At 37.2% G+C, this 72089-nt stretch overlaps 3 protein-coding genes across 3 annotated transcripts; 2 read left to right on the top strand and 1 right to left on the bottom strand.

Annotated features, from left to right (window-relative positions):
* The first annotated feature begins 44850 nt into the window (after nucleotides 1-44850).
* On the top strand, nucleotides 44851-50219 carry LOC141598515 (uncharacterized). Its single transcript, XM_074418194.1, has 13 exons — nucleotides 44851-44999; nucleotides 45136-45217; nucleotides 45620-45734; nucleotides 45860-45932; nucleotides 46304-46615; nucleotides 46771-46835; nucleotides 47044-47118; nucleotides 47205-47582; nucleotides 47782-48300; nucleotides 48543-48827; nucleotides 48916-49104; nucleotides 49429-49514; nucleotides 49690-50219. Exons 2-13 carry the CDS (start codon nucleotides 45156-45158, stop codon nucleotides 49892-49894), a joined length of 2364 nt encoding a protein of 787 aa, XP_074274295.1. The 5' UTR covers nucleotides 44851-44999; nucleotides 45136-45155; the 3' UTR covers nucleotides 49895-50219.
* A 145-nt stretch (nucleotides 50220-50364) lies between these two features.
* Nucleotides 50365-52518, bottom strand: LOC141598514 (3-hydroxy-3-methylglutaryl-coenzyme A reductase 1-like). Its single transcript, XM_074418193.1, has 4 exons — nucleotides 51671-52518; nucleotides 51228-51409; nucleotides 50794-51140; nucleotides 50365-50707 (listed from the first exon to the last, which is right to left on the bottom strand). Exons 1-4 carry the CDS (start codon nucleotides 52498-52500, stop codon nucleotides 50465-50467), a joined length of 1602 nt encoding a protein of 533 aa, XP_074274294.1. The 5' UTR covers nucleotides 52501-52518; the 3' UTR covers nucleotides 50365-50464.
* Nucleotides 52519-57062: 4544 nt separating this feature from the next.
* LOC141602250 (uncharacterized) lies at nucleotides 57063-71088 on the top strand. Its single transcript, XM_074422555.1, has 12 exons — nucleotides 57063-57243; nucleotides 57729-57813; nucleotides 58064-58490; nucleotides 58577-58663; nucleotides 61426-61574; nucleotides 66142-66329; nucleotides 66441-66888; nucleotides 66979-67343; nucleotides 68014-68791; nucleotides 69169-69242; nucleotides 69402-70162; nucleotides 70273-71088. The coding sequence occupies exons 1-12, from the start codon at nucleotides 57063-57065 to the stop codon at nucleotides 71086-71088; spliced, it is 4359 nt and encodes a 1452-aa protein (XP_074278656.1).
* The last annotated feature ends 1001 nt before the right edge of the window (nucleotides 71089-72089 follow it).

Below are 72089 nucleotides of genomic sequence, written 5' to 3'. Positions count from 1 at the left end.
GGCTCGCCAGCCATGGTGCGGTCGGTTAATTGACTGTTAGAATAGCCGCGTCAGATGGGCTTGTTTTGAAAGTAGCGGACTCATGATGCCGCCGTGGAAATAGTGAATTTAAATTTTCACTATCACTGTTTTTGAAATAAGTTGGTTCCGCGAGGAAGCCCCCTGTTGACATTTGAAGGAATAGTGAATTTGGAATCTTCACTATTCGTTTTTGAATTTGAAGTGGCGGTTTTAATCGCCGTTTGTTTGAATTTTTGAAGGAAATAGCAAATTTAAAATTTTGCTATTACGTTTGAAGTGACGGTTTATGTGCCGCCGTTGACATGTGAAGGAAATAGTGAATTTGGAATCTTCACTATTACGTTTGAAGTGACGGTTTATGTGCCGCCGTTGACATGTATGGTGAAAATAGTGGAATTTAATTTCCAACTATTATTTTGAAAATGACGGTTTTAATTGCCGTCGTTTGAAATTTGAAGAAATAGCGAATTTTGAATTTTCACTATTATTTTGAAAATTGAAAATTGAAGAAATAGTGAATTTTGAATTTTCACTATTATTTTTGACGGTTTTAATTGTCGTCGTTTGAAATTTGAAGAAATATTGAATTTTGAATTATCACTATTATTTTGAAAATTGAAGAAATAGTGAATTTTGAATTTTCACTATTATTTTTGACGGTTTTAATTGTCGTCGTTTGAAATTTGAAGAAATAGTGAATTTTGAATTTTCACCATTATTTTTGAAATTTGAAGGGAAAATGGCGGTTTTGATCGCCGTTTGTTTGAAATTTTTGAAAGAAAATGCTGAATTTTGATTTCACTATTTGTTTTTGTATTTGAAAAATGGCGGTCCTTAATATCATCATTGAAAACTTGAAGCTTATTACGGGAAATTGGGCCAAAGCCCAAATTTCGCTGAAAGAGCAAGGGGAGGCCTGATTTAGGCGCGAGCTACCTGGCGAACTAAGGGAGCTTTCCTATTTTTCTGTAAAAGACGCGAGGATGGTCCGCATACCATTCCCTCCATTTCGTCTTCAACCTTCAACATAATCACAAAAATCCGCCATTGTTGGACCTTTCCTTGCTTCCATTCGTGTTATCAACAATAATGTCATCTCAAGGTATGTATTTCCTCTTGAATCCATCTGAATTTGTTGGTTCTTTAGCTGAATTGAATTAGGGCGAAAATTTTACCCTAGAAAATCGATTTGGGCGTTTTTGATTGAGCCCATTTCAAGTGAAATTGATGATTGCATTAGGTTAGAAACCTGTTTAGGAGTATAGGGGTGCTTTTAGTTTGCATTTTTGGTCCCCGTTCCTGCTCCCTATGTTCGAAAAACGTGAGTGAGGCGAAGAAACCGTCTCATTTCACGATGCCAAGTTTATTTGCTTGGATAGTGGGTCCCACTAGGTTGCATTGTAGTCCGGAAAGACCGTATTTGCCATTATGGACCTTCGTTGGATATTGTGGGCAAAATTGGAACTTTTGCCTTTCGTGACTGTCTTATGTCTAACAAAATAAGCGTCTGTTTGAGCTTGAATTGAGTCAGTTTGCCTTGAAATGGACCTTATTGGTAGTTTAGGTCGCCTTGAGGCGTGTAAAATCACGTTGCCTCGTCGTAGTCGTATTTTGAATTTTTGACCGGTTTGTGCTCAAATTGGCGTATAAATTGCCTTTTTGAGCCGTAGAAAAATTCCCCATTGCATTGGGAATGTATTTTGGTTTGTTGGCGGACCTTCTGTGGGTCTTGGGATGCCTTTTTTTTTATTGTGGTTGTTTTGACTCGTCTTTTACTTGAAAAGAGGGGCGAGTCGTTTTTTTTGTGCGTTTTTTTTGTCTGGCTGGGTTTGGGCGGGATTGCCCTTGTTTTGCTTTGCAGGGTGTTGTTGTTTTTGGATTTGTCCATTTTACGCCGTCATAATGCCGAAATTTCGGCTGACGTTCGTTGTTTTCTTTTGATTGTAGGATGTCATTTGGGACCTATGGGGTCCGTCGTGGAGGCCTTGGAGGAGGAAGATGATCCTGGAGGGAAAGAGACGACTGTTTTTCGTTACAGGCTTGGTTGTGTTTCTACCTGGCGGCCTTTGACCGGCCAATGATCGGGTATTGATCGTTGGTCGTTGTCTGCAGAGGTCCGGATGTCCAATGAGTGGGGTTCAGTACGAGTGTATTATCCCAGGTTGCCACTTTCGATCGCTGTCGAATTCTGCTGATTGGGGGTCAACATCGGGGTAACGCGCTAAGTTACGATCCTCGGTTTTCGCGTCGTCCAAAATCTGCAAGGCACCATTTTTCTTTTTTTGTTACGGAGGAGGAACGCGGTGTTGCCGTCATGGTAACCACCTCTGCTTCCGCTGTTTCTCCTTTTTTTCCCCGTGTTGCTCCTTTTCTTTTCTGATTGGAAGGATAGGTAGTGCTTAGTTCGATAGGTGGCGGATAGCCCCAGTTAGTTGTCTAAGGCCAGTGTCTGTATGAAAAATGTCTGTACTGGATCTTGTTTGTATGGTCAGTCGTTTGCATCAAACGTGTGTCGATGTATTTTGCGTGAGGCGGTTTGTATATATGTGTTTTTGGATTGTGGTTCATTTTGTGATTTTGGCTTTTTTGTGTTATGTTTCGGAGGACCACTGTCGGCTGTCAATTCCCCTTTTGTTTCGCACTAGTTCCTGCATCGTTAGTGTAGAAAAACAGGCAACAGGCAGCACATATGCATAAACGTAAACACGTAAAAGCATTTGATCGAAGGCAAAATTAACCAAGATGACTTGAGGTTAAAAATTGAATTTTGGAATTTGAAGTGAATTTTGAAAATTTTTGCGACAAGTCGTCACGTTTGGATTTGAAAATTGAGCAATTAACTCGTGTCTTGAATTAAATTGCGTTGAAATTGTTGAAATTGATTTGTGACTCGAAAAAATTCAAATTCAAACCGTCGGGGATGAATTTTAGAAAAGATTTTTACGAGTGTATTTGATTTGATGAGGTCAAGACTCGAATTTGTGAGTGCTTGAATTTTGAGAAAAACTGACGTCGTGTTATCAATTTTCGTTTTTTATTTTTGCTGGGAAATTGCGAAAAAGCGAAAAAATTGCGGAATTTTGATTGATGTGGAAACGATCCGTCGTGGATCGGGGCGACTAGTCCTTCCCCCCTTAAAAAAAAGAAGAAAAATCCGTATGTTCAAAACTGCGTCATGGAAACCGTGTCGGATTTCGTAAAACGCGAAAACAAGGAAATGTGAGTGTGAGGAAACAAAAAATGTCCTGGATCATCCCGAAAAGGCGCGAGCATCCTGGCGGGAGGTTTGAGGTGTCAGGAGAAAACACATATTGAAAGAGACAAGTCAAAAACGGGAATCCTGGGGAAGGCCCAAAGAGGCGCGAGCAGCCTGGCGATGGGAGCCAGCTCTCTCCTTTTTCTGAAAAACGCGCTGATCATTTTTGTATAAATAGTGATGTTTGCGCTTCATTGTTTCATCATCCGAAACACAAAAACATCTCTACAAAACTTCTTCTTCTTCTTCCACAAAAATATTTCATGGATGCTTTTGAGAATGCGTTGCGACAATGGTGCCGGGATTTGTCGCCTCCCAAAAAATATCAACTCATTTGTATGGGAGTTGGTCAATTGTTGGTGCTCCGTCAAGTCAAGGTGCAACCCTCATTTCTCGAAGCATCTTCTCGGTTTTGGGATTCGAAACACCATGTTTTCGTTTTCCCGAAAGGTGAAATTTGTCCTATTGCCGAAGAAGTTGGAGCCATTGGTGGGTGGTCGGGTTGTGTTCCGGTGCTTCCTCCGACTCGGTTGTGCTACAAGGAGAAATTCCGTTCCATGTTGGGCTTGTCGACAAGTCAAGTCAACTTCCTTCTTGCTCCACATGGTGTGGATATGTTGGCTCTTATCAACATCTTTTCAAACCGATTAGATGCCAGTGTTTCGGAGGTGGCTAGGAGAAGGGCTCTTGCCTTTTGCCTTGTCCATGTGTACCTCTTTGTTGATGTTTTGAAGAAGGAGGGGCCAAAATGCTATGGTAGCATGACCCTTATACATGTGGTTGAGCAAATGGAGCATGGTAGAGATCCATCATGTTGGTGCTTGGCAAGATCATCCAAGCTTTGGACAAGGAAGGCTCTTGCGGAGAAGATCCTTCATTTGGGTCTCCAAGGATCCTTCAAGTGTGGCTATTGGAGAGGCTAAGGTATGTAGAGCCTCCGGTTTATTCTTCTTCTTATTCCTTCCGTCACCTTACCATGAGGAAGAAGTTGTACTCGGATAGTTTTGCTTCTACCGAGGCTTATTGGGCCGCAAGATTGGCGGAGAAGGGTGGTCCTCACATCCGTTGGGTGGTGCCATGGTGGCACTTGAGGTTCTTCACGGAGTTGCCCGCTTCGAGTGCTAGTCATCGTTCTTTGATGGTGGTGGGTTTGAAGGGTGCTTCCTACATTTATCCCGAAAGGCTTATGAGGCAAATGGGGCGTCAACAAAAGGTGCCCGCTCAAGATACCCTTGTTCAAGAGAATGTTTTCCGGAACTCCGAGCTTGTGGAGGTCTTCGAAAGATGATGGGCCACTCGGCCGCTTTGGGAGGTACCAAACCCCGTTGCCACGACATGGGTGACTCCCGCTTATGTCAAGTGGTCACGTGCTCCGTCCTTGGAAGAGAGGTCCAAATTCCGTAAGGACGAGGTTGTCGACTTGAAGTATCGAGAGGTTGGCAAGGCCAACCGTGCCTTCTTTGAGAAGTATGTTGATGGAGTTAGCCCGGATGTGATGAGGCCACCGAAGAGAAGAAGCTCGGGTCCCAAGAATATGGTGGGCCGTGCATTGGCTCGTTTTGGGTCGAACATGGGGTCTTGTGCTAGACCGGAGGCCGTTGCCGTTTTAGATCCGTTGAGGATCCGTTCCGAGGAGGAAATCCATGCTAGGCGGGCCAACAAGAAGGACAAGGGGATGATGTACCCCGAGGGAAAAGGCAAGGGTAGAATGGAAGAGTGAAGACCTCCATTACCCACTTTATTATTATGTTGTATTATTGTCGTAAGTTTTTATTATGTTGTACTAGCTAGTTATTGTGTGTTTTGTGCTAGTTTTATTATGTGAGGTGTTTTAGTTGACACCTTAGCTTTGACAAGTTGTAGACTCGTCGAGTTTTATTTGTTGTTGAAATTGTAATCCTTCCCATTATTAATTAAATAAGAGGATTGCTCGTGTCGAAAATTGTGAACGCTTGTTTCTTCCATCCATTTTGTAAAGGCAATTCGATTTGAATCGTCCTAAACATTTGCACATGGGAAAGTGGGATTTTTGTAGAAAGGGAGAAAGGCTTATTTTCGTATTTTTTGTGGGAAAGGGAATGGTTTCCCCTTTTCTTTTTTTTTGATTGGGGATTTTTTTTGTATGTCGGTGTTTTTTTGTCGTATGGGGATGGTTGTTTTTTATTGTGGGGATGGTTGTATCCTTCTTGTGTAAGAAAGGACTGCCTACGTATTCACCTGAAGAGGTGAAATCAAACCATGATCGTAGTTCGAAATGTTTTGTAAATTTGATTGGGTTTTGTGGTTGTATCCCTCATGTATAAGAGGGACTGCCTACGTATCCACCTGAAGAGGTGAAATCAAACCATGCTTGTAGTTCAGGATTTTTTTTGTTTTAGTGCAAATGGATGTTGCCTTTGACAGATCAAAGAACCTTTGAAACGGGCAAGGTGCCGCAACTTAGACTCGATAAAACATGCAATATCAAATCAGAACACGTTGATGAACTTGACTTGAAAAGGGTTGAGGTGGTTGCTAGTTGTAGAACTAGGCTTGGGTCGCTGGTTGCTATGGTTCAAGGGTAGTAATTCTTGAGTTGGTCTAGGTTGGTCGGGTTTGTAAAATCCTCCCGGTCTAGGTCACTCAGTCTCACTGCGCCCCCCGAAAGTACTTTCTTGACCAGGTATGGCCCGGCCCAATTAGGTTTGAATTTTCCCCTCGGATCGATGGGTAATGGTGCTCGAACCGACTTGAGGACCAAGTCGCCTTCCTTGATGTTCCGGGGTTTGACCCTCTTGTTGAATGCCTGTTGTATACGTCGTTGGTATAGCTGGACGTTGTGCAAGGCGTTGAGTCGCCGCTCGTCTAGAAGAGTGAGTTGCTCGTACCTTCGACAGGTCCATTCCGCCTCAGGGACTTGACTCTCCAGTAGGATGCGTAGAGAAGGGACCTCTAACTCTACCGGTTGAACCGCCTCCATACCATATGCTAGGTAGAAGGGTGTGGCGCCTGTCGGTGTTCGAATGGAGGTTCGGTATCCCCAGAGTGCGAATGGGAGTTTGCTCGGCCAATCACGGTAGTTGTCTTGCATTTTCTTGATAATGGTGACAAGAGTTTTGTTCGTTGCCTCCACCGCTCCGTTAGTTTGGGGACGGTAGGAGGATGATCGATGTCGTTTGATTTTGTATTTGTCCAGCAAGGCTTGAGTTTCCACCCGGAAGTGAGAGCCTTGATCGCTGATGATTTCATGGGGTGCCCCATACCGGCAGATGAAGTTGTTTTGGATGAACTTGGCCACTTGTTTGGTGGTCAAGACTGCATATGACTGCGCTTCTACCCATTTAGTGAAATAGTCGATGGCGACAAGGACGAAACAATGCCCCTTGGTGCCTACCGGGTTAAATTTCCCGATGATGTCGATGCCTCAGGTTGAGAAAGGCCAGGGTGATGTCATGGTGTATAAAAGGGATGGTGGTATGTGTTGTATGTTGGCGAAGATTTGGCAATTGTGGCAATGTTTGACGTAGTTACGGCAATCAGCTTCCATGGTGGTCCAGTAGTAACCTAGCCGCATGATTTTTCGAGTAAGCATCATTGCGCTCATGTGAGGGCCACATTCTCCGTCGTGAACCTCTCCCATGACTTTTTTGGCTTTGTGATGGTCAATGCAAAGGAGGAGAATTCCTTGGGGTGTTCTTTTGTATAGTTGATTTTGGTTTATCACGAATTGTGATGCAAGTAAACGAATGGCTCTTTGTCCTCTTGGGTCAGAGTTGGGACGGAATTCGTTTTTGGTTTTGTAGTTAAGGATGGCTTGGTACCAAGGTTCATCATGGCTTTCCTCGTCGTTGTTGATGGCACAAATGTGAGCTGGCTCGCTCCTTCTCTCGACACATAGGGGCATCGATGTCATGTCGTCAGGTATGTTGACGAGTGCGGCAAGTTTCGCTAGGGCATCAGCAAATTGATTTTCCTCTCGTGGCAAGTGGAAGTAGTCGACTTGGTCGAAGAACTCGGCCTCTTGATTGATCTTTGCTCGGTAGGGAGCTAAGCTGTCACTTCGGATTTTCCATGATCCGGACACCTGATTGATGATGAGTGAGGAATCGCCGTGGACCCTCAGTCTATTGATGCCAAGTGTGATGGTTTCTTGTAGGCCGATGAGACATGCTTCATATTCAGCGGCGTTGTTGGTGACGGCAAAGTCTAGTTTGACCGAGATCGGTACATGTTCTCCCTCTGGTGATATTAGGAGGATTCCTACCCCGAAGCCTCTAAGATTAGATGCACCGTCGAAGTATAGGTCCCATGCGTCGGAATCAGCACAAAGGATGTCCTCGTCAGGAAGTGACCATGTGCAGTCGTTGGATCCTCGTTCACGGGATTCTCTGCTAGGAAATCAGCAACTGCTCTTCCCTTGATAACCTTAAGGGTTACAAACTTGAGATCGAACTCGGACAGCATGAGTGTCCACCTAGACAGCCTTCCGTTTAGTACGGGTTTTTCAAAGATATATTTGACCGGGTCCATCTTGGAGTAGATGTGGAACGTGTAGCTGAGCATGTAATGCCGCAGCTTCTTTGTTGACCATACTAGGGCAAGGCATGTATTCTCCAGTTGGGTGTACCTTGTCTCGTACTCAATGAACTTTTTGGTGATGTAGTAGATGGCTCGTTCTTCGCCGTCGACTGTTTGTGCTAGCATTGCTCCCATGGATGTGCCTGTAACAGTCAGGTATAGGGAAAAAGGAATCCCCGGTTGAGGTGGCATGAGGACAGGAGGTTTGGATAGGATTTCCTTTATCCTGTCGAAGGCCTTTTGACAGTCGTCGTCCCAATCGGTGTGATCGAAGGCACGCAATTTCTTGAATATCGGTTCACAAATCATGGTGAGCTTGGCAATGAAACGGCTGATGTATTGAACCTGTCCGAGAAATCCCCGAATCTCCTTCTCGTTCCTAGGCCGAGGCATTTGCTGAAGGGCTTTAATTTTGGTTGGATCAATCTCAATTCCTCTTTTGCTGACGACATGTCCCAAGCGTTTTTCGGAGGTGACCCCGAATGCACACTTCTGAGGATTTAGTCTCATGTTATATTTCCGCAGATGAGCGAAGAATTTCCAAAGGGCGTTGATGTGGCTGTCCTGTTCTCTTGACTTGACGATCATGTCATCGACATATACCTCTACCTCCTTGTGCATCATATCATGTAGGAGAGTGGTAGCGGTTCTTTGATAGGTTGCTCCGGCGTTGATGAGGCCGAAGGGCATAACCGTGTAGCAATATGTACCCCACTGTGTAGTGAATACGGTCTTGTGCATATCTTCCTCAGCCATCTTGATTTGGTTGTACCCAGCATACCCGTCCATGAATGATAGGAGAGCATGTTCGGCAGTATTGTCCACCAGAATGTCAACATGTGGCAAAGGGAAGTCGTCCTTTGGACTCGCCTTGTTCAGATCCCTGAAGTCGACGCAAACCCGAATTCTTCCGTCTTTCTTCGGTAAAGGCACAATGTTGGCCACCCAATCAGAGTATTCAGACACTTTGATGAACCCAGCCTTGAACTGTTTATCTACTTCTTCCTTGATTTTCAGGGCCCATTTAGGACGCATCCGACGTAGCTTCTGTTTCACGAGTTTAGCTCCGGGCTTAATGGGTATCCGGTGCTCTGCAATTTCCCTGTCAATCCCAGGCATATCTCTGTAGGACCAGGCGAACACATCCTTGTATTCGTGGAGGAGGTCAATGAACTGTTGTCTTTCCGAGGGGTCCAGGGTTATCCTTATCCTAAGTTCTTGAGGTGTGTTGTCGGTTCCTACGTTAATAGGCTCGGTCTCCTCAATGATGGGGGTTCTGGTTTCCCGTTTGTCAAGTTCTTTGGCTAAGTGAGATGGGTAGTCACTCAAGTCAAATTCCTCATAGTCATTCAGAATTGCATTGTAGTTAAATTGAGACGAGTCATAAGCAAACTTAGCGTTCATTAAGTTAACACGAGCGAAATGTGGGAAATAAGTCTGTATACTTCCCTTAAACTAGAAGGATTATAACGATTTAATGCAGATGATCAATGGTCATAAAATAAAATACATAAACAAAAGTAAAGGATTCAGAAATAACCTTTGGTCCTAGCAAATATGGCCTAAGAACAATATCAAAATTGATATTCGCCTATTAGTTGCACCCAAGACGATCTGAGATATGCCCTTTGATTATACTAGAAATCAATTTAAAATTTTCTGTAAAATTTTATTGTCTTTGTGTTCTTGTGATGAGAAAGAGGAGGCAAGGTCAAGAAAAAGCATTAGGGTAGAAATAATTCTCCCCTTTTCTCTTATATAGACCGAATTACCAATTCAATTAGGAAATATATTATTCTCCTAATTTTCGGCCACTAATGACCGAAATAATGAATAAAAATTTCATTATTTTTGGTCTTTTCAAAAATATATAAAGTGTGTTAAATTGTCATCTAGTGAGGATCGAACCCATGACCTCTTGGTATGTGTACCCTCACTATTACCACTATGACACATTCAACTTGTTGATATTAAATACAACTGATTATATTTAACTACGAATTAACAGATTAATTCGTCCAAACTAACCTTATATATATTTAATTAAATACAACTTATTATATTTATTTTACGAATTGACAGTTAATTCGTCTCAACTTAATATTATTTAATATTCATTAAATAATTATCTCATCAACACATTGACTAACTTTTTAGTCATTTTGGGCATCAATGTGATTATATTTCTATAACCACATTTCTCAAATACGTCCTATAGGTGTGACCTTTAGGGACCAGTTGATCACCGCCATCTGTATGATAATAACGTCAAACTTTCTAGCAAGCCAACCGTTATTAGGTAAACGTTAATCAACTAATTAAATATACGAAATATACCCTTGTGAACCTGTAAGAGATTTACAAATGTTATCACACTAATTTGTGGAGGACACCAGCTCCAACAAACTCCCACTTGTCCTCACAAGTGTATGTGCGATAACCGATTCTCATGTCCTTTAAAATTTCTCCCACTCAATGTAAAACAATTTGCAAATCCGAATTCACAAAGGTCGTATTTTACAAGTGATCGATATCAAGAGTGGTTTTCCCGACTAGAGAGTAACTTAACTGATAAACGAATCAACATTCGAGCATGGCCATGCATTTCGATTCAACTCCTCGAGTGGCCCTGAGAAATAACTATACATGATAAGGGATGGATATTTTTCTCAACTCGAATCCTGCAGACGTAAGCACGTATGAAATGACCCGAAAAAATCTACTTGGCCCCGATTCACGGTGAGACCGTGAGAAAGAAACCAAAGTCACCCAAAGACTGCCTTAATCTCAAGAGACAGTTGATGGTCAAAAGAATCGACTCTAGGTACACAATGGATGTCCTATCCACGACCTGGCACCGAATGTTATAAAACATTTAGGACTCCATTACGTTGTCACAAAAAGTTGTCCTACGAGGCATCGTCATAATCTCGTATCTGTGATCGATTAGTCAACCGTTTAACTTATGGCTCGTTGAACCCACCATCAATCGACTGCACAATATAATAGCCGGAGTTATCAGCTCACATTGGCGATTACGGACCAAAGCAAATATAATGTAATTCAGTTCACTTTGTGGCGTTCAATGTTGTCAGTACAATCCACATGAAAAACAAAATATTATATATATAAAACGATGAATTTATAAATAATATATGAAAAAGATAATGTATCAAATCCATAATCAAGTACTACAACTTAGGAACATGTTTAATTCCCATGGAATTAACATGCCCTACATGCTTATCATAATTCAACGGTTTAGTAGTAGAATCTGCTACAACACACTAAGAGTGAAGACGAACCGGACTGAGATCCGTTTGGAAGCTAGCATCTGCGTAACCGGTCGCGCATAGCTTAATATCTCCTCCATAAGTCAATACCCAATCCTTAGTCCTCCGTAGGTACCTGGATTCTTTTGGTACCGACTCGTCATACTCAATGCATGTGCTACGTCTGGACGTGTGCATATCATGGCATACATGATTGATCCTATAGCTGATGCATAAGGAACACGATTCATGCGTTCAACCCCTTTAGGCGTCGTGGGTGATTGAGACTTGCTCAACCGCATCCCACACATCATTGGAAGGTTCCCCTTCTTGGAGTTGGTCATCTTTGAACCAATCAAGAATCTTATCCAAATAAGACTCTCGACTAAGTGATAACGTCCGTCGTGATCTATCTCGGTAGATACGGATGCCCAAAATTCTTTGTGCCTCACCCGGATCTTTCATCTGGAAATGGTTCTTCAACCATTCTTTAATCGAAAATAGGAGAGGAATGTCATTCCCAATCAAGAGTATGTCATCGACATACAATATCAAGAATACAATCTTGCTCCCACTCGACTTGATATATAAGCATGTTTCCTCGACCGATCGAGTAAAACCATACTCTTTTATCACCTGGTCGAAACGATGATTCCAACTCCGAGAAGCTTGCGTAAGTCCATAAATGGAACGCTTAAACTTGCATACTTTCTTAGGATGCTCAGGATCTATGAAACCTTCGGGTTGCACCATGTACAACTCTTCCTCCAAATAACCGTTTAAGAAGGCGGTTTTCACATCCATTTGCCAAATCTCATAATCATGAAATGCGGCAATCGCTAAGATTATCCGAATGGAACGTAGCATGACTACAGGTGCAAAAATCTCATCATAATGCAATCCTTGCACTTGAGTGAAACCTTTTGCCACAAGTCGTGCCTTATAGATATCTCAGTTGCGCGTCTGAACGCTTTATTTTGTAAAGCCATTTGCCTTTAGAGGTTTTTACCTTATTAGGTAAATCAACTAGATCCCATACGTTATTCTCATACATGGAGTCCATCTCGGATTGCATGGCTTCGAGCCATAGCTTTGAGTCGGAACAGGCCATAGCACCTTTATAGGTTGCGGGTTCATTACTTTCTAGAAGTAAAACATCATTCTCCTCGACCATACCAATGTATCTGTCCGGAGGATGAGAGTCTCTACCCGACCTCCTAGGTTCCTCAGGAATATTAACTGTATCATCAGTAGGAGGTACAGATTCCTCCATTTGTTCCTCGGTTGTTGGTTCTGGAATCTCCGACAGCTCGAAGGTTCTATTACTCGACTTGTTCTCGAGAAATTCTTTCTCTAAGAACGTCGCACTAGCCGCAACAAATACTCGATGTTCGGTAGGCGAATAGAAGTAATGACCAAATGTTCCTTTCGGATAACCTATAAAATATGTCTTGACCGATCGCGGGCCGAGCTTATCCTCGTGTCTCCACTTGACATAAGCCTCGCAGCCCCAAACCCGAATAAAGGACAAGTTAGGTACCGTTCCCTTCCACATTTCATATGGAGTCTTGTCGACGACTTTAGACGGACTTCGGTTAAGTATAAGAGCAAATGACAAAGAGCATAACCCCATAATGAATCAAGCACTACGGTGTGACTCATCATGGATCGAACCATATCAAGTAAGGTTCGATTTCTCCGTTCGGACACACCATTTAATTGAGGTGTTCCAGGAGGAGTTAACTGTAGAGCGATTCCACAGTCTTTCAGGTGTTGATCAAACTCATTTGAAAGATATTCGCCACCACGATCTGAACGGAGTGCTTTAATCTTTCTACCCAATTGGTTCTGTACCTTATTCTGGTATTCCTTGAATTTCTCAAAGGACTCACTTTTATGCTTCATTAAGTAGACATATCCGTATCTACTCAAATCGTCCGTGAAAGTGATAAAATATCTATAGCCATCTCTAGCGGTAATTGACATAGGTCCACATACGTCTGTATGTATGAGTCCTAATAGGTCACTAGCGTGCATTCCAACACCTTTGAGGGAAATTCGAGTCATCTTGCCAATGAGACATGATTCACACGTGCCATATGCCGAAAATCCGAATGAGGGAATAGTCCCATTATCGACGAGTTTCTTTACCCGTTTCTCATTTATGTGTCCCATTCGACAATGCCATAGATAGGTTTGATCTTTGTCACCAACCTTTAATTTCTTATTATTCATGTGTAATACTTCCGTGGTTTGATCTAAGATATAAATTCCATTCATGGAAACTGCTTTGCCATAAATCATTTCATTAAAAGAGAAAATACAACTATTATCCTTTATTGAAAATGTAAAACCGTCTTTAGCAAGTACGGAAACAGAAATAATGTTCTTAGATAAACTGGGTACATAGTAACAGTTATTTAATGATAACTCAAAACCACTAGGGAGTTGGATTACATATGTTCCCTTCGAGACTGCAGCAACTCGTGCTCTATTCTCGACTCGCAGGTCCACATCACCCTTTTCGAGAGGTATGATGTTCTTTAGGCCCTGCAAATGATTACACAGATGAGAACCACAACCAGTATCAAGTACCCAAGTTCCGAAACTTGCATGGTTAATCTCAATCATATGAATATAAGATGACATACCAACAGGAACGATGCGGCCTGCTTTGATGTCCTCACGGTAGACGGGACAGTTCCTCCTCCAATGTCCAGTCTTGTGACAATGCTGGCACTCTATGTCACCGCCCTTGCTCTTTGTCTTGCCCTGTGAGCCACTAGTCTCACCGAGCGCACTCTTACCGTTTTCTGGCTTCTTAAACTTTGGCTTACCTACAGCTAGGTCGCCATGAGCCTTGCCCTTACCTTTACTCTTGTTGTGAATCGTGAGAACATCCTGCTTCATGCTCCCACTCAATTTCATATCCTTCTCGGTCTGTACGAGAAGGGAGTGTAGCTCATGAGGACTCTTTTTCAAGTCATTCATGTAGTAGTTCGCCCTGAAAAGGGCAAAACCATCGTGAAGAGAATGAAGCATTCGGTCAATGACAATGCTCTCACCGATTCTACAATTCGGTGACTCAGCTTTCTCGACATTCTCAATCATGTGAAGAATGTGTGGGCTAACCGGTTGGCCCTTCTCGAGTTTCGCATCAAAGAAGCGACAGGTATGCTCATATGTGATGATTCTCGGTGCCTTTGAGAACTTATTAGTGAGCGTGGTGAAAATCTTGTTTGCACCTTGGGCAATGAAGCGTCTCTGCAAATTGGTTTCCATTGCAAAGATGAGTACGTTCTTTATCGCACCCGCTTCCATAACGAAATCACTATAAGCGAGTGACTCGTTGCCTCCGCATTTGGGCCTGGTTTGACCCGTATTAGCTCGATTAAATACCCGAGCTTACCGTCGAATGACAATGACATTCCGTAGTGCCGCCTCCCGATCATAAAGTTGGACCCATCATTCTTCAGTCGCGTGGACTGATTCATTTGGTCCATGAATACTTTTAGCGAGGATGAACGATCTAGTGTGGCACTAGGCATTGGGATTGCGTTATTTCCAGCCATTTGTTGTAACAGTATTATTGATAATTAGCGTGTTCTACACTGCGAAAGAAGAATAAAATAATAAGCATGCATCGTTTTTATTTTAAGTCTAATGAACTAATGTCATAACGCGAAGACTCAAAAACATTTATACAATTGACCTCCCTCAAGAATTATATAAATGACCCCAAGACTCAATTCTCTCAAATTGATAAGCTAACTTGTTAGCTAATTCTACCGTTAGAATTCCTGGTCGATAAATTTCTGTAAATTCTATCTTTAGTCCATCATAATCACGAGAAACTCTTCGGACTATGATGTTGAGGTAAACTAAGTCAACACAACTACTTACCCAACGTAGAAGGGGTCATATTAGGCCTACCGACGAAGAAGGGACTCATAGATGTTTGCCCTTATAAAGACTAATCTCAATTTCCGATTTTTAGAGGAAGATCCCATCACTATTTTTAATTCATTTTAAGTGAACTATAATCTAGCGTGCGAGAATGATTTAACTAAAGTGATGGCTTATAGACTGTGACATCTGCATGTCCATGAAAACTAACAAACAACTATATGAGTCAATTTTCATGCATTTTAGTAGTAGGTGGTTTGGTTTTAGGCGGAATATGATGCAATTACTAGCATGTGAGTGAAAAGCAATAAAATGAAAAACGTAAAAAAAACAGTAAAAGTCCTAGTGTGGCCTATCCTATCAAAATGAACAATAAATACAAGTTTGGAATCCATCCTTGGACCCGAGAAGCTTGTCTTGATGTTCCATCTTGATCCATGTAGCGGAGTGAGCTTGAATCTTCATCTTTAGTCTTCTTTGAAATTACAATAATTAAAATTACATAATTGACCTATTAATTACATTCTAATTTCAAAACCCAAAACTAAAATAAAGGAGATTCGAGATCTCATAATTACATAAAAATTATGTTTCCTTCATTACGAAAACATAATTGACTAAGGCCACACTAAGTATTACAAATTACAACCGATTGCAAAATTAAATACGTAAATAAAATTCATTCATTCGATTCATTCAACATAATTAAAAGCATCAACTAAAATAAATTAAACATACATAATACAATAAATTAATTATGTTGATTAATTTATCCAAACCACCTATTTAAATTAAATTAAGTGACAATTCCGCAATTTAATCACATTAATTCATACATAATCCATATTAAACTTGTAATATGAATTCTATCCGTCAAAATTTTAAACTGCTTTAAAATAACTCGGTATCATTAAATTGTGAACCGATTCACAATAACTAATTGGCCAAAATAAAAAAAAATAAAAAACAAAATCCAATGCTTTAAATATGTCTCGGCCAAAAAAAACAAAAAAAAAAATTTTTTTAATTGTCACGGCTGAAATAAAAAAAACCCCTTTCCTATTTTAATATGGTAAATAGAAAAAAAAAAAACAAGGAAAAACTTTCCATAAAAATTTTTTTCTCCATCTTTTTCGGCAAAAGGCAAAAAAAAAACTTTCCTTATTGTTTTTTTTTTCTCGGTTTACCAAAAACAAAAAAAAAAATAACAAATTTTTTTTTTTTTTTTCGGTAAACCCTAAAAACGGCCCCTCCTTTTTTTCTTTCCTTTTGCGGCAAAATGCCCTAAAACTAGATTTGATGACTAAATTGTTTACCTTTGCTATTAGAACATGATTAGCATATGAAATAATGAACATGATCAATTTATATGCCAAAAACTATATAGCAAAAACAATCTTTTTATCATAAACATGATGATTCCATTCAATTTTAACTTAATCTGCATTAAATTAAAACAACCAATTCTTCATATGATAATTTTAACTGATTATAAACTATAATATGAAAAATAGAATGGAAAAAATATCATCAAACTAGAAAGAAAAAACGGCACAAAAACGGCACACACAAAAAAATTCCGAATCATAAAATTCGAAACCCTAATTTTTCGAAAAACAGGTTAAAGTTTACATACATTTTTTATGAAAATCATCAAGATTAAAATCGTAGCCTAGTGCTCTGATACCACTTGTGGGAAATAAGTCTGTATACTTCCCTAAACTAGAAGGATTATAACGATTTAATGCAGATGATCAATAGTCATAAAATAAAATACATAAACAAAAGTAAAGGATTCAGAAATAACCTTTGGTCCTAGCAAATATGGCCTAAGAACAATATCAAAATTGATATTCGCCTATTAGTTGCACCCAAGACGATCTGAGATATGCCCTTTGATTATGCTAGAAATCAATTTAAAATTTTCTGTAAAATTTTATTGTCTTTGTGTTCTTGTGATGAGAAAGAGGAGGCAAGGTCAAGAAAAAGCATTAGGGTAGAAATAATTCTCCCCATTTCTCTTATATAGACCGAATTACCAATTCAATTAGGAAATATATTATTCTCCTAATTTTCGGCCAATAATGACCGAAATAATGAATAAAAATTTCCTTATTTTTGGTCTTTCCAAAAAATATATAAAGTGTGTTAAATTGTCATCTAGTGAGGATCGAACCCATGACCTCTTGGTATGTGTACCCTCACTATTACACTATGACACATTCAACTTGTTGATATTAAATACAACTGATTATATTTAACTACGAATTAACAGATTAATTCGTCCAAACTAACCTTATATATATTTAATTAAATATAACTTATTATATTTATTTTACGAATTGACAGTTAATTCGTCTCAACTTAATATTACTTAATTTTCATTAAATAATTATCTCATCAACACATTGACTAACTTTTTAGTCATTTTGGGCATCAATGTGATTATATTTCTATAACCACATTTCTCAAATACGTCCTATAGGTGTGACCTTTAGGGACCAGTTGATCACCGCCATTTGTATGATAATAACGTCAAACTTTATAGCAAGCCAACCGTTATTAGGTAAACGTTAATCAACTGATTAAATATACGAAATATACCCTTGTGAACCTGTAAGAGATTTACAAATGTTATCACACTAATTTGTGGAGGACACCAGCTCCAACACGAAAAGCTTGGAGAGGACAGACATCTCGTGGTCAGTCAGAGGTGACACAGCAAAGGAGGTGGCCCCTGGAACAGGTTCTAGGTTGTCACCTTTCATGGGAGTGGGGATGACCCTAGTAGACTCAGCCTCTGAATCAGCCACGACTTTGTGATAAAATAGTGGGAAGGGGACCTTGACTGGGACATCAGGAGTGTTAGGAGCTATGATAGACTCTGACTCCGACTCAGACTCAGATTCAGATTCTTCTACACTTCCCTCCTTGAACATTGGGCCTTCTTCAGTTGTGATCTTGAGAATGCGACCTTGGCGATCGGTCCACTTGACGGTCTTCCCCCCAGCCTTGTATAGCTTTCTCCGGGTCAGTGTCGGAGATCAAGGCGGTTGGGTCAAATTGATTGTCCTTCAGGGCGATGTTGATAATGTCCTCATAGTCGAGGTGCTTGATGTTATCTTCCCCAAAGAGGAGAGTGACCGCTTGTCCATCGAGGCATGACGACGGCTTAGATTCGGTTGAAGCAGCTTCGGTGTTGTCGGGGATGAAGTAGCAATCCTGAAAGACTTCCACACCCGGGTACCTGGCCTTAGCCACAGAGTCATAGATCGGCTCCGGAAAGCCATGGTAGAGCTTTGACTCTCCCTCTAGGACAAAGTATCCGTTGAGGGTCAGATGATAGGGACAAAGGATAACCCCGTGCTTCTTGCGTTTTCGAACTAGGAGGTTCATTTCCTGGATATCTTCATCGATAGGTTCATAGCCCAGCCCGAAGGGAATGTTGGGGACCTTAGCCTGTTTCAAGGGAGGTAAGGTGCTCTTCAGTGGATTTAGGGGTAAACCCGGGAAGTAACCCTGGCGCATCATGATACGGTTGACTATGAGGTTGGCAAATGGGTCACAATCACAGGGTGTTGGTTCATCAGTTATGGCGTTCACAGCTTGGAATCCCCACATTTCATTATCATCCTCCTCAATGGCTTGGGAGGCTACTCTCTTTCTCATGACAACTTTGATCGGGGAAGCAGGAATTGTGATTGTTTTCCCGTTGAAGGGGACCCTGATTTTCTGGTGGAGAGTTGAGGTAACTGCCTTGACGGCGTGAATCCAGGGACGTCCCATGAGCATATTGAAGGAGGCGTCGATGTCGACCACCTGAAAACTGGTTTGCCTCTCCAGTAGTCCGGTTGCGATGGTCAGAGTGATGAGCCCCGCGATCTTGCGACGAGTGCCGTCGTAGGCACGTACTCCTTGATTTGTCGGGACCAAATCAGCTTTCTTAATACCCAGTTTGTGAGCAGTCTTGAGGGGAATGACATTCACCATGGATTCATCATCTACAAGGACCATGGGTACATTCTTCTTGAGACAGTGTACGGTAATGTACATGGCAAGGTTATGGTTGGCTCCGAAGGGAGGGATATCTTCGTCAGAGAAGACGACTGGGTTGTTCAAGTCAGGGGCGTCCCTCGTTATATTATCTATATTTTATTTATTAGATAGGCATTAGGATTTTATGTTGTGGTTGAAATATTTAATTACATTGTGAAAATAAATTATTGTATTACAATAGACTCTACAAGGTGGCCCGTGTATCGCACGTGCATTAAATCTAGTCTAGTCTATCTATCTATCTATATTAATAAAGGAAACTTTTTTCGAGCGATTACAGAGAGTCCAAATTTTCCGAAACACTTTCGACCAATAATACATAGTCCACTATTATGAATTACCTAAAATGCATTATAATAATCACCGCCACTTTTCCTTCTAATTAGAGATTGAATAGGATTCTTCGTGATAAAGACTTTTAAAGACGAGATTGAATAGGATTCTTCATGATGAGTTCTAAGGACTTGCAAAGATCTAAGTTTAACTCCTTATATAAAGGACATTCAAGCCTCCTGAGTAATTATAGTTTCTCAATATTTGTTGCTAATAATTAGCAGCAACAATAACGTTGCTTTCTTTTGAATATGCATTGATTATATAAAGCAATTACTACTATTTGTAGAGCTTGAATAACGTTGCCATGAATAGCTTAAACATTACTACTATTTTGTCACACCAAAACTTAACTTCCTTTTTAATGTAGCTATGGATTTATTAAATATTGGAGTATTTGTTTGTTAATTAGTAAGATTATTTGTTTGCAATTTTATTTTTTGCAACTAATCATGACTTTCTGTTTTTTTATCCCTTGATGACCAGGTCGCCATTGGAAGAGATATAAATTGATCGTAGCGGAATTTTATTGTCCGGTATTACTCATATGTTTTCATTCAATAATAAGGTAATAATAGGGTTCTCAACTATTTACATATACTATAGGCATATTAGATATTTCTTCCGTCTCATTTATTTATTTATCGTTTTATATTTTTGTAAGGAGTGTTTTAATCAAAGGTAAACGAATGACGGAGATGGGAAGAGAATATACTAAATTACTGATATACCTTGAGATTAAATCATGTTTCCATCATGACAATTTTAGATTTAATTTTTCTTTAATTGTATGAGATATGCAAAGTTGAACAAAAGTTCACTTTCAAAAGTTACTTAAGCCGCCTATACTATGTATGATACTTTTTTCATTTCCCAACTATACAGCCAAAAGATATTAACTTTTGCAACACATACAGTACCCTTGTCCTTCGTTCTTCATTCATCATTATGTGGATGATGCAGACATGCTATCTATCTTGGTGATATGTGCATAACTGTGAGCGGTTGTATAGTGAAATATTGGCAGGTCTGGCACCACTGTGAAGTTTATATAACATAAAAGGCCATCTTAATTCTCAATGAACAAAAGTAGTAGCGTATTTGGGTGAAATATAAGATATTGTAGTATTTGATTATGAGTAAAAGGTGGTTAAACTTGGAAAAGCATGTTTGCGATAAACTTAAGGCATACCTTGATTGATAAAGTTGTTGTGTCATAATATCATGGAATGACTTTAGATTAGACTCGTCAGAATTTAAACTAATATGTGGCTTACAAAGTAATGAGTGTAAATGATTGACTTCGATTAAAATTAGATAATCACTTAGGTTCATGATCAATATAACAAAAGGGCCGCAAAAAAAAAATATAATGGAGTAGGAAAAATATTCGCTCAATACTTAATTAGTGAAGGAACATCTCTCGCTCCCAAGTTTTTTTTATTAGTAGATGGAGCATCTTTGATTTAATTGATTGTAATGAAACACTCATGACTCATCCAAATTTTAGGATTTTTTTGTTTGTTAGAGGTGTATTAATAACAAGGTCGAGTTTGTAGGATTGGATTTAAAATACCTGCTAATTAGGTTTCATTAATGGAGTTAACTAACAAAAATACATCCACATATTCCAAAAAAAAGAAATCCATACATCAATCGAGGAACTTTGTAACTCTTATCAAATTGTGTTTTTGAGCTAGGCAATTAAGAGATCAGATAAGATCATTCGTAATAATTCAAATAATATTATCAAATATTCTATTAATCGTCCCTTACATTGAGAGTTTAAATTTTTTTTTATCTTACTTTCGAGTGATGTGACAGAGTCCTCGCGAGAGAACATCACCCAGTTGAGAAATATGTGGGTCAGTTATGTTGTTTCATTAGCGGAGTCTCAATAGTTTGCTCATACTTTATGTACGTGTATATATAGAGCGTTGTATATTGGCTTCTTTTGTTTTTTTGAGGAAGTTGTGTATTGGCTTTTGATTAGCCTGTTTCTACTGTATTTACACTGGGTTTAATTGATCATGAGGTGTAATATTTTGATGTAGGATAAAATTTTGGAGTGCACAGCTGCTGGACTGCTATTTTCAGCAGCTGCTGAAAAAATAGCATTTCAATAGTTGCTAGAAACGCTGCTGAAAAAATAGCATTTCAGCAGCTGCTAGAACAAGCTAAAACAATTTTTTTTTAAAAAAAATAATAATTAAAAACGATAACGGTTAAAAACAACCCGTTGTAAATAATTATTTGACAACGGTTTTATTTAGATAAATAACAGTTATCATATTTTCCCTCTCATTCAAACCGCAAAAAATAAAAGATAAGGAATGATAACCCTTGTCGAATTCAAAACTTTTACAATGGTTTATTTAAACAGAACCGTTGTCAAAGTTTCATCAATAAAAACAGATAAGGTTACATACCATTGTCAATAGATAAATAACAACGGTTTTGCATGCAATAAAGCCGTTGCTAAATTTTGACATTCAATTAAATAAGATAACGAAATGAACGTTATCATATATAATATTTAACAACGGTTTTGGTACCAGTAAACCGTTGTCAATAGTAAACTACGACAACGAATTTGAAACCGTTATTAAGATTTAATAACGGTTTCTCAAAATTATACCCGTTGCCATAAACATATTTAACAACAGTTTTATAACTGTTCTTGAGTTGTGATAACGGTATTATAGATCCGTTATTGATGTTATATAACGGTCCCGTGTTTGTACAACCATGGTATATATTTAACAACTGTCATTGCAATAACGGGCCCGTGTTTCTATTTAAAAACGGTAATTGCATTATCTAACCATTATTGAAGGACTTATTTGGTGTAGTGTTCCTTTATAGCTCTTCAAATAACCGGGTATTACAAAAGTATAAAGCAGAAAAAAAAATATGTCACATGATTTATAAGCAAAATAACTAAACAAGTATATTCAACAGATAATTTTTTTTTGATACTAAATCCCGTTAGTTTTTTATTTCCTTGTTCAGTATTTCACCAGGGTTTGTCTTCCTTAGTTTTTTAGATAATATTTGTTTTGTATTAGGGTATTAGTATTAATGTTCTATAAGTCTTATTTTCTTAGTTGGTCTAGATATTTTATCTTGGGTGAAATAAAATTTATAAAAACCCAAGTTTTATTCTAGGTTAATTAAGAGAGAGAATTTGTGAGCACAATAAAAACTAAAAAGGGTCAATTTAATTTGCGAGGTTCCCTCTGAAAAAGAAAACATAGTTTGTTATGGGCTCTTACTATTGGGGTTCTACTTTTTTGAGGATCGGAGGAGTTTGTTCGGGTCTTTGTTGGCCTCAAGATCATTTCTCCTTCATCTTGTTGGTGAGTTTTTAGCGGGTTGAACTCAATTTTGACAGCCTCTTTTGTCCCTTTGAGAGTCCTACTTTGTTGGTAGAATTGGGTATACTTTTGACTCTTATTGAGCGCGTGTAAACCTGTGGACACGCCATGCACGCCGGCTTGGCTTTGATTTTCAAATATAACGACTTGAGGTAAGGGTTGAAAGATCATAGATCCATATTAGACTCTCTAATAAAAATTAAATTATCTCATAATTTATCATTTTAGTGATCTATGTAATATACATGCAAATATAAAAGCATACAAATGAAAGTTAAGGAAAAACAATTTCCTTACATAGATTTTTATGGTAATATGGGCACAAACTAGATCACCTATCTAGTTTGTTCTTGAGCCAAAAAGAAATGGATGATCCTCCTTGAAAAACCTTCAAAAAGAAAGTCTCCTTCAAGTTGCACCCAAGAACAAATCACCCAAAATAAGCTTACAAGTATTAACTAGATACTTGTAAAATTAACCCTTGATAATATTTGTAATATTACTAACACTCTTAGTAATAATATTTTTGATTACTAACTTCTTAGTAAATGATGTATAATAATTTTAGAGAGATACACCAAGTTTTGTTCACATGCAAAAGTCAAGTAATGAAGTATAGGAAAAAATGAACAAAAGATGGAGTGTAAGTAGTGGAAGTGGCGGGTGGAGTAGGTAGAGTGAAGGATTCATTTTCCTTCTTTTATTGTCCAATGCATTATGACACATATAATGATCACATGACAATTATGGAAGAAAAATAAGCAAAGTATAATGATCATAATCATCCACTACACTCCATTTACACGGTCCAATGTCCCATTTACGGGTCCATTTTGGTTCTTATATTTGTCGCACAAATACGTGTAAATTTTATTCAAACATCGTTTCATGTTTAAATGCTTCCAATTAATTTCGTCCAAATCACTCCGTAAATATACGTGTACCGCTACACATATTATTTACGTACTAATATTAATCACATTAATCAATTAGTACAATTTTAGTGAATTAACAATTAATTAACTAAAACCCGTCTCCCATAATTTATCATTTAATTATCGCATAATTAAATAATAACTGTCGTGCCTCGAGTTCGCAACTCGAAATCTTTCTAAAATAATCGGCTAACCTCTTAGTCTATAAATCAAGGGACTAAATAAATTGTATCTCATACAATTAATTAGTTATCAATTGGGGTTCGTTCCTATAGGTGTGACCGAAAGGGGTCAGTTGATCACCGTCGTCTCACGACAATAACGTCAAACTTTAGTCAGCCAACCGTTATCGATTTACGTTAATCAACTGACGAGGATCAAATAATTAAATATCTGATGATATTCCCTTAATGAGATTTATTATGTAAACGCACTATTGTGGAGGACACTAACTCCAACAATCTCCCACTTGTCCGACACAAGGTGTGCGCTATCAATTCTCTTGTCCATTATAATCTCCCACTCAATGCAAAGTGTCTTTCAAGTCGCACTTGCACATGAACATATCGCGAGTGGTTTTCTCGATCGGGAGTGTGACTACCTGACCGGAAAAATCTCTCAGAGATTACTTCCGAGCGAGGCCACGCATTTGTAGTCATTAACTCCTCGAGTGGCCTTGAGATATAGCTACCTAACGTGGGTGGACAATTACTGTATGCCCTATCTATCTTTGCCCAATAAAGCTCATCATGACTCAGAAGATGTCCTTTTGGCCTCCTTTCACGGCACGACCTAGGACAAAAATCAAAGTCACTCAGAAACTGCATTGACTTGGATAATAGTCTCCAGTCAAAAGAATCGACTCATAGGAACGTCTTAAAGATCCCTGCCACGACCAAGCGTCTATAATAGAACTAAAGGACTCTTTAAATGGTCATTGTCCGGCAAAGTGTCACACACTCTGTCTATGTAATCGACTAGTCATCACGTATGACCTTATGGTGTTGAACAACCATCAATCGACTTACAATCTAGTCACTCCGAGACGTCACCTCATTAAGTGACTATGGAAAAAATACAATGTTCATCTTGTTCACTTGAATAGTGTTCAACATTGTCTCCACAACTTATTCAGATAAACAAGGTATTCATGTTTTCAGTCAAACTGAATAATTGAGTTCTTAAGATGCTCAAACAATGAATGCGATCATCACTTATGTAAATATCAATACTCTATCCAATATTTACATAACGATCTTCAGCAATTAAGGTATACTCCTCAATCACATTGAGATGACATAACCATCATGTCTACCTTATGCCAACGGCTTTGGTTAGAGGATTAGCAACAGTTGCATCACTCTAATTTCCATTGCTATTTTCCTTTGTTCTATGTAATCTTTTCATCACATAGAGCCTTTCCAAGTACATGTCTAAACAACTCTTTAGACTCTGGTTCATAAGCTAGTCAAACACTCCCACTGTTTTCACAGTCTCTCGGGAGACGATATTCGGCTAACAGAACTACTCTAGTTCCATTAAATTCCGGTTATCAACTATCTCTTTCACAACATCGGATGTTGTAATGTACTTAGCTTTCGTTCATGATTTGTACGTATAACACTTATACATACACATCCTTCATATGACATCTTTTATGTATGACTCCTCATACATATCTGCTTATGCATGTACAACTTCTTATACATATATGTATAACTTCTTATACATATATGTATAACTTCTTATACATATTATTCTTTATGCACATAGCACTCTTACATGCTAACCATTCCTTAACGAGGCCCATAACATCTTGAAAGCATAGGAATATTTCCGTGTAATCCTTTTACACGAAATTCATAGATTCCTCCAAACTACTAGAGTAAATTCTCAGTGCTTCTCAAGTACTCGAGAATGCTCTTGATAATCATCTAGTGACACTCACTAGGAAATGATTGGTAATGACTTCTCATATTCTCAATATGATAAGCCCTGACGAGAGCAGCTTTTTGCATATTTAATAGATCCTGCAGCAGAAGCAAAAGAGATCATATTAATTGTTTAACAACTTGAACAAGACAAGAATATTATTACATAAGTCTCTTGACTAAAATGCTAATATCCATGAAGATCTATCTCAATAGATCCGGATATTTAAGATGTGTCATGCTACTTTCAAGTATTCACCCAAGAATATTTCTAGTCACTAATATGTCAAACACATATTTAGACTAAGAAACATCATCATAGCTACATTTCTAGTCACTAATATGTCAAGCACATATTTAGACTAAGAAACTCTCTTTAACTCCCACTAAACTCCATGTATCATCATGGTACCTTGACAACTCGAGTAATACCATAATGATTAATGACATGATTTAACCCAAGGTTTCAACTCTTTGACGTATATAGATCACAAAAGGGATCTTTCAAGCATGCTAGGCTTCTTAACATTGACAAGATCAACAAAACTTCTCCCAATGAGAAAGTTTCGTTATTCTTTGCCGAATCTCATCCTCATGAGAGGCTATATTGCTAAGAATATACGAATTGATAAAGGCATTTGAGTTGTCACAAACTCTCTATAACCAACCCAAATTTTAAACATCTTATGTAACCTTTACGAGAAGATCAAGGTAACCTACCAAAGTATTCACCTTAAATCAAGTTTCGAAAACATCTCGTGTTTCCTTCCTTATCACATCTTGTGTAAGTAGACCAATTCGAATTGCATGGTGACACGCCATCACATAGAGTTCATGCTATAGAAAAGCCTTTGATGAGGGTTTAGAATTCGTCACTTTTGAGAAGTAACGCAATATTATCACAAAATTATCTCCTTATAACCACTGAGCCACAATAAAGAACGTCTTCTTGCATTGTACTCACCACTGAGCCTCAATAAAGAACGTCTTCTTGCATTGTACTCAGTTTGTGGGTTTTGGACTTCCATAAGTTCAAAATTTCTCCCACTTTGTCTTCTAGAAAATGAAAATCTTTCTGGAAAGACAGCATAATGAGCCACAAACTCTTTGTTCTCATTTTGGAGGAGTAAAAACCATGTGGTTTAATTTTGGATAACCCTCACAAATACATAAATTGGTTCTGAACATAAACATTTATGGTCCCAAATGTATAAAAATGACAAGTTAGGGACTCTCCCTATCCATATCTCATATGGAGTCATTTAGGCTATTATAGTCGGGTTTTAAACTTTTAATGAGAAAATATCTTACAAAATTGCGAAAAACCTCAAATCATATCTCATAAAGTTCGGTTTATATTCTTGATTACACCATATTCTATGGTGTCCCAAGGAAAAGGTTTATGTGAACTGGTTCACAATCTTCTTAGTGATCATCAAGGTCATTACTTGATATTACCCATTTGACCTTCAAAGTCATTACTTTGAAATTTCCGATCAACATTTTGATCTTGTCGTGCTTTTGGTTTACTACTTCATTTTGAAAATATTCCACGTTTCAAAAATCACTTTTATGTCTTATTAAATAGATACAAAGTATCCCTATCTACTTAACATTACGGTAAAAGTAACGAAGTATATATAACCTATTATTGGCCTTACACATCCGTATGTATATGGTCAATCACCTCACTATTGTATTTCTTTTCTGCAAAAGAAAAACATAATACATGCACACATACCATAAGATTCTCAATCAAATGGTTATACGATGTGCTAGTCGTTTATACGTTAAACGAATTTACTTGAGGTTTGATCATTTGGGTTCACCGGATTAGAGACTTTAAAATCTACAAGATAGTTTAATATTTAGTTTTCGTGAAGAATGTAAAATTTCTCTAACTTGTATGGTCTAAACCAACCACCAAGTTATCATAGGATAGGTACAACATTTTGTTTTAAATCACATGAGTGATGCCTTCTATGTTTAAACATAGATGATTACATTCTCTTAAAATCAAATTTAAGTACATTTGTCCTTATCGAAATCGTTGCTACTCTAGCATCATTTCGATACAAAAATGTCTTATGCTAGGTCTTATGTTTTGTCAATTCATGTAAACTTCTTTACAAAGAAATGACCCATACTTGGTATCTCATACCAAGATAGTGGAACTAGCCTATCCTTTTAATAGATGTCTCCTTCAACTTTGTTCTATCGCATACATTTAGGGTAGCTTCTTCTTAACTCCCACTCACTTTCACATTTCTCTTTGCTTCAACAAGCAAAATGAATCTTATGAAGGCCTCTCTTCACATTATTCGTGATATTTTATACATTAGTAAGAGTGAGTTACTATAAAGTGAGTGTAACATGTGGCAAAATCTCAATTTCTTGCGAAATTAGACTACCTCACCGTTCAATTGTCATCATATGCCTAAACTCTTTAGCGCATAAACAATCGATTTGGCTTTTCTCGAATTGAGCCATTTGACGGTATCATATTGGAGTATTATTTGTGTTTTTGAAAACTCTTTTCGCAAACTTTTGAATTACTCTTGAGTAATTAAAACCAATATGTCATCATCATGACGGAGGTGTCACTTTCGAAATCAAGACTCTCTTGATAAAATGTGACTCCCTTTCAAACTCATAATAATAGTTCGCTATATTAAACCCCTTTTTAATATGTATGGACGTTAAGTTGTAAAATAATCGCAATAATTGTTGCAAACTTATGTAGGTGAATTAGTAAATCATGTTACCAATCATTGCTACCGAATTTTTTGAAAGAAACTGCTTTCTATGTAAGAACGAAACAAGTATAATAATAAATAGAGGATTAAAAGAGGATGAAGTGCGCGATGTTATAGTATATACATTAATGAAAAAGAACGAAAAATAAGAAAAATTAACATTCAATGTTTTAAAAATACTTGTGAAAACATGTTCAACAAGTTTTAACATTTATATAATGATATCCCACTAAATTATATAAATGATTCCAAGACCCAAATATTACACAAAAATGAGCATCGCTTGGGTGAAACATCCCATAATCGTGTAAATTCGGTAAGTCAACGGTTGACTAATTCTACCTCTAGAACTCTTTGTTGACGGATTTCCTCAAATCCATCTACTAGCCCCGGAATACAAGACCGTCTTATACTCCGTTGAGTCCAACCAACTTTGGCGCGTGATAACCGTTTACCACCCTACTTACCCAAGGTAAAAAGAGAACACCCTGTTTGGGCGAGCGTGGCTCTAATGAACAAGGGATTCATAGGTGTTACTAATTGGTAAGGCTAATCTCAATTTTAGTTATGTGAGAGATCTTGTCAATTTAGTCATAAATTCCCTATAAGTGAACTAATTCGGTGAATGTAAATGACGTGAATTGGCAAACGGGGCGAAAAATAAAATGCATGTGAATGGCGATTTTGGCATGCGCGAAAATAAAACAAGCAAGCAAGTAGGCATATGAAAAATCCTAGTATGGCCACCTAGTTAATAAAAACTAGTCTATTACATTTCGGAAACCAACTCCTTGGTCCCTTGCCTCTTCATTCCAAAAGTGGCTCCTTCTTGTGGGATTTGGAACACCTTCCAAAAATAGACATCGTCTCGATGTAATCTGTCTTTTGGAAACGCCGGTAAGAATAACTATTACAATTGAATTACATAGTTATTCCTATTATACATTAATTAATAAAATAAATAAAACTATTAATTAATTATAAACCGACGATACGAGATCGTATTTAATTACAAACAAATCGATATTCCCATTCATTTCGGGTAATAACGATTAAAATAAACTAGGCCATACTAGGTAAAACAAGATAAATACTTTAAATAAAAGACAATCATTCATTCAACTTAAATAAATATTCTTAAAATGTTGTAAAATGATGCCAAAATCGCCCTATCTATCAATCGTTGGTATCCATCTCGGATTTTGCGGATTTAATTGATTTTTAAACTTGTAAAAATCAATAATCAACTCTTAAATCTCATTTAAGTCCAAACTAATTGTCCAAACTATTTTGGACCTCAAAATTAGTCCTCACTAATTTTATGATGAAGAATTAGTTTGATTTGGTGATATTTTGCTAATTTAATCGGTAAAATCATAATTTTTAAGTAAAAAACCAAAATAATTGAAAAATTACCCAAAAAATTAAAACAAAAATTTTGAATATTCTGGAACATTCCCAATAACACAAAAAACATTGCCCCAAAAATTCGGATAAAATTTATGAAGAAAAAGATCGATATTTATCGGTTTTTAACCACTAAAACCAATAAACATCAAAACAAGGTGAAACCATATTTTAAATTTCACTTTTAACTCTTAAATAATATTTTCAAATGTAAATAAATTTATCAAGGGCATAATCAATCGTTTCAAAATTATGATTAATTTATTTCACTTTTATCGACTTTTATCTCATAAAATCAATAAACATGCAAAACTTCAAACAAACCTTCAACATTTTGCATACAATCAATAGAAAACATGCATGAAACACCATAAAAATTACATGACCCGAATCAACTTGTAACTATTTTTAGTCAATTTATAACTAAAATACGGCATTTTGACTCGGTTTTCTACTAAAAATCATTAAAAATAGCAAAATAACTTCATAAATCACCAAACTTTACCACAAATCTTTTTAGATCAATAGGTGTGCATGCCCCAAAAATTTCGTGCTAAAACCTCTTCTAACACAATTTTTGAGTTTTTATGAATTATCTCATAATTTATTAATATGCTTAAAATCAACATGCAAATTACAAGCCTAAGCTCTGATACCACTTGAAAGATCTTAGATCCATATTAGACTCTCTAATAAAAATTAAATTATCTCATAATTTATCATTTTAGTGATCTATGTAACATGCATGCAAATATAAAAGCATAAAAATGAAAGTTAAGGAAAAACAATTTCCTTACATAGATTTTTATGGTAATATGGGCACAAACTAGATCACCTATCTAGTTTGTTCTTGAGCTAAAAATAAATGGATGATCCTCCTTGAAAAACCTTCAAAAATAAAGTCTCCTTCAAGTTGCACCCAAGAACAAATCACCCAAAATAATCTTACAAGTATTAACTAGATACTTGTAAAATTAACCCTTGATAACATTTGTAATATTACTAACACTCTTAGTAATAATATTTTTGATTACTAACTTCTTAGTAAATGATGTATAATAATTCTAGAGAGATAGACCAAGTTTTGTTCACATGCAAAAGTCAAGTAATGAAGTATAGGAAAAAAAATGAACAAAAGATGGAGTGTAAGTAGTGGAAGTGGCGGGTGGAGTAGGTAGAGTGAAGGATTCATTTCTTTGTTTTATTGTCCAATGCATTATGACACACATAATGATCACATGACAATTATGGAAGAAAAATAAGCAAAGTGTAATGATCATAATCATCCACTACACTCCATTTACACAGTCCAATATCCCATTTACGGGTCCATTTTAGTTCTTATATTTGTCGCACAAATACGTGTAAATTTTAATCAAACATCGTTTCATGTTTAAATGCTTCCAATTAATTTCGTCCAAATCACTCCGTAAATCACTCCAAATCACTCCGTAATTTCATCCAAATCACTCCGTAACATTGACTTTTTCACACTTGTCGAGACACGTTTTGCAACGTGATTATCTTTAGTTACACATTATTAAAAAGTATAAAATTTTGATATTCTTATAGCATTCATGACGATAAATCAAACAAGATCTCACATGACTATATTTTGTCTTATAGATTAAGAATAATATCGAAGATTCCCTACGACCATAAATAGTGCCAAGATTCTCAATGTTACCATTGGTGTGGTATGGAGGAAGTATTATTTACGTACTAATATTAATCACATTAATCAATTAGTACAATTTTAGTGAATTAATAATTAATTAACTAAAACCCGTCTCCCATAATTTATTATTCAATTATCGCATAATTAAATAATAACTGTCGTGCCTCGAGTTCGCAACTCGAAATCTCTCTAAAATAATCGACTAACCTCTTAGTCTATAAATCAAGGGACTAAATAAATTGTATCCTATACAATTAATTAGTTATCAATTGGGGTTCGTTCCTATAGGTGTGACCGAAAGAGGCCAGTTGATCACCGCCGTCTCACGACAATAACGTCAAACTCTAGTCAGCCAACCGTTATCGATTTACGTTAATCAACTGACGAGGATCAAATAATTAAATATCTGATGATATTCCCTTAATGAGATTTATTATGTAAACACACTATTGTGGAGGACACTAACTCCAACAAGGGTCACAAATCGGAATAAAGATTTAGAGGAGTCGTCACCAAACTTTGTGGGAGTTTGGAGCCGTTCGAATCTGTTAAATTCAATAACGGGCTTGAGCCGCACCTAAACGCAGAAGAAATAGTTCACAATGCACGCCCAAGAGGGTCTCACTCTAAAACCAATTGGCAATAGAGGGAGTAGCCCCTTGCCTTATAAAGTGGTAACTAGGTTTGTGACCCGTGAAATTCACGGGTTTATCTGTTTTAGTTTTGATATTTTTATCGTATTGTTAATATTTGTTTGAGCAATTAGTTGTTGATCCATTTAAAAATATACGGGCTTGAAATACATAGAAATTAGTCAGTTAATATCTTATTTCTTTGACAACTTTGGTTTATTTTTTTTTAAATCGAATCTTTCAAGTGACAATGCGGTAGCTACTAATTTTGAGAAACTTGACAACGGAGCAATGACAAAAACAACTCATTATATATACGTGTGTTTTACTCCGCAATATAATAAAGTGAGTTTTTTAAATATTAAAAGTTGAAACCATGCGTATGTAATAAATTCCGTATGGAAAAATCTTCAATGATGCCTTATGTTGTAAACTCAATACCTCAGTGCAGTCATCTCCAAATTATTTCCAGACCTGATCTCCATCAACCATCCCATAGAAATATCTTTGAAGTCTTATCACCACGTGCATGTTTCAAATATTATTTACATCCGACAAACATTTAGTATATCGATAGAAAAATATTAGATACGATTCAACGGTATGGTCGGTATCTACTCCATGTATTATGAATTAAATTTTCATTTCAATTGCTCAATAATCTAAAAAACTATATTCCCTAAATCCGAATTCCAAAAGGTTCATAAAATTTTTTAAGTTTCTTATTACTATTTCAAGAATTTGATCCATCTCTTGTGATACTTATGTCCACGATCCTATATAAAAAAAATAGTATTAAAGACTATAAAATAATCTATTCCGGTTTTGAAAAAAAAAACACATAAACTTAAAAATATACGGATTAGAATTTAGAAACCATACCATTTAATATTTATCTGAAGGTTCACTTTCGCTTCCTTTTAGTACGCTTCCTTTTAGTATATGTCTTGATAATAGTTCATATGAAATGAAAAAGAAAAATATATGTTAGAGATGATTATACTCATGAATACAAAAATACAAATTCAAATAGGTTGATCGGAAAAGCATAATAGTAAAATTATATAACAATATACGCTTAATAACAAATTTAAAGAAATATTATAAGATCTCCATTTTGAGATCAACGATCATCTTATAATGGTTAAAAAAGCATAAACCACTTAAAAAAGTAAAGTAAATTTTATAGAAAACAATCAAAAGGTGGGAGTTGGAGAAAACTTAAATTGGAAGAGGAAATGACATAATTAAAATGATTAATTATTGTCATGATGGTTCAAAAAGTAAATTGTGAAATTTTAAAGATTTTTCATTCAATTATTTGTACTTATTTATTTACCATTAATTATGAGAGTAGGTTTTTTTTAAGGAAATTATGAGAGTAATTTTTATGTATTATTCCTGTTTTGACAAAAAAATACATAAACTTAAAAACATACGAAGTAGAATTTAGAAATCATACTTCCCCCATTTCATTCAATTCCATACAATTGCTTTGTACACGTATATCAATGCCCGTTTTTTTCATATCTTTAGTTACATATTAGTAAAAATTATAAAAACTTTTTATTCACAATGTACTCGATAAGACAATTAAAACAATATCTCACATGACTAGATTTTATGCTATATATTAGAAGTTGTATCGAAAATTCTCCCTACTTGTGAATAATGTTCAAAAGGGCAAATGTATGGAATTGAATGAAATGGAGGAAGTACTATTTATTATTTACCCGAAGTTCACTTTCGCTTCTTTTTATTACATGCCTTGATAATAGTTCATATAAAATGAAAAAGAAAAATATAGGTTAGCGATGATTATACTCGTGAATACAAAAATACAAATGCAAATAGGTTGATCGAAAAAGCATAATAGTAAAATTATATAACAATATACGCTTAATAACAAATTTAAAAAAGTATTATTATAAGACTTCTATTTTTGATCAACAATCATCCATTACTTATCAGTTTCTACCTTACGTTTTTTTACCTTTAATTTTACCTCAGTTTCGTGCGATTTGTATTTCTTCCCTTTCCAGATAACCCACGTGATGGTTGCCTTATCTACATTCACATACGTTTCATGGTGCTTTAAAGTTATATAAAAAATACATTGACCAAAAGATAAAACATCAACCTGGCAAAAACTTGACAAACGAATCAAAACATTGTCACATGTAAGTCACTTAAATTAAACCAACTGGAAAACATGAATTCAAATATAAAGCAATCGATTCATAAAACCAACAACCTAACAAATTAAAATATACTTTATGGGTACAACAACAACAACAACAACAACAACAACAACAACAATACTCAATATAATCAAATAAATAAATTAAACCATAAAATACAATCCACAACTTACAACCTCATGACAAATGGGCATATTTTAAATAAATAAAGTGAATAGTAACTATTATAGGTATTGTAGGTTTTATAGTCATTACACAACCATAAATTCCCATATTTTAATTTAATTTTTAATTTATTTTGTGGCTTTATTAAATTAGATAATTGATTGCCGAGGACCTCAAGAGATGAATTAAATAGGACAAAATGTTAATGAAGATTATGGGTGTTAAGTAATATAAGGAGTTTTAATAAAATTATTAATATATTATATTACAAAAATTAATTAAATAGGAAAAACTTTCAATTAGTTTGGTGTGTGTTAAGTATTATGAAGAGTTTTAATCAATTTATTACCATGTTTATTTAAAAAAAAAATAGGAAAATGTTAATAATGGTGGGTGTTCAGTAATATGAAGATGTTTAATTAATTTATTAACATGTTTTATAACAAAAATTTTAAAAACAATGAATTAAATAGGAAAATGTTAATAATGGTAAGTGTTTAGTAATATGATGAGGTTTAATTAATTCCTTAACATGTTTTATTACAAAAATTTCAATTAGAAATTCAATTTTAATTATAAATTATGAAATTTATTAACATGTTTTATTACAAAAATTTCAATTAAAATGTCAATATTAATTATAAATTATGAAATTTGATATAAATTTGTAAGAGTTATATAAATTTTGGAAGACATTATATTTAATATACAAAATTAATTTAATAATAATAATAATAATAATATCCTTTAATATTATAGATATAAGTGAATTAAATTAATTTATAGATAAATGATTTAAATTAATGTCATGTAATAATAAATTGATAATCCATGTCACATTAATTCGTCATGTCACATTAAAAATATGCAACATTACATTTAAATATGTCACATCACATTAAATTTTAATTTAGATGGCTTTTTGGATCCTACGTGGCTTTGTATTGGTGGCGGTTATTTGTCATTTTAGGGTAGCCTTTTAATTATATTTTTTAGATTCTTTTCCTCTTTTATCAATGTGGGACAACCCTCACATATGGAACTTTGGGAGCAACTTTGCTCATCCAGCTGCATACATGGCCCAGTATTACTCAGACCGGATAAATTCAACAGAGCAACTTTGCTCGTCCAACTGCAAACTTTGGCCCATGAAAACCCAGGTATTTAGCTATAGGCTCTGATACCATGTTAAATTCAACAACGGGCTTGGGTCGCATCCAAACGGAGGAGAAAGAGTCCACAACGCAGGCTCAAGAAGGTTCAACTCTAAAACTAATTGGCAATAGAGGGAGTAGCCCCTTGCCTTATAAAGTGGTAATTTTTCTCCTCTTTTATCAATGAGACAACCCTCACATGTGGAAATTTGGGTTTATTCCTTCACAACCTATCCAAAAGAGCATAAAGCAAACTTGTTTTTAGAACAATTGACACTTTTAGATTTTCCCCAAATCACTCCAAATTAGAATGACTCTCGCAACCACTTGGATTCGGTCATCCGAAAACCAAAGGTTTTGAGTAAGGGATGAAAATAGTGATAAGAAGCCCTTTAATCAGACATCCAAACCCGCACAATAGCGGCCTTTACTAAGGGATCGTTTGATTGCCCATTGGAATACAACTCCATAGGAAAATAGAATTAATGGGAATTAGGTTCTCGCATGAAATTCCTAGGATTTTAACAAATCCGTTTGGTTATCTATGTAACACCCCCATACTCCGAGTGCCTTACCAGGACCACTCAGGTATGAAGACATCACCATCTCGGTTGCCCGAGGCATGATAATCAAATAGACAAAACAGAAACAACATTTATTATAAGTAGTTTAATGAATAAGTACAATCCTCGAAACCAAACTGAAAGGTACGATACATTATTCCAAACTATCTGTTCTCAACTGAAATGTAAATAAATGCTAAACTACGACGGAAGACTCTATCGTCATGTCGTGGCCATCCCACTATCCCAAAGATATCATCTCTATACTTGTTCAATATCTGCTCACCATCCCCGAATGGATCACCGCAGGTTTTACAAAACAACACCGGGTCAGTACTAATCACACAATCAATATAGATAACAACAATAAGACAAACAGACAAACTGAACTGTTCACACACACACATACACCACCAACTCCCATCATCTCAATCGATTGTCCACTTTGGACCCATTACCACGCCAGATGGGGGACCGCAAATGTTCCCACCTAAGCCCCGCTCATCGTACGAGCGATAACCCTGTCCATTAATGTGCACATCCCCTTTCGTGGCGGGTTCCACGAAGGGCGAAACTAGGGCGTGAGATCACTCCCGCAAGTGACCCCACTCAGCCGAGAACGCATCTCGAGAGCCATCAACAACACAACCACAAGCACAATTACAAACACAATCATCATATCAAGCAACTAACTACAGCACATCACCAATATCCCATTATGGGACTAATACTGAGTAGGAAATCCTACCTGGAAAGCACAACACGCAGACGGTATCTACAGCTGTCTCAAAACGCCTCTTCTACGAATTCTCCTCCTAACATACAACACATAAAGACTACCAATTACTTACTATTCATAAAACCCCCAAATCCCAAATTAGGGTTTGACCAAACCTAGCAAAACATTATATAAATTATATTAAAAGCTTACCCTCGACGCAAGGAATCCAACGACACGAACTACGACACGAACCGACCGTCGAACTCCGGAATTGTTAAGGATGCGATTAGGAAGATGATCGACGCTTTCTCTCTTAAACAGGTTTTAGGTTTTGGTAAAAGTGAATTAAAACAACGACGATTAAGTTTAAATACCCTAATCGCATAATTAACAAAACCCGCGAAAAACTCCCCAGAAACCTGGACACTCGATCGAGTACCCAAGGTACTCGATCGAGTACCTACTCGATCGAGTGCCCCACTACTCGATCGAGTGCCCAACAGTCGAAACTATTTTATTCTCGCAACATACCCTTACTCGACAGAGTAAGGGCTACTCGATAGAGTACCCCCAAGACCATAAATACGGAGTATTACAGTCTTCCCTCCTTAAAAGGAACTTCGTCCCCGAAGTTCAAACCACTACCAAAACAAAGGTACTCCCATAAGCTTCCCGACGCGAAGGTCAAAATAAACACAACGTAAAACATGTTACTACCCCAACTTATCCCGACAAACATACCGACACAACATATAAAAGGGGTGTAAAAACTCTTAAAAACTCTCGCGATCATCTCCTACCCCCCTAAAAGAAACAAGGTTACGTCCCCGTAACCATACATACCTGATCAAAAAGGAAAGGGTAACGCTCTTTCATGATGTCCTCCGCCTCCCATGTAGCTTCCTCGGTCTCATGGTTAGACCAAAGGATCTTAAGCAAAACTGTCTCACCACTCCTGGTCTTTCTAACTTTTCGGTCTAGGATCTGCTTAGGCACCTCAAGGTACGATAAAGACTCATCCAGCTCTAAGCTCTCTGCCTCCAACACATGTGACGAGTCACTCACATACTTCCGCAGCTGCGATACATGAAACACATTATGCACTCTCTCCAAAGCGTGAAAAGCCAAACGATAAGCCACTTCCCCCACTCGCTCTAAGATCTCATAAGGCCCTATAAACTTCTGGCTTAGCTTGCCTTTCTTCCCAAATCTCATAACTCCTCGCATAGAGACACTTTCGAAGAACCTTGTCCCCAACTCCGAAACTCTATGTCCCGACGATGTAGATCTCGCATAACTCTTCTGTCGATCCTGGCCGCTCTCATCCTTTCCCTGATCATCTTAATCTGCTCCACCATCTCATGTACCATCTCTGGTCCTAAAACCACTTTGCCAAAGACTATCGTCCCAACAGATCGGACTCCTACATCTCCTCCCATACAAAGCCTCAAACGGTGCCATACCAATACTTGGTGTGATAGTCTGTTGTTGTAAGAAAACTCTATTAAGTCCAACCTCTCTCCCGCTACCACCAAAATCCATCACACAAGCCCGCAACATATCCTCAAGAGTCTTGATTGTTCTCTCGGTCCGCCCATCCGTCCGCAGGATGAAATGCCGTACTCATTTTCAAAGTCGTTCCCAACGATTCCTGCAACTCCTTCCAAAACCTCGATATAAACCTCGCATCTCTGTCAGACACTATGTCCTTAGGGACTCCATGTAACTTAAGCACGTTCTTTCGATAGGCCATAGCCAGTTGTGCCTTAGTCCATGTATCTTTCATTGGAACAAAGTGAGCTGACTTGGTCAACCGATCCACTATCACCCAAATCATATTGTTACCTTGTTGACTCTTCGGCAAACCCACAATGAAATCCATGGAAATGGATTCCCACTTCCACTCCGGCACCTCCAAAGACTGAACCTTACCTTGTGGTCTTCTCTGTTCCCCTTTAACTCTCTGGCATGTCAAACAACGGGACACAAACTCAGCTATCTCTTTCTTCATCCCAGGCCACCAAAACGTTTTCTTCAAATCTTTGTAAAGCTTGTCTCCACCCGGATGAACTGAATATGGTGTGCAATGCGCTTCTGTCATGATTGTCTTTTTCAACTCCTCGTCATTAGGAACACACCACCTATCATCAAACCTCAAGCTACCATCTGTGTGAATGGAAAACCGGACACTGTCCCTTTCTCTACTCGCTCTCCCCTCCACTATTTTAGGATCCAAAGCCTTTTACCTCGAATATCATCATAAAACTCCATGTGTCTTTGTCATATCACCCATAGCATCTCCTTTCTGCATCATATGAATCCCAAAGCTCGCTACCTCATCCCTCAGCCTCATCAAGGATAGAGCTGTACACAAGGAATGTACACTCTTTCTACTCAAAGCATCAGCAACAACATTGGCCTTTCCTTCATGGTAGATGATTTCCATGTCGTAATCGCCAATCCACTCCATCCACCTCCTCTGTCTCATGTTCAACTCCTTCTGCGTGAAGATGTACTTGAGACTCTTGTGATCAGAAAATACCTTAAAGATTGCTCCATAAAGGTAGTGCCTCCAAATCTTGAGAGCAAACACCACTGCACCCAACTCCAGGTCATGAGTAGGGTAGTTCTCCTCATAAGGCTTCAACTGCCTAGAAGCATAGGCAATTACTTTACCATTCTGCATCAACACACATCCCAACCCATTCTTCGAGGCATCCAGTATAGACCTCGAAATTCTCGCTCCCTTCGTAATGGCAAGACAGAGCGTGGTCAAACGCTCCTTTAAGGTATGGAACGCCGTTTCACAACTCTCATCCCAACGAAACCTGTTCTCTTTCCTCATCAACGCCGTCATCGGTCTAGCTATCTTGGAGAAATCTTTCACGAACCGTCTCGTAGTATCCAGCTAAACCCAAGAAACTCCTAACCTCAAAGAACATTCTTCGGTGCTTCCCACTTTGTCACCGCCTCAATCTTCGCCGGATCCACAGCTACCCCATCTTTAGAGATTACATGCCCGAGAAAAGCAACTTTCTCTAACCAGAACTCACACTTGGACAGCTTAGCATACAACTCATGATCCCTCAAAGTCTGCAACACGATCCTCAGATGCTCCTCATGCTCCTCCTTAGTCTTAGAGTAGATTAAGATGTCATCGATAAACACCACCACAAACTGGTCCAAGAACTGTCAAAGATCCTATTCATCAAATCCATAAACACCGCCGCGCATTGGACAACCCAAATGGCATCACCACATACTCATAATGGCCATACCTCGACGTGAAAGCTGTCTTCGGTATGTCCACATCTCTAATCTTCACCTGATGGTACCCCGACCTCAAATCGATCTTAGAAAAGACCGTTGCACCACTCAACCGATCAAACAGTCATCTATCCTTGGCAAAGGATACTTGTTCTTTATCGTCACACGTTCGACTCCCGGTAATCTATGCATAACCTCAAAGTTCCATCCTTCTTCTTCACGAAAAGAACTGGTGCTCCCAAGGCGATACACTTGGTCTAATGTATCCCTTCTCTATCAAATCATCCAATTGCTTCCTAAGCTCCTCCATCTCCTTAGGACCCATACGGTGCGGTGCCTTAGAGATTGGCCCCGTCCCTGGCTTCAACTCAACGGTGAAATCTATCTCCCTCTTCGGTGGCAACCCGGAATCTCCTCTGAAAAACATCTCGCATATTCTCCCACCACTGGTATCTCGTCAACTGCCGGGCTCTCTATCCGGTCATCTCTCACATGGCACAAAATCAGAGGACATCCCTTCCTCAGATACGACTTCAAAGTGACAGCTGCAATCAACTTAACTTTGGGTTTGACTAGAAACCCACGATAAGACACACTTACACCCTTAGGACCTCTAAGGGACACTCTCTTTGATGACAATCTATCTTAGCCTTATACTTTCCTAACCAATCCATCCCAACTATCATCTCAAAACCATTAAAAGGAAACTCTAGCAAGTCTACAGGGAAATCGACTTGCCCAACTATCAAAGATACATCCCTAAACAACCTCCCACACGATACAGACTCACCTGAAGGTATGAAAACTTGCTCCCTAACAGACTCATATACTCTCAACCCCAACTGTTTTACATGACTCGAAGACACAAACGATTGAGAAGCCCCCGAATCAAACAAAATGAACGTAGGAATACCATTAACAAGGAATGTACCGGTGATAACGTGCGCATCCTCCTCACCGCCTTCTTGTCCATCATGAACAACTTGCCACATCGGTCTTCCGCCCACCTCCCCGGACAAGACTAGGCGATGCGGTCGGCTTAGCACCCGACCCTTGATTGTTGTTGTTGTTCATCGGTGTCTTCGATAAGAATTACCGCCGTTGCGGTTGCCTCCACTCGATAGCTCGACCTCCCGGTTTGGCCATGATCCACTGGGTCATTGCTTGCTCGCAAAGCTCTGCGCGCAGTCTCGAAAGGATCCCTGCGCTCGTGCACTCATGTCTCTTGTGGCCTACGCCACCACAACCAAAGCAGTCACTCCCAGTGTTGCTCACACTCCCACGACCTCGCCCAAAGGAAGTTCCAAAGACTAAACCCGGAACCCGGAAGAAAATCCCTTAGATTGATTGTGGTTGCCTTTCTTGAAATTAGATTGGCCACCACCCTCGCTCTCGGACTTCCTCTTCTCTCCACCCGACCTCTCCCGAGCCATCTCCACTAGCCTCTCGCTCTCCCGCCCTCTCATACGCTTCCTTCACATCGCAAGGACTCCCACGGGTAACTTATCCATAATCTTCGTGGTTAGCCCTCTCTCAAACCTCAAAGCCGATTCTCCTCACTCAAACCCATGTCCTCGGCGTATCTGGATTTCTTATTGAACCGCTGTAGTACTCAAACACGACATCTCACCGTCATCTTAAACTTGTCGAACTCCTCCCTCAACTTACTCCTCACATGTTCTGGTACGAACTCCTTCCTCACACCCTACGAAACTCCTCCCAAGGTATAGCAGGGTAACCCCGGTTGGTATATATCTCCTTGCGCTCACTTTCACGGAATCCCACCACTTGCCACCGCCTCCCTCGGATAGAATGCAGCCCGATCCACTCTCATCTCATCGACAGAAAATAAACTAAATCCAAAGATGTTCTCCATCTCCCTCAACCAACTATCAAGATGGTTAGGCTCCTCAACTCCCTTGTACTCCTTCGGGTTAAACCTCGCAATATAGAGGGCCGACTTTAGCATGGTCAACCTCCTTCTCCTTACTCTTATCCTTGTCCTCATTCACTCTCTTCAGGGTCTCAAGAAGAGCGTCCCGGTGCTCTAACATCTTGACGATGTCATCCGTAGTCATAAGCTCAGCTCTCGCGTACAAAGCATTTCTCTTGGGCGGCATCTTGAAGCTATATAAGAAAGGGATAAACATAAACACGCGTACTAAACCTCAAAAAACGAAAACGCGCTGCATGGGACCTACTCGATCGAGTATCCAAACCCACTCGATCGAGTAACGGGCTACTCGATCGAGTGCCCCCATGTACTCGATCGAGTACCCAAACTCCAGAACCAAACAGACCTTCTGATCTCTAACCCACTCGATCGAGTATCTAGGCTACTCGATCGAGTGACCCCCTACTCGATCGAGTACCCCTAGTTACTCGATCGAGTGCCCCAAAACTCGATTCTGGACTCAAAATCGCCAAAAACCTACCCGATCGAGTCAGCCTCACTCGATCAAGTACCACCAATACGTAAGAGCTACCCGCATATTACGTCGTATACTAACATGCTAACTTTATAAAATCACATGCTATCAGAATACATATGCTACGCATCTATTATACTATCAACAAGATCAATTCATCATGCTATTAAAGCCACATTGTAAACATCCAACATGTTATTCCATCATCACGTCTACATATATATATTACTTTTCTTTCACATTCTCAACTTCTCCTTCAACATCCAACAATCAAATCAAACATTCCATCACATTGTCACGCAAGTTACTAAGCACACACATGACTCAACACACATTTCCCCCATGTGACCGGTTCAAAGTTGTAGGGCGAACCCCGCGACTTTAGGACGTCTCCCAAGCCTTTGCACTAGCTCCTACAACTTTTACCCGGGTTCATTTTAATTGACTCCCTATGTTCATTAAGTTCATTGGTTACGGGTTTCGGATCGTCGCTCGATACCATTTGTAACACCCTCATACTCCGAGTGCCTTACCAGACCACTCGGTATGAAGACATCACCATCTCGGTTGCCCTTGAGGCATGATAATCAAATAGACAAAACGAAAACAACATTTATTATAAGTAGTTTAATGAATAAGTACAATCCTCGAAACCAAACTGAAAGGTACGATACATTATTCCAAACTATCTGTTCTCAATCAAATGTAAATAAATGCTAAACTACAAATGGAAGACTCTATCGTCATGCCGTGGCCATCCCAAATTTATCCCAAAGATTCATCTCTATACCTGTTCAATATCTGCTCACCATCCCCGAATGGATCACCGCAGTTTTACAAAACAACACCGGGTCAGTACTAATCACACAATCAATATAGATAACAACAATAAGACAAACAGACAATTTGACCGAATCACACACACACACATACACCACCAACTCCCATCATCTCAATACTTGACCGTCCACCGGACCCGCCGCTGCCATGGGGACCGCAGCCGTTCCCACCTAAGCCCCGCTCATCGTACGAGCGATAACCCCGTCCATTAATGTGCACATCCCCTTTCGTGGCGGGTTCCACGAAGGGCGAAACTAGGGCGTGAGATCACTCCCGCAAGTGACCCCACTCAGCCGAGAACGCATCTCGAGAGCCATCAACAACACAACCACAAGCACAATTACAAACACAATCATCATATCAAGCAACTAACTACAGCACATCACCAATATCCCATTATGGGACTAATACGAGTAGAAATCCTACCTGGAAAGCACAACACGCAGACGGTATCTCTCTTGTCTCAAAACGCCTCTTCTACGAATTCTCCTCCTAACATACAACACATAAAGACTACCAATTACTTACTATTCATAAAACCCCCAAATCCCAAATTAGGGTTTGACCAAACCTAGCAAAACATTATATAAATTATATTAAAAGCTTACCCTCGACGCAAGGAATCCAACGACACGAACTACGACACGAACTGACCGTCTGAACTCCGGGAATTGTTAAGGATGCGATTAGGAAGATGACTGACTGCTTTCTCTCTTAAACAGGTTTTAGGTTTTGGTAAAAGTGAATTAAAACAACGACGATTAAGTTTAAATACCCTAATCGCATAATTAACAAAACCCGCGAAAAACTCCCAGAAACCGGACACTCGATCGAGTACCCAAGGTACTCGATCGAGTACTTTCTACTCGATCGAGTGCCCCGACTACTCGATCGAGTGCCCAACAGTCGAAACTATTTTATTCTCGCAACATACCCTTACTCGACAGAGTAAGGGCTACTCGATAGAGTACCCCCAAGACCATAAATACGGAGTATTACAATCTATATAAGAATTCAACTCCATGGGAGTTTGCAATTACCTAGGGGGGCCTAGGTAATTCAACTCCTCCATTATGGAGGAGTTGGAATTCCTTGGAAACCCCTTGGAATATTGAATTCCAACACTTTGCCAAAAAATGAGCAACCAAATAAGTCTTTATTTTGCAATTCATAAGATTTTCCAACTCCCATCATTTACAAGGGGTAAACCAAACGAGCTATAAGTCAATCGATGCCCTTTCAAAAGTGGACATAGTTCCTATGGGGATATATAAATTATAATGCAAACAATGGGCTTTAAATCCATCTCTTGATCTCCTTCCATATAAAAGCGCACAAATATGGAAACAAGGTTGTGAAACCTGAGTTTACTAGTACTTTTAATTGTTGAATATCTCCTACGCACTCAAAAAAAAAAAAACATACAACATATCTCCATTGTTAAGGTAACATTAACATAACAATATATATATTCATCTTCTACCCTTTTCATTATCAATTCATTGATCGTTAATATTCATTCATACGATTATTTTATATTCGGTACGTGAATAATTCAAGTTTAATTTAATTTATATGAAAGAGTTTATGTAATTGTCAATAAATTTAAGCACTAGTAGTAGTTACCCTAATGTACAACAAAATTAGAGGTAATAATGATTAATTGTTTGCTTTGCAGTTTATAATTGTTAGGAATCAATGAACGACAGTGCTGTTCCCATGGGAGTGGATCTTCCCTTTCGTCAAACTGGCTTGCATTTGTAAGTATTTCTTTTCAAATTATAAGCTAATGCTTTTTTCTTATCGAGTTTCAGAATTACTCGTTTTCGTCCCGTATAAATTATTTTAGGATTAGGGCTTTGTATTGTATTTATAGTTGGCATTGCCAATTACTTATCTACTACTTAAAAGTTACAAGTGTTTTTTTTACCCTAAAGCAATAACACAGGCACGAACAATTTTTAATATGCTTCATTGATTCGATGAATATGAGTCGATTTAATGGATAATGAGGGTTTGATTATGATTTCAATATCTAAACTCAAGATACTAACATATAGTATTAGAATAGTTGTTTACATTGAAGAAATCATTTATTACTTCTTAGATTAATGTTGTTGTATAGTAGTACTTTGTATGTTGATTATTTATTGTAAATGTAGAATCAAGACTAGGCTGAAAGATGCACAGAAATTTAATGATCCTAAGCATCTTCAAACGCTTGATGAGTTAGCAAAAAAGTTTGAGCAGAAGGTTTTTGTAAAGGCGACAAGTCGGGTAATTATTTACTGTAACATCTAATGATCCTTTAATCAAAAGCTGCTAAACTAGTTATCTTCACTATAAATTCTTTACTGGTTTAATCTTGACTTTCTGTAACTTAATTATAATTTGCTTTTCAGGATGAGTATATAAAGATAATCGAAAAAAAGCTCGCTCATATCACCAATATGCGTCCTGCATCACCTATTACAGGTACAAGAAAAATATTGATAAGAAAATTATTTTTTTTCTTGTAATTATGTTTTCTTTACGAAAATTAAATTTCATATTCTTTTTTCTAAAAAGAACTAAATAGTGATTTTATTATGTCAACAAATGCTGCTCAAAGTCGACCTTGTTTCACAGTTTAAAGTGAATGGTATCGATATATTCTCAAGGGCAACTGAAGTCGTCAATATATTTGGATCAAAGAAAGTATATTAATTCATGTATAACAACATTGTTCTGATGCTAGGAGATTGTGATAGTCACATACATTAGCTTCTCGTAATGTTAATTATGATAATTAAGGAGATGGTTATGAAGTCCATACCTGATCACATGAACCTTTTGATAATAATTAGGAAATCCGCTGGAAAGAAATGTGATTCCGAGGCCTATTATCCAGTCCAGTTCTGCTCAACAGAACTTTAATCAAAACCCGAACCTTGTCTCAAGCAAATACCAGCCATCTCGGATGCAAATTCCTGCAATGCAACAACCAAAAATTTTGGCTGTGCAGAATCATCAGCCGGGACAGCAGATTCAACAAACTCAAAACAGAGGTCCTCTTATCAATCCACAAGGACCTATAACTCAGTATCCCGAATGTAGGTTAAACGGGGTTGAAAGGTCGAGTCCTTATGTTCGCTCTCAGAATTATTCTGGTGCATCAGGTTAGAAGAACCACCAAATTCTGTTTGTATCAGTTTAATAGTACTACTGCCATAGTTCCAGATCTAGCACAATAATCTGTCTTTCAGTTAACTTTTCTTCTGTAGCTTTTTTCCTGTTTGACCTGACACATTTCCTTTTTTATGTTTTCTTGCAGCATTGTCATCGATTTCTGATTCCGGAACTACAAAACTGGATCATCTTCAGCTTCTCATTGATCAGGTATATATTTTCACTACAACTGGTTTCTTTTCTTCTCCCCAATTTCTCTTTTTATTTTTGTCTTAAAGGGAGTCACAATCTCAGTTTCGATATTGACGGCTTTCATCTCTAGTCATAACTACACCCACTAAGCTAGACATTAACTTGTTCTCTACGAGTACGTACCATTGACAAGGAGCTCTACTAAAACTTTCCCGTGTAAAATCAGTTTCAACGTGCCAAACTCGCATACTTGCCTGAACTTCACAAATGGTTAAAGACTATGGAAGGCCATTTTTCTCAGGTACTTACGAGTTATTTCTAGTCTTTTTCCCGTATGACCTATCAGAGAGTAATTAAAAATATCCTCTTTACAATTCTCTGATGCAGGTTCAAAGTGTCGGTGAGTGTGAAACCTTAAAGAAACACATTCTTTCAGTCCGACAAATGATCAGATTTCTGAGCATTAACGAAAATCAATTGATGCAATTTGACAAGCAGAAACTACGCCATAACATGAATACTGTTATTGAGTACTATAATAAAGTGGTTAAAAATGGTATTAGTTTTGCTATGAACCAAGCACACCAGTTGTCTTCACTTCTGAGGATGGCCTCTAATCCAGTACATATGAACCAACCCCTGATTTCTTCATCGACAATTAATCCTGGGTTTTCAAGTGGCCCTATAATTTCCACTAAACAAATGGATATGAAGAGTAATACAATAACAAACTTGGTTACACATGGATCTGCAAATTATGACAATGTAAGTATATATCTCCTTTCAGTCAGTTTTGTACTCCTTATGACTTATGACACAAACTTTTCATTATTGGTTCCCGAGAACAATGTCGCTGTGTTATCAATACTGGGATAGATAGACAAGTTTAGGTTGGAAATTTTCCGACAGCATTTGTTATTGTTGTATTACAATGATTGATCTGAGTTTGTTTAATTTAATTCAGCATCTTAATATGAGGAACGATCGACAAATCCAATCTCCACAAACTCAGCAGTCAGTTAGTCAACTAGAAAAGAGAAAGCATCCAGTTGACTCAGCTTCAGTGCCAAATATCTGTAATACACCTTCCAAACTCCCAGGTATGGGCAAGTCATCCACTAATGCCACCATTAGGACATCTAAGAAGCCATGCTCTAAGCCGAGGGGAAAATCGTCAGGAAATTCTCTTGAATCATGGCTTAACTTGGCTACCTTTCGCTCAAAACAGTCCTCTATTCCCACTAAACCCTCTCAGAGCTCTACACCTTCAACCCCTATGACACCGTCTTCTGGAAACAATGGCGAAATTGAGACTGTTAAGGAAGCAAGTAACCCTCAAGAACATCTTATTTTAGAAGACTTGGTCCCAACTGTCGGAGCACCAGAGATTTTGTCGGGTTCGCCAATGCTATACGACAGCACTGGCCTAGAACCCAACCAGCAACATCCTGAAAAGCAGCCTATTGACCGCTTATTGGACGTGGTATGTGTTCAAGTCTTTTGTTTGTTAACAGTTCCGAAGATGGTGGGTTTTGAACCCAAGTCGTGAGTACTATCACTCGAACAATGATTTTACATCTGTTTGTTTTCTCTTTTAAAGGTCATCTACTATTCACTGCTTAAATTTGGAAGTACATTAATTCTCATATGAGATGATTATGCCAAAAATGTACACGCCATTGACCCATACAAACTAACTGATGTGAGTATTATTCTGTGTTTCAGGTTAAGTTGGCTAGTAAGGAAACTTTAGCCAGTGCTGTGAATGATATGAATTCAGCTATCATTGAGATGGATAAATTGCCTGATATTGCATATCTAGATCCCAGTAATGCGCTAACTATTGACGTTGACTTGGCAAAATTTGTAGAAAATATGCATTATGATTGCATGAATGATGAAGATCAACAACCATTTAAAAGACCTAAGCGTGACATAGAATCCGTGAGCAGGGATGCATCATTTCCTCCTAATAACAATTCTATTGTGGAACAGTCTTCTAGTTTGGAGGTACGTGTCAAATAAATTCATATTGAAACTTGTTTTACTAATGGGTTCCCACCTCATATGACCAGTTTGATATTGTGAATCGTGTCAGCTAAACAAAAATCATATCGTCATGCGGCCTTACCAAAAGTTTTTGGATGAAATAAAGGATGCGAATCAGAATCTATCTGGAACTGTGATAGAAATCATGGAGGAATTGAGTAATCAGAGTAACGGGACCATAGTCAGGTGTACCTATAGCCCGAATGCAGATAATTTAAGATCAATGTTTACTTCCCAAGTATGTCCTTTGCTCTCTTCTATGCTTTCTTGTAGATTTTTCCTGTCCTTTTACCCTATGTTACTTTTCTCTTTTATGCTCTTGTTCAAGACAATATTCAAGTTACTTGAACCTTATCACAATTATGGCACAGAGAGCCACGTTAGGCATGGCAAAAGTGTAGAAAGAAAATGTCTAGGCGTCTAGCATTTCTATATATTTTTGTCAAGGAGAGTAAGACAACGGTTGGCTATATATCCATTTATGTTACTCATATATCTAGTATGATTACCATAAATATTCAATTCGATTTGCTATCATGATGCCAATTTATATGTTTTGCAGTCGATGAATCTCTCAGTTGAGTTTCTGGTTCCTTTCGAATATCCCACCTCGCCTCCCAAGATCTTAGATTGCAAGATGCCTGATTTGTAAGTGAACCCAATACCGAATTTTGAATAATTTAGCATCTACTTTAGATGGTAAAGTATTGAAGTCATTAGAATTGCCCTTTACACGATATTAAAAACACTACTAAAAGTCATCGAACAATTTCTTTGGGATCTCCTAAATTTGTAGTCTCTCATCTAAACCTTTGTTTTACAGTGAAATCGTCATAGAAATGACAGAGATGGCAAAATCAATGTTCGAGAGCCAAGTTCGATTTATTTATTTCGTAAGAGTGGGAGAGATGGCACGATTGTGGGATCGTTGTGCTCAATCAGTGTTCCTCACCTATGAAAAGCTCTTTGGAGCGGAAATTTTCAGCTCCGAAAATGGTGGTGGTGACCGTGCCGGACCTGACACATGATCAACCCTCACCATTTACTGTGCATCTTTGTTGACTTGTACAGCATAGCAGGAAGAGATAGGTCTTCGTTTGATTATATGCTCCGTCTACATTATTTGTTAATTATATAGGTCCCCGGGGAGCATTTTTCCGAATTCACGTCCTAGACTTGTAAACTTGAGGAGTTGGGGGATTATATCGTGGTAAACAAAAGAAAGTTTATTTGTTCTCCTACTTGAGTTGATTGAGAGTGAAATCATAGGCATGGAGAAGGGCAAACGGTCCTTTGTAATCCTCAGTACCTCTTTTTTCAAGAGAATACAAACTACAAAGTATATGTATTATGTATACCGGTGTGCTCTAGCTTCCTAACCTAACATAGTTACTTTTGTGTATAGAAGAATAGATACATATATAGTGTCTTCCTGTAACATAATTAAACCCCTTTAATGAATAAAGAATATACGAGTAATATAAATCCAAATCTCGGTTATATACATAGACGGTCTCATACGAGTATTAACTTTTCTTAAACCTCCACAAAAAAAAAAAAAAAAAAAAAAAAATGTTTACGAGCACAACTTGCTTTGTTCAACAAGTGAGCTCAGAAACATTGGCGCTGGATCTATTGTACTTCATATGGCTGTTTACGAGATCTCCGGTCGCAATGGCCGACATTAGGGATAACTCCCCCGCTAATACAGAAGCCGCTACAATTGTGGCTAGTCGCCTTGCGTTCTCTCCAGGGGACTGTTTGCTTCCGCCTTTCACCCCGAGGACATTCAGACAAGCGGCCTGGGATGCAAGACTTGTCCCGCCTCCTACTGTACCCACCTGTATGTTGGGAAAAACACAACTCAATGTAAGTATGTAACATCACGATACGAAGAATAGAGGGTACTTATTAAGGATGGATTTACCTCGATGGACGGCATGGAGACAGAGATGTGAAGATCCTTGCCATCATTCAGAGCTTCCATCATGGTGATGCAATGGGAGCTTTCGATATTCTGAGCCGGATCTTGACCGGTTGCAATGAAAATGGCAGAAACGATATTGCTGGCATGGGCATTAAAACCACCTAGAGCTCCGGCAATAGCCGAACCAGCTAAGTTCTTAAGCATATTGACCTCTACCAGCTTTGCAGCATCAGTTCTAAGCACCTGTTTCAGGATTTCTTCTTTTATAACTGCCTCACATACTACTGACTTTCCTCGCCCATCAATCCAGTTTATTGCAGCTGCTTTCTTGTCCGTGCAAAAGTTTCCTGAAAAATTCATCATTATATTACTGAAATCATGGTATCGGAAACAGCAAGCTATGGGAAAGATCAATGCGTGGTAAAGGGACAAACCAGAGATGCCAATAACCTCCATGTCTGGGAAATCAGTTTTAAGAGAGTCGAGGACGGCCTCAACGCCTTTTGAAACCATGTTCATCCCCATGGCATCTCCAGTGCTGCAACAAAACCTTATGTATAAATTCCTCCCTGCAATTGCGCACCGTATGCTTTGCAACCTTGCATATTTACTTGACCTGGAAATCAATCACGTATTTTTTTCATATATCAGAATACCAAATACCAATATGAATACAATACATAATACGGTCATACAGAGTATATTATGCAATCCATAGATTATAATCAACCATCATTATACGAGTATGTGATATAGAAATTTGTTAATTCTATAGTTTAATACCGAATAGGTGTGGTCTGGTCTATACGCAAAGAATTGACTTTAAGTTAAAAGGTCAAAATTTCAATCAAGAGGGATAGTATGTAGTGGTCTATACCCGATAAAACAATTGTCGAATGTGTCAAAATTGAGAGGATCCTCAAGGAAAAACTTCAACTGAACAGCTCTCTCAACACAAGGGAACCTAACTACAGGTGCCCTTGTCATGCCATCCTTCAAAACATAGCTTGTGGCGCCACCCGAACCATAGATGGCCTTACACCCACGGTTCACAGTCGCAACCACGCACCCTTCAGTAGTAGCCAAAGGAACCATGAACTCGCTCCCATTCAACAACAATGGACCCGCAACACCCACTGGAACCTGCACATACCCAATAGGCGACTCGCAATTCAACTTGAAAATTGACTCGTAATCAAACCCCTCAACAGGCAGCTTCTCCAACGACCTGCGTGTCATCCTTTGTACTGCCTCACGCCTGACAGACACTGCTCGACGACAGTCTTTCAGGCGAGATTCGAGGCTACGTAGCGAGACCACCCCGTCCAACACCGACTGAACTACTGACTCATCATCTTCATTAATAATATTACTCCTGTCGCACTCCTTGTATGCGTCGGAAACATCTTCGCTAATTTCCTTGTTTTGATTGGTGTCGCACATGGACCGAGAGAACAGGCCATAGAAACTGACGAGTGTCAAGACGGCCATGGCGAGTAATTCGGAAAGAGTGACGTCATGGAAAAGAATGTATGCTAGGTTGAAAGACATGGTAACCGAAAGTAGCGTGTTCCGCAAGTAAGTTAGAAAAGTTGAGAGTAAAGAGTGATTTGATTGTTTTGGGACAGTCTTGTTGTAAGTTTTGTAGTATTCGTCTCCATTAATGGCAGTCGACATGGATGGTCTTTCATGGCGGCCATTCTCCATGTTCTAGACGGAGATATTTTACTGGGATTTTGCGATTTCCATAAATAAAAACATATAGGGAGTATATATATTCAGTTTAAATAAAATTGGGATCAAATTTGATTTTGTGTTATTAGCGGTTAGTGTTCTAACCTTACAAGGATTCTACGGAAACTACAACTCCAATATGTTCATACAAATAAAAGGACTCGTATATTTCCATCGAAAACAGTTGGCGGATATTTTAATAATGTTATTAAAATTAAGGTTTTTTTTTTAATAACAGCTAGCAGTCTAGCATAAATAATTTAGATTTTAGCAATTGCTACCAAAGTCATCATATATCAAATAACCAAATAATCCTCTGATGCAATTGCCAATTTGCTAAAGTGTTATCTCAAATTTTATCGTCGGTCTAATGTGGCAGAAATATAAGAGGGGTTAAAATGAACTAGTGTAGAACCCGCGCATAAATGCGCGGTTTTTTAAATAATAATATACAAAGACGTTAAATATTATAGCTTGGTAAGCGGATAAGAGCGGAAATTTGATAGTTTTCACTTTTCACACCAAATAAGATTGATATTTAATTGAAACTAATTATATAAACTATTACGTAATTATTAAAAACATTATTATTATACAGTTACATTTACCAAAAGAATAACCTCAAGTAATGACTTAATTATACAATAAAATTAGAGAATTCTCAAAATGAGATAGTCAACTTGTAGAGTACCTTTGTAGCAAAAAAAAGGAAAAAAAAAAACTATGAAAAAAATTGTGGAGAATATTTTTCTCATATCATCCTCATTATTAATGCAATCCCACATGTATAGTAAATCAAAATATCTCATTAATGTGTGTTTACAAATTAAAAATGAGTAATAGTATCTCCTATTTATGGTATATATAATTAATACTTGTATGATATAGTGCGAGGACCAATACAGAACATTTCACTTCAGCGGAAAAAATTGAGAGACATCTTATTCTTTTAGTAGAAGGGAGATGTCTTATGTTACTTTCTAAAGTAATCATTATTGCATTATGAAAAAATTAAATTTAAACTTATAGTTTATAGTTTAATACCTATTTTATTTTATTATAATGAAAAAAATCATAATTTTGAATTTAATTAAAATATTAGAGTATAATTATAATTATAATAAAATTATATTTTAAGGAAAATATAAATAGTTTATTAAAAGAAAGTTTTACTTGTTTCCTTTAATAAGGCAAATGCATTTTGGAGGGAAAACTAAGAGAATTTTTATTCTCTTAGTAGTAGGGGGATGGACAAAAAAAACAAAACAAAAAAACTATCTAGATATGAGAAAAGAAAAAAAACCCAAGATATGGTATATTTAATAGAATATTCCATTTTATATTGGGTTATTTAATGGCAATACTCCAAACTATTGGAGTGCTTCTCAAAATACTTCAAACTGTAATTTAACTACAAATATACTCAATTATTACACCTCTTTCCTTCCCCTAGAACGGGTGGAAGGGCTACCTCTTGAACTGGTATTTTTTTTTTTTCCTTTTAAAAAAGCTCGACTACTTTCCACAAACGCAATTACCCTCCTCCAAAACGCCATTTGTGATCATAGTATCATACAATAAAAATGGTAAATCTACTCTACCCATTTTCACCCTGTATTTCAATTACAAAATCTGATTATTGAGTAGTTATGGAGTCCCTCACGGCTGCACATGAGAAACACAAATGAAAATCTTCATCTCACTACTAGATTTATACCCGTGCAAAAAATGCACGCGTCGTAATAGTAAGCGCTATTATTAGATACATGAACATATAATTGAGCGTGATTACTTGTTCAATACTGTGACAATTCGAATATTGAATATTTGATAAATATTAGATTTGAATATCAAATATATACAACCGTATTTTATTACAATTAATATTAAAGGTAATTGACATGTTAGACCCGTTGAATGTATGTAAAATGTGACATTTTAACTTATGTTTTAACATAAATAATTAAAATAGTAATAGGAGATAAGAATATGAATTGAGTTAAGGAAAAATGGTAATTAAATAGAATAAAAAATATGGGGGGACCCACATGTAAAAACTCAACCGTCAATCAGAAGCCAATAAAATACTTGACTTTTATACTATGTAGATTTCTGAAATATGAACACAATGATCTTATCTATATAAACTAGTTTTAAACCCGTGCAAAATTGCACGGGTATGTATTTGGGCCGATATTAATGTTTTTGGATGTATATATATATTTTTTTTGCATTTCTATTATAATTATCTAGTTGGTCTAAATCAACGATCTACATAATTAATATTTAAATTTGTTACAAACACGTGTTCACATGCACTGGTTTATGAGAAAATAACGTAATCTACTCTTGTAAATAAAAATTGCATACATAAAAAATTTTACATCCGGATAAAAGAAATATAATCTAATAATCAACTTTAACATATGCAAGTTATTCTAAAAATTGAAAAATTTCATGATATACTACATTAGTTAAGTTGCCGAGTTTTATACTCCAAGTAAATACTCCGTCATGATTTATTTTTTAAACAAAAATTATGGTACCATGTAGTTTTAAAAAATTATGTATGTAATTCATTCGCATTTTATGTTCTATCCCGTAATTAAATGTAATTCCTTCTCGTAATTATGTAATTTTATTATTATTTAATTTTTTTTAAAAAATTATGAAATTCAATTTCATTTATTTCGATTTGTAATTCATTCTACTTATATGTTATTAATTTCATTTATTCGGAATGTATAAAATTATTTCATAATATTGATTCATAGAATTTTTTCATAATATTATTTCATCGAATATGTTCTAAGACGGAATTTATCGCATGTTTGAAAAGACGGAATTCTGAAGATATAAATACATTGCACACTAACGGGTCCCACCATAACATGAATTTCCAAAAAAAAAAGGGGGTTGCATTAATGACGTGGCGCGCTGAGGAATGAGTATTGTCTTTTGTATTAATATAGATAAGATTCAGAAGACAATACTCATCAGAGAGCGCGCCACGTCATTAATACATTTTTTTTTTCGAAAATCCAGATTATGGTGGGACCCATGTGTGTGCAACGTATTTAATTACTAAGATATCCGTCTTTCAAAGCATGCGCTTAAATCCGTCTCGCAACAAATTATATAAAGTCATCTTACGGAATACTTCTCCAAATTAATATTATGATAAAATTTTATACATTCCGTGTTAAGAAAATGAATAATATTTACGCAGAATTAATTACAAAAGCGAGTTACCGTAATTGAATTACATAATTACTAAACCAAAATTACACAATAAAATTACACAAGTTCAGGAAAGAATTACACTTATATACGGATCGAAAATACATCGAGAATGAATAACAAAATGAATAACAAGTATTTTTGTTATGAATAATTTTACCTTGCGCAGTAAATTTAATGAAAACATAATTTTTTAAAAATACAGTGTACGAGAATTTTTTTCAAAATATCAATAATGATGAGAAATGTACTTGGAATATAAAACTCGGCATTTGAACTACCTGCCGCGCACACCGAAATTGGTAGGTGACAATGATAGCAAACCGAGTTAAAATAGACTTCAGCAAGCAGTGAAAGCTATTTTTAATTTTTTTTTACTCTACAAAATAAAGCAATAAATTTTCATTTAAATTACAAGTGATTAAAAAATTATAATAAAATTTTTTTAATAATTTTTTTTAAATAATTCACAATTGTTATAACAAATATTTTGTAAATAATAAAAACACGAAACGATAAGTCGAAACACTTTAAAATATGTTGTTTTTTTAAAAAAGTAATCCTCTCAGGTCTGTATAGAAAGCCGTTCATCACCGAGGATTATGTACTTGGAGCAAAAATTCTGGCAATTTAACTATCAGCCTCGCACTCCGATTTCGGAAGATGACAATGATAGACTACCGAGTAATTTCTACTTCTACAAGTACGAATGATAGGCAACGTTATTATCATCATAATAAATACACTTGGACCGTCCAACCATGAAATCCGAAACTGCATTAAATTAAAATAATCAGCATATTCTGAAATTAGGGCATATGCAGTTAAATATGGAATGGCGTGATTCTAGACGATTTCAAAGAAGTGGGGTTAAGGGGTAATGGAAGTAGTGAGGGATTTAGGGTTTACAAGAGGTTATATTTTCGTATATATAGGATTGCAAACATTGAGATTGTCACAAAAACTCAATATTGCAAAGACAATAAAAACTTGAGATTATGGCACACATCCAGAGTATTCCAATTTCGAGCATCACCAAATAAACAGCAAGGTCGGAGCAATTAATTGTTCGGATTATGAGATTGTGGTACAGAAAGTCGGAGACAAATCCCAAGGAAGTGAAAGGTGTAGAACTCATCCTAATTGATGAAAATGTAAGTCTCCCTTTTCCCCTTTTCCTGTGGCGATTTTCAATTTATTGTGACAAGTTATTAACTAATATGAATAAATGCAGGGAGACACAATTCAGGCATCAATCAACCAGAGGCTGACTCGCCTTTTCTTAGAGCACCTTAATGAAGGGAGCACATACAAAATCAGAAGGTTCAGTGTATCATCAAACCGAGTGGGACTTGACATGGCAACAATTCACCCGTGCAAGATTTGGTTCGAATGTAGATATTCCACTTTCTGCCCATGCTTTCTACACTTTCAATGAGGTGGTCTTTGGAGCAATGCCGAATAGACTTTATATTGGTAAGCAACAATGGCCTACAATTTATTTTTCATATATGCACCATAAATGTTAACTAACAAGTGAAAAATTCTGTGTCAGATGTAATTGGAAGGTTGGAGCACGTTTATCCAATAAGAGACAGCAATGGCAAGAGAAGGAGGACTATTGTTTTGGGCAATAATCTGTAAGTTGACTATATTCTATAAACAATATGCCAAACTTAACACCATAACAAAATAATCATTACAAACCGTTTTTTCAAGAACCAAAACTTGTCTTTGCTCATTGTTTGGGGACTACGTTCAAAGAAATTTAAATCGAGCAAGAGTTCATTAACAAACCAAAGCCAACGTTGGTTATGCTATTCGTAAAACGTTCTGTTTATGAAGGTATAAAATTCTGGTCATTCAAATACCTTTTTCAGCATTACAAACACTTTGATTACTTACAAAATTTAAGAAAAAAATGTTGGAAAAAAATTGTCTCATTATTTTCTACTATGCAGGGGAAGTTAGCATAACATCAACATGGGGTGCAACAAAGATATTGGTTAATCCAGATATGAAAGAGGTGAAAGTGTTCAACAATAGGTATGACATCTAAATTCGTTTTATGTGATATTATTGCCTTTAGGGCAATAGTAAGTGCAGTAATTGTTATTGACCAGAAAACGCACAACATGAAAACTCCAGAAATCGTCCACAAAATGAAGCAGTCGATAACCGTAAAAAAAAATAATAGAAATAAACAGTCCAAAAAGAGTCCACAAACATTTTGAGTTCAAAATTTTTTTAACACTCCCATTTCAGCTTAAATTAATTAAGCCATTTTTCTTACCAGTTTTCCAGATGATGATGAACCCGTCTTTGGGGCTCCAGAAACTGCTGGGTACCATCCTCCAATCCTCGCAAGTGCAAACATCAAAACACTATCAGAGATACCAAATTTAACCAAAGGAGGGGCATATGTCACAATGGCCAAGATTATTGAGTTAGATACATCTGGTAATAGTTGGTACTACTACTCTTGCAAAGAATGCAGATCAAAAGTGAAGCAAGGAAAAGATGGGTTGTGGTATTGTGACAAGGAAAAAATTAACAATAATTGCACAATGAAGGGTGTGGGGGTGACATCACCAATACCAAGGTTTCAAGTTAAGTTTATTGTGACATATGAAGATCCAGATTCGGTTGAGTTCATTATTTGGGATGATGTAATGGTTGATTTGCTTGGGAAAACAGCACAAGCCATCCTTGACGAAGATGAGGTAATCTAAAACTCATTTACATACAATTTGCAATAATATCTAACCAACGTATAATGTTACTGATTAACGTTTAAATATCGTTTCAGATGTATAGTGTCGTCCCTCTCCCAGATTTCAGGCCTCTACTTGACAGGACATTTGTGGCAAAAATAAGAGTGACTGATTTATATAGGGTGCTGATTTTTCCGCGGGAGAAATAGCCTAAGCAACGGGATTTGTTGTTATTAGGACTAACATATCCCTATAATTTATCAAAGCCTATTCCTGCAGGTAGGCTGACATCAGGTAGGGGTCCACCTACTTTTATTTTTGCCTAAATTTTGCCGTGTTTTTTTTTGTCTTGAGTCGACTTTCTTCGGCCAAAGGAATACATGAAGCAATATTTAGAGGTGGCAATCGGATCCGTCAGGTCGGGGTAAATTGGGTCGGGTTATATCAGTTTTGGGTCATATAATCTCGGTATATCATAGGTTTAAGACCGACCTGTGCATTTTTTTTGCACGGGAGTAAAAATAGTGTGTATTTATTACTTGACGTCACTTAGAAAACTAGTGTGTATTTATTTGCACGGGAGTAAAACTAAATATTCGGAAAATTATAAATATTACGTGAATTGTAAAATATAAAATTCTTTTTAACATACATTAGATGTAACATAACCATAATAGTTATTGGATAATTATATACTCCCTCCGTAACAGACCAAAGGTAACACTTACTATAAACGGACGAATCCGATTACCACGCCAAAGGTAACATTTCTTTTTGGCCCACAACATTGTCATGTTATACACATTTGATATTTACACAAAATATTATATACCTCACCTACCAACCCACAATTAAATCTGATGGGGCATATTCTGCACCCGTTGACCGAGTCAACATATTGAGCAAGGTCAAAGATCAAGAGACAGCAAGTCAACATGTTAGACCGCCTAACCGACGCAGCCTGTCGGCCGGTCACTTTGGGTCTCGGCTAGGTAACCGCCAGCCGGGAGACATATCCGCGTACTCATATCCAAGACCCCTCGGCATGGAGTCAACAGGGCCCGTCGGCCTGCCATGGGTCCCTCGGCCGAGGGTAGAACAGACTTTCCACCTGCTACGCCACTTGGCCCACTTGGCCACTACGTGACAAAAGGTGAAAGTCTATAAATACTCCTCAACCCTCATTGAGGAAATGATCCACAATCTAACCTAAAACTCACTATTCATCTGGTATAAACTCCCTTATCTCTCTACAATATACTTTGTCAAGTAACACACAACTTAATCCCTTTAAGTTCACTGACTTGAGCGTCGGAGTGAGTACGCTCGGTGCAAAGCCGAGCCCTCAGTTTGTTCATCGTTTCAGGAGAGACCGAGAGGAAGAGTCAAAGCAAGGAAAGACATCCATTCACCAAGCTTGCGTGGTAAACAACACTGCTCTGGAATTACACCCGGAACAAAATCCACAGTTACATACCCCACCTATTTTTTTCCTCTTTACCCTTACTTTTTCCACTTTTTCTTAAATACTTTATTTTTCCCTACGTTATTAGATCGACTGATTTCTACTCTCTCTGTCCCGGTCATTTGTTGTCCTTTTCCATTTTGGGATGTCTTAGTCATTTGTTGTCCTTTCTATTTTAAGAGTGAACTTGATAAGTAATTTGACCATTTTCATTCAATTTGTTCCACTTGTCATAAATAAAATCAATATTATATATTTTGTAATACTACGGTTTTCTATGTCTATGGGTACTCTATCGAGTGGGGCTTACTCTGTCGAGTAAGTATGTTTTTATACGAAATAGTAGTATGTCTGATGGGTACTCGATCGAGTATGTGTGACACTCGAATACTCGATCGAGTAAGGGGCACTCGATCGATTAAATGAGTTTTTACGGGTTATTTTGTCGGGTTTTGATAGTAACGCGAGAAGGATATAAAATCATCTTTCGTCAGTTTGAATAACAATCAAACTCCTCAGAGTACAATGATAGCAATAAGATAATCAGAGAAGAAATTTTTTTAACTACGTTCAATTTTCATTTGATTTTATGATTTAGTTTAAACAATTAGGGAAAAAGACTAAACTAACATTGGTTGTATATGAGGTATAGTCTATTAACTGGGATATTCAAGGAAATGAAAAAAAAGAAATATGTCAGCGTACAGGCCTGACAGCGTCCTTGCAAATGGAAGAGAAAGGGTATCCTGGCCATACCATTATTAATTCCCGCGGCCTAGTTTTCTAAGTGATGTCAAATAATAAATACACACTATTTTTACTCCCGTGCAAAAAAATGCACAGGTCGGTCTTAAACCTATGATATACCGAGATTATATGACCCGAAACTGATATAACCCGACCCAATTTACCCCGACCCAAACCCGATCTGGCGGATCCGATTGCCACCTCTAAATATTGCTTCATGTATTCCTTTGGCCGAAGAAAGTCGAGTCAAGACAAAAAAAACACGGTAAAATTTAGGCAAAAATAAAAATAGGTGGACCCCTACCTAATGCCAGCCTACCTGCAGGAATAGGCTTTGATAAATTATAGGGATATGATAGTCCTAATAACAACAAATCCCGTTGCTTAGGCTATTTCTCCCGCGGAAAAATCAGCACCCTTTATATAACATTGAGCAAAAATCAAAGTCATTTGGGGTGATCAGTTTATGTGATGACCCAAGAACAATTGCTAAGTGGGATGCTATGAATAATGCAAGAAAGATATGAGATCAATTAATGACTAACATATACACACATTATATTTGTATGTTTCGTTTTACTAATAAATATTGTCCTCTCCTTTAGGAACAAGCAATTTCAACTTCGACAAGGGACACTTCGAGATCAGATTCAATGATGGTGAATTGAATTTTAACTTGAACTAATTTTTTTGATACTAATGGCTTTTTCAGTAACAATTACTTTTTGTTAGGAGCAAATGAGAGAGATAATTGAGTCCGAACCTGTGCTGAATTCCCAAGAGATCACACCACAGAAAGGTGTCGTGGAGACGACTGAAGCATCCGACAAATCATCTGCCACAAAACTGAAGGAAATTAAGATGGGAAAGCAGCTTATGGAGTTCTAAAAAACATTTCAGCTATTAAGCAATTTGTGAACGTTGTTAAAGGACATTTGTGTTTTTGTTTTTGGACTGTTGTTTTCTGTTCTATTTTGGACCAAGATTATTTTAAGTTGTAATCGAACAATTTAGGTTGTCATATTTAATATATATTTGTAGCAAGTTTATTATGCAGACAATCAAGAAGCTAAAGGAGAAACGGATGCCACAACACTTTAAACATGGAGCTTAAAGGAAAGCAAAGATTAGCCGCAGTTTTAAAGAAGCAAGTGGATAACAAAGATGCATCATATTGGATAAGCTAGCAACATCGGCGAACCTTATTTATGTTCTACGTTTTTTACTATTGTATTTCAATTTCCCGAAGAATTAATGAACTTTCGTCATCATTATGAAATTTAATTCTTTCATTTCCAGTTTACGATACATGTCATTAGTCATTAATAAGTGAGTAATTACCAAAGCAACACGGTTTTTACAGCCAACAATAATAGAGTACATTCGTATCCTACCAATGAGCAAACAAAAAATGTTGTACGAGTATTTGACTTATATTGAAAAACATGGAAAAAAACGGATGAATGGAAGGGCAGAAATTTAAAAGAAGTTCTGAAAATGTTATTGTAGCATAGTCACGGAATGTGTAAGCAAAAACGTCTGAAAAATCAAAGCCGAATTTTTTTCAGCTTAACTGACGGTTTAAACAGTTATGGTCAACTATCCATGATGCACTACTTGCAGTTTATAAGTTAGTGGCCAATATTTGAGTCAACTAAACAAAGTAGTTATGTAAGTTAGTGGGCAATAGTTGAGTGAACTAAAAGTATTCATGCATACAGGTGAAAAAATGGCCACAAAATGCATTTATAGAATACAAATCAATCAAACACATTTTAGTTTACCAGTTTTTTTAAGATCAATTAAAAAGATAAGCAACTAGAAACTGTCAAATTTTGCACATATTTTGCATCATCTTGAGAAGCATCAAAACAGAGGTGGATTAAACAGGGAAAAGGGGAATTCAAGTACAAGCCAAAAAAAAGAGACGGCAGCAAGGAATGAACAATGAAAACAGTAAGTTTCTTAATTTATTTCTATAAATTAAAAACTGTTACATTGTGTTATTGCTTACTTAACTTTTTCCATCTTTCACGATTATCCACAGGGAAAAGGGGAATTCAAGTACAAGCCAAAAAAAAGAGACGGCAGCAAGGAATGAACAATGAAAACAGTAAGTTTCTTAATTTATTTCTATAAATTAAAAACTGTTACATTGTGTTATTGCTTACTTAACTTTTTCCATCTTTCACGATCAATATGCATGCTTCGAATGTTATTGGTTACTTAACTTCTTCCATCTTTCAGGAACAATATGCATGCTTCGAATGAACCTGCATTTTAGTAACATATTTTCATTAGTATAAGTTGATAACTTAAAAGGAAACTTTTTTAAAGAAACAATGATTGAATAACACTTAACTTATATTTTTGAAACCTTCCCTTCAGAATGTTTCTACAAGGAGCAACATAAGAAATGTTAGTAAATTATCTTCCCAAAAGGGGAAATATGAAATTGAAATGTATATTACAAAAGAGAATCAGTAAACGTACTTAACTTTTCACATGTCGATAAACGATCTGCAATAAATGTTCTGCAAACAAGTGTAGAACAATTAGTATGATTTGTATATTATACAACACATCTGACAACTGTGAAATCAAAATGAGTTTAGAAATGTAACATATTGAAACCTGAGTGTGAAAAACAACAGTTGGGTTGGTTGGGTTGGGGTATGTCAAACAGTTAGGTTGGTTTGGGTTAGGTCCAACAGTTGGGTTGGGTTAGGTCAGTCTAAGTTGGGTTGGGTTGGGTAGGTCAGTCTAGGTTGGGTTGGGTTGGGTTAGGTCAGTCCAAGTTGGGTTGGGTTGGGTTAGGTCAGTCCAAGTTGGGTTGGGTAAGGTTGGGTCAGTCCAGGTTGGGTTGGGTTGGGTTGGGTCAGTCCAGGTTGGGTTGGGTTGGGTTAGGTCAGTCCAGGTTGGGTTGTAATTTGGTCAGTCCAGGTTGGGTTGTAATTGGGCCAGTCCATGTAATTGGGTCAGTCCATGTAATTGGGTAATTGGGTAATTGGGTAATTGGGTAATTGGGTAATTGGGTCAGTCCGGGTTGAGTTGTAATTGGGTCAGTCCGGGTGGAGTTGTAATTGGGTCAATCCGGGTTGAGTTGTAATTGGGTCGGGTTAAAACCCGTGTTGGTTTGGGTCGGGTTAAAACCCGTGTTGGTTTGGTCGGGTTAAAACCCGTGTTGGGTTGGGTCGGGTTAAAACCCGTGTTGGGTTGGGTCGGGTTAAAAACCCGTGTTGGGTTGGGTCGGGTAATCCCATTTTTTGTTGGGTTGAATCCAATTTTAGGTAAGGTTCTACACAAGTAATTTTAATTAATGAATCTAGGGTTTTTAATTGTCACAACAACAAAAACGCAGCAATCTTGAATGACAACAGATCCTATAGTCAGATTTTCAGATTTTTAAACATTATTTTCAATAACAGTGATAAATAATCAAGACTAACATAACAACTCCATTAAAAAAATTTAACATCTCTTTTAAAACAGATTGAATTCATCTTAAAAAAATTTTGTTACTAGCATTTCTAACTCATTATACTCATAGATCTAAAAAAAAGTGTCAAAAAACGCAATCAAGGAACTCACCATCAACAAATCATTTTATAATATATCGAAATTCATGTGAAAAAATTAATTTAGAAGGCGAAAAATACATAAAAATAAAGATGAATAAGGAACTCACCATCAATAGATCATCTTTAATATGAATCTGAATAAAACCAAAGTTGGAAGCCTTCACCTTCTTCATGAATATGAATCTGCATGCGAGGAAAAGATGTCAGGAAACCAATTAATATTTAATCAAAAGCGACATGTATTGAACATCTTCATTAAGCGCAATAAAAATTAACAAAAACAAAACGCGGAGCTTATTTTGCATTAATTAGATCCGTATTTAACAGATCTGCTATATTACGAAAAAAATGCAATAAATATTGAGAAAAAATGATTTAAAATTGTTAACAGCATGTGTATCAAATAAACTCATAGATCTAATAAAAACTCATTGTAAAAAAGTAAGCACTGAAATTGATCTTTAAAAAAAATTTCTATGTCGATTTTTTAATTAGCAATAACTCAGAAAATTGATAGATCTAAGAAAATAAACAACCATTTAAAAAAAATCGAAGAAAATTTGAAATTAATTTACAAAACGGCGGAAATAACAAAGCATACAGTAAAAGTGAACTTACCATTAGTACATCTTGAAAAAACGCTCCTAAGAACAAGATTTCGACCATCCATAAAGGCGATAAGAAGATGTAGGAGGATCAAGGGTTGGGAATCGGAATTAGGGAGGACGACGGAGGGGATGGTAGTAAGCAATCTTTAATGATAAAAGTTAGGGTTTCATGGGGGATGGTAGTATGGAAGATGTAATCAGAGAGTGAAGTAAAGAGAGAAGAAGTGAGAGATAGGCGGAGGCATGTAATGATAAAGGGGAGACGGAAATGTTAGGGTTGATGGGGGGATGGGTTTATATAATGTGGGTAATAATTAGGGTTTTCTTCAAATTGGGCTTTAAAATGTAGTGGACGGGAATTGTAGAAATGTTGAGCTCAAATGACTATATAATAGGTTAGTTTTAAGGGTTTTTACTTACTTGGGCTGGACGGGAATGAAAGAACTGGTGAGCCCAATTTAGGGTATTCTTGAAATTGGGCTTGAAATTGGTTTGGATGTGAATCGTAGAAAGGTTGAGCCCAAAATACTATTTCTGTCAGCCCATGTTTGATATTGTGTGTGTTTTTATTTTTGTTCGGGATGTGTTTATATACGGTCCACGTAGTTTACGCTGTGAAAATGTACATAATAATATAACGTTTGACATAATTTGTCTTTGCCGTTATGCTTTACCAATATAGGAGTTCAGACAGCACAAAGAAACTTGATGATTACGGACAATACGCCACAATCAATGTCAAATCCTCGAGTACCGCTATGTGACATTACGAACGGTACTTCTTTATTTGTAATTGTTAATATTTCAATACATATATTCAAGTTTTTGAATTTTAATTTTTATCCTTTTTCATTTGTTGTTTTCACAAATTTATAATACGGCAGTACCAATTGTAAACATTTCAGTTTCTCATACCCCATGTCATCGAAGCAGAAGAACAATCGTAAGTGAACAGTTAGCGATAAGAACCCCGCCAAGTAACGTTTCTAATGATCCTACTCCATCATATGCCAACACTATTATTCTAACGCCTAATCAGTTACGAGCGAGAACGGCAAGAGAAAAAAGACAGTCGCGATTCTCTAAGAAACGTGCTGCTAATGTTCATAGTGACGTTTCTCAAAAAACGGTCAATTTTACACCAGTAACCTCCAACGTCACAGGTATATATCTATATTTAATTTTTTACATTTAACACGTATTAATATTTGTGACATTCTTAATTTTTATTAAAAACGTTGTGTAAAACTTATATGTAGTCCGACCGATGTTGTTGAGTGCTTAGTGAGAGAACTATGTGTTGAATATGGTGAAGCTTTCAGTGAAGTGATTCCGTCTGTAAACCGAATTGAACAATCATCCGATAGTTGTGTTTTTAATGCATCTTATTCACATGGAGAATCTTCGAGAACTCAGCAAAATACTTCTGTGCCGTTAAATAATGATGGTTAGTTCAATCATGACTTTTTATTTTTTAATTTGAATTGCAACATGCTTTAGTTGTTGTAGTCTAATTTTTATATCTTAATTTATGAATTTTGTTTTGAAAATTGTTTAGCATGGGAAGGCTATTGGGACTGTGGTGATGCAAAATATGAGTGCGAGAAATGTCACACGTTGATGTGGTTTGATGAGAGAAAAGATAAAAGACGTGGTACAAGACGTCCTAAGTTCTCATTTTGTTGTTCTGATGGAAAAGTTGAACTCGCATTTCTACAGCAGTCGCCTGAACTTATAAAGTCATTGTTGTCCGGTCAGCATCGATTTAGCAACCATTATAGAGAAAACATTAGAGCTTATAACTCGATAATCTCATTCACTTCTATGGGCGGTAAAATCGATCATTCCATCAATCAAGGTAAAGGACCGTTCACCTTTAGGATGGGAGGTCAAAATTGTCATCGGATAGGGACTTTGGTACCGACCGGAGATGCAAGGCCAAAGTTCTGTCAACTTTACATATATGACATGGAAGAGGAAGTTCAAAATCGAAAAAATGCCATTAGGTAAATATATTTCCTTTCCGTAATAAAATTTTTTTTATAGAGTATAATATTTGTTTTCGTATTAGGCAATAATTTTATTTTTAATTGTAGTCCAGGGGATCCATTAAGGTTCAATGACGACTTAATACGATTGTTGGAAAATATGATTGACTCTCACAGTACAATTGCAAAGACATTTAGGAAGGTTAGGGATAGACTGGCTGTAAATACAGACAGTGAAGTGAGTATCAAACTTATTTCAAGGAGATCAAGTGATGGAAGAACTTACAATCTTCCAACAGTTTCAGAGGTAGCGGCTTTAATTGAGGGGGATATTGGTCCACATATGGAGAAGCGAGATATTATTGTGGGAAGGTCGTGCGGTGGTTTACAGCGGATATTTGAGTTGCACCCTTTATACACCCCCTTACAATATCCTTTGTTAATTCCATCCGGAGAAGATGGGTATAGTCCAGGTATCCTACATAGTGCTTCTTCTATTGGTGTTAGCACGAGTGACCAACCACGTGAAGAAACAACGTGTAGGGAGTGGTTTGCTTATCATCTTATAGAGAGACCACCAGATGTTGAATTTCCAATAATCTTATTATCTGGTAAGGCATTCCACCAATTTTTTTTTGATTGTTATATGCTGGTCGAATCGCATAGGCTCAATTTCATTCGTTTTAACCAAGATCGACTTCGAGTTGATAATTATAAGAACCTCTCAAATGTTGTTAGAAGAGGAGATGTTGAGCCATCTTTGGCGGGTACTCGGTTTATCGTGCCTTCTTCTTTCCCCGGAGGTGACAACTGGAAAAAAGCAAATTTCCTCGATACCATGACTATTTGTAAGTGGTTTGGTTATCCAGATTTATTCATCACTTTCACCTATAATCCAAAGTGGCCGGAAATAGTACGATTTGTTTCTAAAAGAGGCTTGCGACCCGAGGATCGTCCAGATATTGTCTGTCGCGTCTTTAAAATGAAGCTCGATGAGTTGATTAGGGACTTAAAGGATCGACATATTTTTGGAAGAGCGCGAGGAGGTACTACCAATTGCTAATCTTTTAATTTAATATATCGTTTCTGACATAGCATTACTGTAGAAAAATCTAATGACATTTATGAACGTCTTTTTTGCAGTCGTGTATACTATTAAATTTCAAAAACGTGGACTCCCTCATGCCCATATAGTATTGTTCCGACATCGGGAGGACAAATTTCCTACAGCCGCAGATGTCGACAAAATCATTTCCGCGGAGATTCCTGATCCGACTACAGATCCCGTCTTACATAGTGTTGTTTGCGAGTATATGGTTCATGGACCGTGTGGTAAAGCAAAGCCCTCATGTCCGTGTATGGTCGGAGGCAAGTGCTCAAAATATTACCCAAAGCCGTGCACTGAGAGAACAACGGTTGACGGTGATGGGTACCCTATATACAAGAGAAGCAAGAAAGGAGTTACGGTGATTAAAGATGATGTGCCCCTGGGAAATGATTTTGTCATTCCATATAACTCTCAGTTGTTGTTTAAATATCGGGCTCATATCAATGTCGAATGGTGTAATCAATCTAGATCCATAAAGTACCTATTTAAGTACATTAACAAGGGCTCTGATCGAGTTACCATGCAGTCGTCTTACACACGACGTAATGAGGAGGACCCTGGTCGATTTGATGAGATTAACAGGTTTTACGATTGTCGATATCTCTCTGCATGTGAAGCCGCTTGGAGAATTTTTGGGTTTGATATCCACTACAGAACTCCTGCTGTTGAAAGGCTACAATACCATCTTCCGGATGAGCAACCTATTGTCTTCCACGATGATGATTGGGTTGATGAGGTCGTAGAAAATACTTCGCTCGGGGTGTCACAATTTCTTAATTGGATGGGCTGTAATAATTCGACAGTAGAAGAGATGTAGGTTGCTAAAGAATTATTGTACTGTGAATTTCCAACCAAGTTTGTTTGGAAAAATAAACTTCGTCAATGGAGCCTTAGGAAAAAAAGGATTTACAATTGGTAGGTTGGTTCACGTTCCCCCGCAATGTGGTGAATTGTATTTCATGAGATTAATGTTGAATCACGTTAAGGGACCAAAATGTTTTGAGGATATTAGGACTGTGAATCATTTTGTTCATCCGACATTTAGAGAAGCATGTTATGCATTGGGATTAATTGGTGATGATCGACAAGATATTTGCGACTATCAACGAAGCGGTGATTGGGGTCCGCTTCTACTTGAGAAATTTGTTCGCGACGTTATTATTTTGTGGCACTTTGTCTATGCCGAGCAGAGTCTGGGACGAAACTTGGCAACTGCTATTGGACGACATCCTTCATAGGCAACGCACTATTCTTAACAATCAAGGTGTGTCTTCATTTAATAGTAAACATTTACCGCTATTTTAATTAGAACAACTTTAAAACAATTCTTCATATTTCGCATTCTTACCTTCATATATTCTATGAATTGATTGCTGTAGTATATAAAATCACATAGATAATATTGCAACTTTTTTAACCACAGATTTACAGCTTACCGATGAAGAGTTGCAAAATTATGCACTTATTGATATTGAAAATTCTCTTCAAATAAATGGTAGTTCACTTCGTCGATTTGAGGGAATGTCGTTCCCAGACATGTCTGCAACGACACATCATCGAAATAGTTTAGTCATGGATGCGTTGTCGTACGATAGACAGTCCTTGAGTGAAGAACATGAGATTCAGTTATCTTCAATGACTGACGAGCAGAGGTTGGTGTTTAATGAAGTGATGGAAGCTGCTTTAAATAACAAAGGAGGGGTGTTCTTCGTTTATGGATATGGTGGAACTGGGAAAACTTTCCTTTGGAGAGCTTTGTGTGCTTGTTTCAGGAGTAAGGGCGATATTGTTGTGGCTGTTGCGTCAAGTGGAATTGCAGCAACATTGATACCAGGTGGTGTAACAGCTCATTCCACGTTTGGAATTTCCATTAATGTAACGGAGGATTCCATATGCTCCCGAATTAAGCCCGACAGTGATTTAGCTGAACTTTTGATACGTGCTAAACTCATAATATGGGACGAAGCACCGATGACTCATAAGCATTGCTTTGAGGCCCTTGATAAAAGTTTAAAAGATGTAATGCGTGTTTTGGACGTGGGAAATGCTGAAGTGCCGTTTGGTAGGAAAGTTGTGGTATCCGGGGGTGATTTTAGACAGACATTACCGGTTGTTTCAAAAGGAAGTAGAGCAGATGTTGTGGCTGCATCCCTGTGTTCATCGTATTTATGGTCTTTCTGCAAGGTATATATATTTCTTTCTTTAAATATCAATATTACCGTTTTATGTGAGTCTTAGTTAAATTATTTTTGTCGTACTGTATTTATATAATTTAAAACGTATACCACTTATAGGTACTTAGATTGACCAAAAATATGCGATTGCAAGTTGGTAGTTCAACTGACAATGTTGAGGAGTTACGAAAATTCTCCGAATGGCTCTTGGAGATTGGAAATGGTATAGCAGGCAATGAAAGTGATGCAGAAGTTGATCTAGAATTACCAGCCGACTTACTAATTCAGGATGTGACGAATCCTATTAAGACATTAGTAGATGTCACTTATCCGGATCTGCTAGCACAATTGTGGAATCCGGAATATCTCCAACAAAGGGCAATCCTGGCCCCTACTCACGAGATTGTTGAATCAGTAAATGAATATGTTTTGTCGCTTATTAAAAAGGATGAGAGAATTTATTTAAGCTCCGATGAGGTGTGTAGTGATGACAGAGGTACAGGTGACGATGACATTCACTCTATTGAATTCCTCAACAGTATTAAATGTGCCGGACTCCCGAATCACCAGTTGAAGTTGAAGGTCGATACTATGGTGATGCTTCTGCGAAACATTGATCAATCACGTGGGTTGTGTAACGGCACGAGACTAATTGTGACTGATCTGGGGGCACGCGTGATAAGATGTACTGTCTTAACTGGTAGTCATAAAGGTGATAGAGTGCATATTGCTCGACTAACACTTACTCCATCGGATACCGGTAGATTTCCGACGTTTGATGAAAGACAATTCTCCATCGCTTGTTTGTTTTGCAATGACGATAAACAAGAGTCAAGGCCGCCTTTATCTCAGTCAAGATCTATCTTCCAAGACCAGTGTTTAGTCATGGCCAGCTTTATGTCGCACTTTCCAGGATCACCTGAAAAGAAGGCTTGAAAATTTTAATTTTTAACTCAGATATGCGTACTTCTACTACGACTACTAATGTAGTGTATCATGAAATTTTTCAATTTTTAGAATAACTTGCATATGTTAAAGTTGATTATTAGATTATATTTCTTTTATCCGAATGTAAAGTTTTGTATGTATGCATTTTTTATTTACAAGAGTAGATTACGTTATTTCCTTATAAACCAGTGCATGTGAACACATGTTTTTAACAAATTTAAACATTAATTATGTACATCATTGATTTAGACCATTTAGATAGGTACAATAGAAATGCAAAAACAAATATACATTAAAAAAATTCATTCTGGCTCAAATACATACCCGTGCAATTTTGCACGGGTTTAAAACTAGTTATAATGAATTCTAAAACAATGTTAGAGATCTACTGCTAAGCATGTTACCTTGTTCAAATTGCAGTCATTTTTTTTTTTTCTAATCTTCTTATCGTTTCCAGTACTTCCAAAGCAGCACTAGTGGAACACAATTGTTTGGTAATTATCTAATTGTATTAATTTTGTTAGCATAATTGGTTAAAGTCCATACTCTAACACAATCAGAAGATTCTAATAATTCAAGAATGTTATTGGAAGGATAATCTAAAAGAGACGAATGGAATGGAAAAGTATTGGATTATATCTATCTACTTTTGAGGATGTAAATTTTATCTTATACTTTCATTTATTTAACAAAGATCATTGTACTTATTTTTAAAGCTTGTTTTTAAAATTGTTGTTTTAAATGATTTTAATTACATAAATGGCGAAAATGAAGGGGAGATAATGAAGAAGGATTACCATTGTAATGGAGGAGGGGGAAGATTAACATTGTAATGAGCGGGAAAATAAATTGTTTTTTTTCTTTTCTTGCACATTAACTTTGCAAGGGAGCAGGAAGATGAAGTTGAAGGAAGGCGGCAGAGGCAATTCTAAGATTTTATGTAAGGGGGTGCGTAAAATTTTCTAACAATGAAAATATCGAGTTTTATG

Source organism: Silene latifolia, chromosome 9, assembly GCF_048544455.1.
Source record: "Silene latifolia isolate original U9 population chromosome 9, ASM4854445v1, whole genome shotgun sequence".
Lineage (NCBI taxonomy): Eukaryota > Viridiplantae > Streptophyta > Magnoliopsida > Caryophyllales > Caryophyllaceae > Silene > Silene latifolia.
Note: the sequence above shows the minus strand (reverse complement) of the source record. Positions and strands in the feature narration are given on the sequence as shown.

Excerpts from the sequence above, each read along its gene's own strand:
- LOC141598514 (XM_074418193.1), bottom strand. The coding sequence starts at position 52,500 with ATGGAGAATGGCCGCCATGAAAGACCATCCATGTCGACTGCCATTAAT. Across the intron at positions 51,410-51,670 it reads TTCGACAATTGTTTTATCGG|GTCAAGTAAATATGCAAGGT; the intron begins GTATAGACCACT and ends ATTGATTTCCAG. Across the intron at positions 51,141-51,227 it reads GGAGGTTATTGGCATCTCTG|GAAACTTTTGCACGGACAAG; the intron begins GTTTGTCCCTTT and ends TGAATTTTTCAG.
- LOC141602250 (XM_074422555.1), top strand. The coding sequence starts at position 57,063 with ATGAAGGGAGCACATACAAAATCAGAAGGTTCAGTGTATCATCAAACC. Across the intron at positions 57,244-57,728 it reads GCCGAATAGACTTTATATTG|GGGAAGTTAGCATAACATCA; the intron begins GTAAGCAACAAT and ends TCTACTATGCAG. Across the intron at positions 67,344-68,013 it reads AGAAGATGGGTATAGTCCAG|TCGTGTATACTATTAAATTT; the intron begins GTATCCTACATA and ends TCTTTTTTGCAG.
- LOC141598515 (XM_074418194.1), top strand. The coding sequence starts at position 45,156 with ATGAACGACAGTGCTGTTCCCATGGGAGTGGATCTTCCCTTTCGTCAA. Across the intron at positions 45,933-46,303 it reads TCCTGCATCACCTATTACAG|GAAATCCGCTGGAAAGAAAT; the intron begins GTACAAGAAAAA and ends GATAATAATTAG. Across the intron at positions 46,616-46,770 it reads GAATTATTCTGGTGCATCAG|CATTGTCATCGATTTCTGAT; the intron begins GTTAGAAGAACC and ends GTTTTCTTGCAG.